We start from the raw sequence: 71,483 nt of genomic DNA, 5'->3' as shown, positions 1-71,483 counted from the left end.
ATATTTATATATGCTTGTAAAGGTATAGAAAAAAGTCTAGAATGTCATTTTGAAGTGCTATACGCACTACTTTCGATACCTCCCCATATTTTGGTTACACTACAAGTACCGCCCTGTGAAAGTTAGGTCCCACGTGGCGTAGGTTATCCGGCTTGCGAACAGGCCCCATACGTGGCGTTGGTTGTACCTGCATATGGGGAGATCTTTTGATAGTATGTTCAGGTCGCACATGGCGTAGGTTATCCGGCGTGTCGACAGACCCTATACATGGCGTTGGTTGTACCGGCGTATGGGGGAGATATTGTGATATGATGTTCAGGTCTTGTGTGGCGTAGGTTATCCGGCGTTGAGATAGGCCTCATACGTGACGTTGGTTGTACAGGCGTATGGGGAGATCTTGTGATAATATGGTGAGGTCGCACGTGGCGTAGGTTATCAGGCGTGTTGACAGACCTCATAGTGGCGTTGGTAGTACCGGCATATGGGGAGATTATGTGAAATATAGATAAATGAATAAAGGTATTACCTATGTGTGGAATTGGGTTTTAAGGAAGAATTACGTGTGGCTTGATCCCTCAGTGAGGATACATAGGCAGCCTAAGGTTATTAGGTGCAGCCGTTAACATAGATGTGATTATATTAGGAGGTTAAAACCTCGTATGTTGAAATTGAAAAAGTAGATGATGCAGGTTGTATTTAGTATTCATAATTGAATTTATTTTTTGCCTTGTTTAAGTATGAATAGAGTTGATAGAGTGCTTGGTAGTTTGTTGAAAATTATTGGAAGGCCGAAGGCCGTTTATGTGAATTGCATGAAATTATCTTGTGCATGCTGCTAGTTGGGAATATGAATTGTGTTTTATGCAGGTTGAAATTTTGGGAAATGTTCAATTTATAGAGGAGACTCTGGCGAATTTTCGGCAAAAAGTCTCGGCCTTTAGTATGTGGGCCCGGCATCGGGGTGATGTCGGGAATTCAGCAGGATTCGTCTCGGGTTTCGGGAAATTCGGGGCGGGTCCTGTCAATTTTGTAATAATCAAAATCAAATAACTATAGAACAATTGTTGAATAAACAAAAGGAGAAAATACCTTTGAATCACTGCTTGGTTCTAGCTGAAGAGATTCTGAAAATTCTGGAGAACTGAAGGGTAGACGGTCTGGGGCAGAGACAATGGAAAATAACTCAAGCCATCAGAAATCTTGGGGGATGAGAGTAGGTATGTCCATACGACTGCTTGGCCGACGTCGGTGGCAGATTGCTTTGTCGGCGTCGGAGCAGGTTAGGGCGTGCGAGATGAAAAGAGTGGGTATGCGAACTGGATGAGGGAAATAACACGCGTGTTGGTGAAGGGGAATTTTTATTTTTATAGTCTCAAATTAGCCCCAAAATAATTTGGTCGCCAAAATGCCAACATATGCAAAACGACGTCATTTTGATGGGTTTAATTCTTAGCACACAATAATTTGCGACCAAAACCAATAGTCGCCAAATACCCCGAAATTATTAGCGCGCATTTTTGCTTTGCAACGACGATGGCTACACAACTTTTTTGTCGCCTAGAATTTTTTCAATTTCGCGCGCACTCTATTCAATGAATGGCGGCCAAAATTATTTTTGGTCGCCACTTGCAACCATAGCCACGATAAAATTTCGTCGCCCTTCCTGAGAATTCGGTAGCAATTCATTTTGTTCATGTCTTGGATGATGCCTTAATACCACGAAACCTTTGGCGACCAATTGCTAAAGGTTTGTTGCTAATTTCCTTTTAGAGCGACCAAATTTGGGTTGGTCGCTGAAAAGGTTTTTTCTTGTAGTGATATTTATAAATTTTATAGTGATAATATATATTGTTGATATTGATATTTTTTTAATGGAATGAAATTTATGGATATGATAAATTGATAATGTAGATTGATTGAGTTTATGCTTTATTGATAATGTGGATTGATTGAGTATATTGAATATTGATTGATATGTGATATGATAATTTGGTATATTGAATATTGATTGATATGATAATTTGGTATTTTGAATATTGATAGTGGGTTATTGACATTTTCATATTCATATGATAATTTGGATAAAAATTTATGCTAACAAAACTATAATGCAACGTTTTTGAAATATGAAAACTCATCGTGGATAATTGTAACTTGTATTATTGGCTTTGTTATGAATTATGAATGGAAGTACTATCTTTCTATCTTTTTAGTATTATTTTTTTTGTAGAAAAATTTTGGAACTTTTACACTGTGACCCATTGGCCACATAATCCTGGATCCGTCATTGCTTGTATTATTGGTTTTGTTATGAATTATGAATGGAAGTACTATCTTTCGATCTTTTTAGTATTATTTTATTTGTAGAAAAATTTCGGAACTTTTACACTGTGACCCCTTGGCCACAAAATCCTGGATCCACCACTGATGGCGACCTTACTTGCCTCTCTCTCTTCCTCCTCCTCTTCTTCGTCTGTGGCACCAGCCATTCTCAGACTCTCAATGGCAGCCACGATCGCCTTCAATGCCGTTGGAGCTCCGGTACGACTCTCCCGGCAATTATCTCACCCACAAAGCTCCTATCCACTTGTTGGCGGGATCCGATTGCGTTGTGTTGCCCCGACCCGATCTTTGAGCTCCTTTTCTGGCTCTGGTAAATGAATCGCATTTTCATGTTGTGGTAAATAGAAGTTGACATCAGAACAATTTGGTGATGTTTTAATGGAAATGGAATCAAATAGCAGGAATTAGGGCGCAGGTGGCAGCCATTGAGCAATCGAGCGCTGCTGTACCTCAGAATCGGAACGTGGAGGCTCCTGTGGTTATCGTCACTGGAGCTTCTAGAGGAATTGGGAAAGCTGTTGCGCTCGCTCTCGGCAAGTCTGGTTGTAAGGTTATCATCATCATTCATCATTCAATTGCTTTTTTCGATGAGTCATGACCATAGGCTTCATTTCACTGTTACAGGTTCTGGTAAACTACGCAAGGTCATCTAAGGAAGCTGAATTAGTTTCCAAGGAGGTACCTTTTTTGTTAAAATAATGGCCTTCATGCAATGCATATATTGAAATCAGTTCATAGTTGAAACGTTTGGTTTTAATTACATCCCGCATTTTAAACAGGTTTTATTGCGGTTTAAATGCTGCAGATTGAGGCATCTGGTGGTCAAGCTCTGACATTTGGGGGTGATGTTTCAAAGGAAGAAGATGTAGCGGCAATGATTAAAACTACACGCAAATGCGCTCTTTTATGCAAACTACATTTTTTTTTTGTGTGGTTGCAATTATCGTTTGCAACCTGACATCTTTTCAATCAAATGAACATAGGTGGTTGATGCATGGGGAACAGTTGATGTGTTGGTTAATAATGCTGGTCGACATCATATTACTTCTTGTATTTAAGCTTCTTATCTTGACTTTCCTTTCTATTTCAACTGACACAACCCTTTTCAGGAATAACACGGGATGGCTTGTTGATGAGAATGAAAACATCCCAATCCCAATGGCGGGAGGTTATTGATTTGAATCTTACTGGCATGTTTCTGTGCACACAGGTGTGTAGTTTCGGGCATATGTTGATCTAGTAATTATAGTTGTTCAAGCTTAGAATTGTCTGATCTTTTTAGCATGGTTCGTGCTTTTAGCAGGCTGCAGCGAAAGTTATGATGAAACAGAGAAAGATAATCAAATTCTGTCTTCCTTTCTTTTATTATGTCAATGTGAAAATCCTATTTTGCTTCTAGATCCTTAGTCTGTTCGTCATATTTCAGGGAAGAATAATCAATATAGCATCTGTTGTTGGTCTTGTTGGCAATGTTGGACAAGCCCAACTACAGTGCTGCAAAGGCCGGAGTAATTGGCTTTACGAAGAGTGTTGCAAAGGAATATTCAAGCAGGAGCATTAATGTATGTGCATGTGATTCAATTTTTTTAATTAATTAATCTTATTATCTGTTTTCTGTGTGTGGGGCTTGCCTGCTAATACATGTAACTTAAAGGAAGTTGAGGTTCCACCTCAAAACCAATTGGCAATAGGGGGAGTAACCCAACTCCTTATAAGCTCTTGCTAAGTTTCTCAACTTTCCAATGTGGGACTCTTTACCTTCACATTCTCACACGCCCCCATACGTGTGGCGAATTTTCAAGCCTAACACGTGGACAACACATTTTGGGTGACGTGGAGCACGTGTGGCCGTTGGGCTTTCACACATGGGCAACGCGCTCTAATACCATGAAGGAAGTTGAGGTTCCACCCCAAAACCAATTGATTTTGAGGTGAAACCTCAACTTCCTTCATCCTCCAGTCTTACATGGTGGGCCTAAAGCAATTATCCATCTAAAGCTTTCTTTTTTCCATAGGTGAATGCTGTAGCACCTGGTTTCATTGCATCTGATATGACTGCCAAGCTTGGAGAAGACATAGAGAAGAAGATCTTGGGAACCATCCCCCTAGGTGAGAATTGTAACGACCCGGTCCTAAATAAATTGGTAATTATTAATTCATGTATGTAAAAGACTATTTTACCCTTAAAATATTTTATTGGGTTTAAAGTTGACTTTTGACCGGGAGGGAATTTGAGAATTTCAGCTATACCGTTGCGTAGAGCTTGACGAGATGAGTCCGTAGACACGTAGTGGGCTCGATTTGGAATTGTAACGAGAAAGTTACGATCAAAAGAAACACAGTGGCACAATCGTAATTATTTCGAAATGGAATTTTTATAAAAACAGAGATTCCTCTCTCTCTCTCTCTCTCTCTCTCTCTCTCTCTCTCTCTCTCTCTCTCTCTCTCTCTCTCCCTCTCTCCCCCGAGCAGCCCCTCCCCTTCTAATTTTTCTGCACAGCCGGTGGCTCCAAGAGCCACCACCTGCCGCCACTTGGGGCAGCACCAGTCCCAAAAGGACCGTCGTGAGTCCCTCTTCCACCCCAACCACCAGCACAATCGCCGGAATCTGTAGAAATGGCACCGGTTTTTCCAAGAATTCAAACCGCTCGTTCTCTCTCATTTCTTCACCGATTCAGTCGAGTAAGGTATGGGTTTTCGACTATTTTCTATGCTCTAGCTGATGGTTGGGTATGATTTCTTTGATTTTGAGGTCAGTTCATTTTCAATTTGGGATTCGGCCGGTTTTTGGTTTACGATTCGAGCCACTTCCGGTCAGTTTTTGGGGTAGGTCCAAGAACAAAAGTGGTTCCAAATAGGGTTTTATACCTAGGGTAGGAGTCTTGAGCCATGGTTTTGAGATTTTTCGGCGATGCGTAATCGCTTTGGACACCCACGTGTTGCCGGCCCGTGGGCACTGTAGAAAAGGGGCATTGTGTCCCGATGCGATCCCCTTGTTGTCTTGAGCGCATAGGTGTGCTCGGATTTCAATTGGATACCGTTTGAATGTCGAACGGATATCGCATATTGTGCGTTATCCGAGTTCGATATGTTTGAACCGTTGGATAGTCTTAGATTTATAATATGTTAATCTAGTCATTTCTAGGATCGTGTAGGAATTCACGGATCGTGAATCGGAGCCCCGAATGTCCCGATTTGATAACTTAAAGTTTATGTTTTATAATAACCGTCCGATTGTGCGATCGTGAGCTATCCGACCGTCCGATCTAGACCAAACTTGCAGGACGAGTGTTCTAAACTTTCGGATCGGAATTTAGAGGTCATGGGCCCCGTGGGCCCGTTTGACCAAGTTTGGATAGTTTGACCCTTGGTTGACCGTGAGTCTTCCGAGGTAGTTTTACCTTCCTAGGAGGATTATATTGACCCTAGTGACAGGTCACACGTGATATTATGTTGAGGTCGCACGTGGAGTAGGTTATCCGGCGTGTTGACAGACCCCATACACAGTGTTGGTAGTTCTGGTGTATGGGGAGATTATATGATATGATGATGAGGTCACACGTGGTGTAGGTTATCCGCCGTGTTGACAGGCCCCATACGTGGCGTTGGATGTTCCGGCGTATGGGGAGATTATGTGAGTATTAAGGAGATAAATTAAAGATTGTGGTGGGGAAGTTGTGATTTAAAGTAAAGGGTTTTAGTGGGAAGAGCTACGTGTGGCTTGATCCCTCAGTGAGGGTACGTAGGCAGCCTAAGGTTACTAGGTGCAGCCGCATACATAGATGTAATTGTGTTAGGAGGTTAAAACCTCGTATGTTGGAATTGGAAAGGTAGATGATGTAAGTTGTGTTTGGTATTCATAATTCATATTTGAGTTTATTAATTACCTTGCGGAAGACAATATTTGGCTTAAGGGCTTTGTGGGTTGTTTGGTTTCGCTTTGTTTTTTGTGAGGGCTGAAGGCTGAGTTTGTGAATTCCATGAAATTATCTTGTGCGTGCTGCCCATTGGGATATTAAATGTGTTTTTGTGCAGGTTGAAATTTGGGGAATGTTCAATTTACAGGGGAGACTCTGCCGAAATTTTGGTAGAAAGTCTCGTGCCCTTATTCCCTTTTGGGAAAGGAAGCTTTAGTTTTAGTGATTGGGTCCGACATCGGGGTGATGTCGAAATTTCCACATGATTCTTCTCGGATTTCGGGAAATTCGGGGCGGGTCCTGTCAAGAATAGTCAGTTGGCTCCTAGTTATTTAAGCATTATTATCAAACCTATCGTAGTTAATGTGAATTATTGAGAAACTGCTCATGTTGGTTATATAACTTATAGCCCTCCGTTTGGACAAAGGAATTAAAAATTACATAGAATTTTAAAATGACCGAATTTAGATTTTCATCATTTCAATTTCTGGCAATTGAAAATTTCAGTGTTTGGATTTATGTATGTTGAATTTTGTCAATGACATAATTTTGTAAATGACACTATGGAAATTGTGAAATGACGCTTATTTTGGTGGAAATTAAACGGAGGGTAGATGAGAAAATAAATCAATTTTATAATTCTTTCAGGGCGATATGGTCAACCTGAAGAAGTTGCTGGACTGGTGGAATTCTTAGCACTCAATCCCGCTGCCAGTTACATTACTGGACAGGTAAATTTTTATTAGAAATCTGATAATTTTTCCTTGGACAAATGGGAAATGGCACCATTTGAGCTGTTAAGTTTTGCACTGATCCGTTGTAGGTATTGACCAATGACCATTGATGGAGGGATGGTGATGTGAGAGGCCAAGTCCTGCACCCCAACCAGCTTCATCTTACAGAAGGTTTCAAATGACGCTTCATTTTACAGAAAGTTTCAAACGAAGAGAGGCTTTTCTTTATATTCCATTCTTGATCGGCTTCTAGTTTCAACCAGTAATTGAATAGGCAAATCTTTTAACCACTTTGTAAAGCTATTGGTCGAAAGGCCACGTGGCCCTCCTTTGGGTTTGGATAAATCTTTTAACAACCTTGTAAAGCTATTGGCCGCATTCTTGTATGTATCACTCTCATACGTGCCATTCAAGAAATTGTGCAAATTATTCCGCGAGGGAAAAGATAAAAATAATTTACTTATCATAACAACATGGATATTAACTTTAATTATGTTTCTCTAATATAATTTGTAATATATATTCATTTCTAGTTATGATTTTTGGTTCTTCTTGGGATTCGCATAATTATTATATTATGTATGAATAATTAAATATTGGAAATGGATTTGGTAGTAAAATTCATTACCTTAGTTCTGCTCTCCTCTCTCGCTCTCTATCACTGAATCAATCTCTCTTCTTTTAGGGTATACTGTAAGACTTTCGTCTCTGTCTTATCCTTTTTGGTTTACAAAGTCTTTGTTGCATGCCACAATTCTCCAAATGGATAGTGTCTTAAATTACATAATTGCTTCTATATGTCTTAGGAACTTATCCACTAAATTCTTCTTCGGGAAATCCCAGATGTTGAACTTGTCCACTTCCGTCTATTTCCGTCCACAAATTCATTAAGTGTGCTGACGTGGAAGAGGCATTTTAATAATTTAGCTATTAAATACTTTATACTACAAATTAAATATTAAAAAATAGACTTAATTTTTTTTTTTTTTAAATTAACTATACAATCAAAGATACTCTGAAGTCTTCAACAGAAGGTTGATGATTTGGCATCAAAGATTTGTTTCTGTTCCTCAACTTAGATCTTCTTGCATTTGACAATAATTGAATATTTTTCTTACGATTGTTATCCTTGAACTGTTCTATACTATTTGATCAGCTTCACATAGTTCTCTTTGTGCTACATAATTATTCCAGCTATTCATATGATTATTCTCTAACCAAATTGTACAATTTAAATCAGTGAATAAATTCATCTGCATTTTGAAAAAATATCCTACTGCTGCTTTTTTCTCTTGTACACATCACCCACTCTTCTGTCATTACCCTCAATCATATTGTTCATTAACTCCTGACACCTAAAAGCACCACCTCTCTATCTTTCCATTCCGTTTGACCTTCACTTGTCCTATGCTTCATTGCAGAGAAGAGATGTGTAGTGTCCTCGATAGTGCCAAAGGATGCCCAAAGATTCATTTATATTTTAGTATATTTGTTATTCAAAGAAAAAAAAAAAAGTATATTTGTTTTAACATTCTTTTGTTGCCACTTATTCACTTTGAATTTCTTTTTCTGATTCTTTTTATCTTTCCCAATGCCTCCCAAGTCCATTATACTCTTGGCAGTGAATGCTCCCTCAAATTTGGGTTGTCAGTGACTCATTGTACATTTTATTTAATTATAATTTATAACTTTCCCCAAGTTGTGCAGTTGATTCTTCTTTTTCTTGCTCTGATTACGCAGAGGTGGAGTCCAGATTGCGTGCACATTTGGAATCTTTCCTAGAAACTGCAAGATCATTCAATACACTAAGGTTTGACCTGCTCTTTCCTTTCGTATACACTGCCTTTTGACAATCTGCTATCCCTTCTTTTCTATTCTTTTCCTGTTTGCTGTACCAAATTAAAAGAATTTGGCATACTTGTTACTGATAATGTATATCTAAAGAGGAAAAGTGATGCGCTTGTGATACATGAACTTGTCTTAAAAGAAAAAGAAAAAGAATGGTATATTTGCCTTCACCATAATGATTGAAATTTATGCTTTTGGGTGGATTCCTTTTTCACATATCTGTCTTGGTTGGCAAATGAGATAGTTTTTATGCTTCTGTTCCAGCTCCTTGCTAATTGGAAATTCACTTTTTAGTTACTACAGTTGGATTGTTGACATTTATTTGACGCGCATGAGTCCGTAATACCTTCTTGTTAGTTGTTTTGGTGTGTGCCAATCGCTTGTTAGAGGCATACAAGATGCTTTTAAAGGTATCTCATTGCTGATTAAATTATTTATCTGTTCATTTTCATAGTACATTATGAGGATTATTAGACTAATACTGATGCGTAGTTAACTTATTTACCTGTTGTGTTGGAGGAGGAAAAAGTGAAGGAAGGTAGGGGTGGGGGAAAATAATTTTCTTTATTTGAAGTAGGAGGGAGGAAATAGAAAATAAAGTGGGCGAGGTACATTTCTCTTGAGCTGGAAAAAGCATTCCCCTCGAGGCAGGGACGGATCTAGGAATTTAAAATGGCATGAGTTGGATTTATCTTACAATATAACTCGACGGCACGAGTGAATTTAATTAATAACAAAAAATAATGCACTTAGTCAGTGCTAAAATATGATAAGTCTCATAAATGAAAATTAGGCGTGGCAATAGATTGAGAGAAAATGGGAATGAAGAGGCCATTTTATTTCTGAGTTTAGATCGAGAGAAATTGGAAGGAAGAAAATTGGCAGAGCTATGTTTTTTGTCTTTTGAGTTGTGATTGTTTTCTCCCATTGTTTCCTTTTATAAACATCCATTATGACACCCGTTTTTTATTTTTCCTGCGTTCCTCGAGCTCCACATCCGTAATTTCCGCTCCCTATTTTCCACACCAAGCTCCACGACAATGTCTTAATAATAATAATTTTTGAATACCTGTGGGGTGACCCTTGCCTAACCCCAAAATCCCTCCTATTGGATTATCATGACCATGAAAATAGTCATTCAAGTTCACCTTATTGAAGAGTCCCTACCCAGATCACATCAGGGATAGCTAGTTGCCCTTGCTCGGATAAAAATGTAAACGTATCAAATCCAAAGAGGCCGTAAGTGGAACTGTGATCATAGTATAACAGCCCATAAACACAATTCTAGCCCTTAGTACCAGGACCAGGGTTTGGAGGAACTCAAAGTGGGTGATCATCAGGCATGGGCCGGGACGTGGTTGATCTCCTGATGTTGAAGTTAGGCATTGACAATTCGAAGCACGACTTGCATCTTTTGCATTGAACCCACGTTAGTTTGACTAAGGCTTGATGAGTGGGCTCTGCTTTCAATTTTGGGATGGGCTATCTCCATTAAGGTTTTTTTTTTTTTTTTAATAATTTATTTTCTTCTCTTAAGAATACTATATGGTATTACAAATACAAAAAAAATTTAGCATGGGCTGTAGCCCATACAGCCCACTTTGTAGATATGTGACTGCCTCCAGGTCAGGAAAGGATTTTCCTTGAACGTGGGGAAGCCCTTTTTTATTCCAGAATAGAATACGAGAAATGGGGAGACTGCATGTCTAACTTATTTTTAGCCTAACAAATTGGGGACCAAATTTTTTGTACATTAAGAAAGAGGCGATATGATAATATAACCATTTCTGGATTTCTTTGCTTTCCCTCTCTTCCCTTGAACTCAAGGGCCACCTCTGAAAGTGAGACATTGTATTGTGTATGTAAGTAGAAATTGGACAGAAAAAAGGCTTAACTGTGGCACAATTAGTTCAAATTCTTTCAGAAGATTAAACAAGGAACATCCATTTGATAACCATGGTGGAAAGAGAGTATTTCAGATCTAGGTTTAGACAGAGAAAAGAATGAAAGACAAAGCTCTGTATACTTCTCAGGAGTGCTTTCTTACATAATGATGAAATGAACCGAACCCAAGCTTATATAGTTGTGTAACGATGACTTTCTTTACTAAGCTAACATGCTTAACAGACTAACTAATCAAACTAATAAGCAGGTGAAGAGCTAACAGACTTGCCATCTCAGCAAGAACACGTGTCAGCACATCATACTGTTATCATCCCTCCTCAATCTCAGTTGGGGGTGAGCCAAGACTGAGATTGGCACAGTGTTTGACAAACAGGGGACTATGAAGACCCTTTGTAAGAATATCAGCCACTTGCTCATCAGTCGAAACGTATTGAACAATGAGGTCTTTGTTTTGAACTCTCTCTCTAATGAAGTTGAAATCTATCTCCATATGCTTGATACGAGAATGAAGCACCGGATTAGCACTCAGTGCTAAGGTAGACAAGTTATCACTGTGTAAAACTGGAGCTTTAGGAATAACCATATGTAAATCGTGCAACAGTTGTCTAATCCATGAAATCTCTGCAGCACAATGAGCAAGAGCACGATATTCTGCCTCTGTGAAACTAAAGCTTGCTTCTTAGAAGCCCAAGAGATTGGATTATGACCAAGAAAAACTGCATAGCTAGTGGTGGATCGACAAGTATTTGGGTCACCTGCCCAGTCAGCATCACAATAGCCATTGAGAAGCATAGTGCCAAGAGAGAAAGTGATCCCATACTACAAAGTGCCTTGTAGATACCTGAGAATTCGTTTGACAAAACCAAAATGAATATCAGTGGGATTATGTATGAACTGAGAGACTGTATTAACTGCGAAGGCTAAGTCTGGACGAGTAAAGGTTAAATACTGCAGTGCCCCGACAATACTCCGATACAATGTAGGATCACTGAGAGTAAGACCATCATTTGTCAAAGCTTGCTGATAAGGTTTGGAGGGTATACTACAGGGTTTACACGTATCCATGGTAGCCTTCTGAGTAAAACCTTAGCATACTTAACCTGATTGACAAACATCTTGCCATCAGCCTGATAGTGAATCTCAAGTCCTAGAAAATATTTGAGTTGTCACATATCCTTTAATTTGAAAACTTCCCTAAGATCATGAATAATAGAGTTGACAAGCTCAGGATTAGAGCTTGTGGGGATGATGTTGTCAATGTACAATAGAAGAATAAGAATATCAGATGAAGTTTTCTTGACAAAGAGGCTCGGATCAGAAGGAGACACTGTGAATCCCATAGTAGGTAAATGTCCTGTAAATTTGGCATTCCATGCACGAGGCACTTGTTTTAAGCCATATAGGGACTTCTAAAGTTTGCAAACAAGAACAGGATATGTAGGATCAACAAAGCCTTGAGGCTGCTTCATAAACACTTCTTCTTGAAGCTTTCCATGAAGAAAGGCGTTCTTAATGTCAAGCTGATGTAATTTCCATTGAAATTGAACTGCCTGACTCAAAATCAAATGAAAAGTAGTGTGTCAAACCACAGGACTGAATGTTTTGTCATAATCGAAACCATATTTTTTGGCTATACCCTTGTGCAACAAGCCTGGCCTTATATCTCAAAATGGTACCATCTGCATTCTTTTTAATCTTAAAAATTCACTTGCATTCTACAATGTTTGTATTAGAAGGAGAAGGAACTAAAGTCCAAGTGCCTTGTTGATGAAGGGCTTGAATTTCTTCAAACATGGCTTGTTGACACTCAGGCTTTCCAAGGGCTACCTTAAAATGAAAAGGTGTATCAGGCTTAGGAATCGAATTAGCAGAAGGCATAGAAGAATCAGATAAACGAGGCAAGATGACCTCCAGTTGGTCATCTAATAGGACATACAGCATAGAGGTAGCAGATGTTGTAGCACCAGCAACTATAGGAGAATCAATCATATTGGTTCTTCTACTTTAACTGCTTTACCAGGCACCTTACATTTAAATACAATATATCATGTCCCTAAGCTTGCCACAAATCTCCTCTCTGTATATCAACTCTGTCGCGATAACAATTGCGGGTTATTTTTTTTTAGCATCACATATTTGTGCAGGACAAACAAACCAACACACTTCTATTTTGGGGTCAGAGTAATAAAAGCCTCTATTCCATTCCTTAGTTCCTTTCATCAGGGTTCAAGGCCTCTCCCACAAACTGCTTAGCTCCATTAGCTTCTTCAGTCGCAAATAAAGAGCATGTCTCTTCCCCAAGTACATCAACCTCATCGGTTTGTACAGATTCTGTGATTTCATCAGGATCCCATGCTTTGCTTGGACAACAAGTGTAGACTAAACTATGGCATCTCTGACTGGTACATGTCACTGATGAAGTGCTTCAACACATCCTCAAGGCCTCTCACATTTTTGTTTCTCCAGATTCTACATCTTCTCTTTGTGAATCATGTTTACAAGGAAAAAAGCATAAATTGCCTTTTCCTTCTTCTTCTACCATATCTTCCAAACTTTTTCTAAGCTGCACTCCGATGTCTAGGAGCCTTCTACTTGTATTGATTTAGGAGGCTACATATATTATCTTACTCTCATTGATGATTGTACCTGGTTCATGTGGGTGTTTCCCTTAATAAATAAATCAGATGTTTTCTCAATCTTTCGCAAGTTTTATGCATATATTGTTAATCACTATCAAGCTCATGTTCAATTCTTTCAATTCGATGGTGGAGGAGAGTATACGAGTAAGGTGTTTGCTGAATTTTTAGCATCTAAAGGCATCGTTCATCACATATCGTGTCCTTATATCCCTCAACAAAATAGAGTAGCCGAGAGGAAAAATAGGCATATCATTGAAATTGGGTTTGCTCTTCTAACTACAGCCAGTCTACCTCTTCAGTTTTGGTATTATGCTGTTACACATGCCAATTTCTTAATCAATAGAATGCCAAGTCGTACTCTGCACATGCAATCTCCATATTCCAAGTTATATGGTACATTACCAAATTTGCTTTCTCTTAGAATATTTGGTTTAGCAATTTACCCTTTGCTTAGACCTTACAATACACATAAGCTTGAACCTCTCTCCCAGCAATGTGTTTTTTTGGGGTTCTCAATGGGATATAAATGAGTTAATTGTTACAATCCTCAAAATCAGAAAGTTCTAATTTCTAGACATGTAATCTACAATGAAGATGTATTCCCCTTCAAGGCTCAATGATATTCTTCTCCATCTGTTGTGTCCCCAGTCCTGGTCATTATGCCATCACCACCACACTCTTTCTCCGAGTCTCAGCCTTTATCAAGTCCTAGCATGGATTCTACTACCTCACATAGGTTTTCTCCTACCATTTCTGATTCTCCTACAGTTGCTGGTGCTACAACCTCTGCTACCTATATGCTGTCTGTACTATCAAATGACCAACTGGAGGTCATCTTGCCTCGTTTATCTGATTCTTTTGTGCCTTCTGCTCATTCAATATCAGCTGGTACCAATAATTGCCATCCTATGCAAACTCGGTCTAAGTCTGGTACTATCCAGCATAGGCAATTTCCTGAATACTCGAGCCTCATTACTTAGCTTCATTCTATTTCTGAGCCTGATACACCTTCTCATTTTAAGGCAGCCCTTGGAAAGCCTAAGTGGCAACAAGCCATGTCTGAAGAAATTTAAGCCCTTCAACAACAAGACACTTAGACTCTAGTTCCTTCTCATTCTAATACAAACATTGTAGGGTGAAAGTGGATTTTAAGATTAAAAGAATGCAGATGGTACCATTTCGAGATATAAGGCTAGACTTGTGGCACAAGGGTATAGCCAAGAATATTGGTTTGGATTATGACGAAACATTCAGTCATGTGGTTTGACACACTACTATTCGTTTGATTTTGAGTCTGACAATTCGATTTCAATGGAAATTATGACAGCTTGACTTTAAGAATGCCTTTCTCCATGGATAGCTCCAAGAGGAAGTGTTTATGAAGCAGCCCCAAGACTTTGTTGATCCTACATATCCTGATTTTGTCTGCAAACTTTGGAAGTCCCTATATGGCTTAAAACAAGTCCCCCATGCATGGAATGCCAAATTTATAGGATATTTACATATTATGGGATTCATAGTGTCTCTTATGATTCGAGCCTCTTTGTCAAGAAAACTCCATCTTATATTCTTATTCTTCTATTGTACGTTGACAACATCGTCCTCATAGGCTCTAATCCTGAGCTTGTCAACTCTGTTATTCGTGATCTTGGGGAAATTTTTGAACTCAAGGATATGGGATAGCTCAAATATTTTCTAGGACTTGAGATTCACTATCAGGCTGGTGGCAAGGTGTTTGCCAATCAGGCTAAGTATGCTAAGGATTTACTCAAGAAGGCTGCCATGCATAGGTGTAAACCCTGTAGTACGCCCTTCAAACCTCATCAACAAGCTTTGATAGATGATGGTCTTGCTCTCAATGATCCTACATTGTATCGTAGTATTGTTGAGGCACTAGGTATTTTACCTTTACTCGTCCAGACATAGCCCTCGCAGTTAATACAGTCTGTTAGTTCATGCATAAGCCCACTGATATTCATTTCCGCTCTGATACCATGAAGGAATTTGAGGTTCCACCCCAAAACCAATTGGCAATAAGGGAATAGTCCAACTCCTTCTTAGCCGTTGCTAGGTTTATCAACTTTTCAACATGGGACTTTTTACCATACCAAAACCAATTGGCAATGGGGGAAGTAGCTCAACTCCTTATAAGCCATTGCTAGGTTTCTCAACTTTCCAATGTGGGATATTTTTCACTTCACATTCTCCATGAATCCTCATGTGTGGCGTATTTTCAAGTCAAACACGTGGACAACACATATTTGGTGACATAGAGTAAGTGTGGTTGTTGGGCTTTCACACATGGGCTAATCGGCTCTAATACTATGAAGGAAGTTGATGTTCCACCCCAAAATCAATTGGCAATAGGGGGAGTAGTTCAACTCCTTATAAGCCCTTGCTAGGTTTCTCAACTTTCCAATGTGGGACTTTTTACCTTCAGATTCTCATACGCCCCCGCATGTGTGGCGAATTTTCAAACCTAGCACGTGGACAACACGTATTGGGTGATGTGAAGCATGTGTGGCCATTGGGCTTTCACACGTGGGCAACCCTCTCTGATACCATGAAGGAAATTGAGGTTCCACCCCAAAACCAATTAGCAATGGGGAAAGTAGCTCAACTCCTTTTAAGTCATTGCTAGGTTTCTCAACTTTTCAATGTGGGATATTTTTCACTTCACATTCTCACATACCATGAAGGAAATTGAGGTTTCATCCCAAAACCAATTGGCAATGAGGGGAGTAGCCCAACTCCTTATAAGTTCTTGCTAGATTTCTCAACTTTCTAATGTGGGACGTTTTACCTTCACATTCTCACACGCCCCCGCACGTGTGGCAAATTTAATCCTAGCACATGGACAACACATATTGGGTTACGTGGAGCACGTGTGGCCGTTGAGCTTTCACACGTGGGCTAACCTGCTCTGATACCATGAAGGAAGTTGAGGTTCCACTCCAAAACCAATTGGCAATGGGGGTAGTAGCTCAACTCCTTATAAGTCCTTTCTAGGTTTCTCAACTTTCCAATGTGGGATATTTTTCACTTAACATTCTCACACGCACCAGCACATGTGGGGAATTTTCAAGCCTAACAGGTGGACAGCACATTTTGAATGACGTGGAGCATGTGTGGCCATTGGACTTTCACGCATAGGCAACCCACTCTGATACCATGATAACCATGGTGGAAAGAGAGTATTTCAGATCTAGGTTTAGACAGAGAAAAGAATTAAAGATAAAGCTCTGTATATTTCTCAAGAGTGTTTACCCTAAACTAATAAGCATGTGAAGAGCTAACAGACTTGCCACCTAAGCAAGAACACGTGTTAGCACATCATACTGTTATCACCATTCTCCTTATGATTCCAATCCTCCCATGTTCTTCAACCGAACAGTAGCAGAAAACCTTCCCCAAAATCATCCATTGAATTCTCTCCCATTCTCTCTTTTGCTCCTCAACATGGTATTACTTCTTGATGACCTTTTGTGTGTGTGTTCTTGCTTGAGAGTGTGTGGTGTAGGTGCAAGGGGCAAGGGGGTGTGGAGTTTCTAGGTCAGGTGAGGTGGGGTTACTTGGGTATGGAGCAATGCAAATGAATAAAGTGAATGATGCTGCATTTTTACTAGTATCATGGATTTTTACTAAGTATTGTTGGCATGACTATGAATTTCTAATAAGGTGTCTCCTTTCCCTTGCGTTGACTGCAGTTCCTAGGAACTTGAGGAATCTTAGAGACTTCCACGCAGCTCTGTCGTATCATTTGACTCAGTTGCGGGTGAGCCCTCGTTTGTCACAAGAATAATCTCTGAATGTGAATCTGCATTGACATTCTTAAATTGTGACCTCGGAATTCTTTCAGCTTCCATTGCTCACGAGCAAGGTGAGGAGGTAAATTTATAACCAAATTATTATAGTCATTGGGAGGAAGGCCGTGAATTCAGTCTCTTCCTCTTCTTCTGGGAATGCAAATGTATGTTATGAAAATGTAGTTTATTCGTGTTGCACGAAAGCGAACTAAATGTAATATCGATTATGAGTTCATATTGTCAACCAAGATAGTCTTTTGTGCTTTGATCTCTTTCCATGTTCATTTGACCAAGAGAGTGGAATTCATGGGAAGAAGAAAATTGAATGTTCCTTTTCATTTTGAGCACGAATTTTTTTGTTCCAAGATTAAAATTAGTGATGGCTTGATTAGAATTGTTGAGCACGGGCTGGCCTAACAATGTCATATTTGGGGATCTGAGTATCATCAAAGTAAATTCTACGGACATGGCGTGATTGCTTATTTACTTTTCAGTAAAATGAAGCATACTCCTAAAACTAATACTTGAGTCTCACTTGGCACATGTGGGTTATGCTAGTTGATTAGGGTAGTGAGTTAAATTCCTTACATTCAAGTTTATATCTCCATCTCTATAGATTAGATTAATATAGAGTAGTAGATTATGCTTGTATTAAAAATTAAAAAATAATTATATTAAAAAAAATCTAAGTCTCGTTTGAGTTCCCGAATTAGCCTTAAATTATGTTTCTAGATTTTCTTCTTGCGTGTAGGACTACAAGCACTAGGAGCCCAAATTCCAAAGCCCAAAGCCCATTTGGGTGTGCTTCCACGGCACTTGCAGCTATGGCCATGATGAGATGAGAAAAAAGGGGAGGGGAGGGGAGTGGATAGTGAAGGGGAGAAACAGAAGCGTGATAAGAAACCAATTTAGTCCTGAATAATTTAGTAGGTGTGCATCTTGTGACCAATTTTGACAGCAATGTACTGAAATTGACTTCAAGAAATAACCACTTAAAAAAATTAAGCATCTCAAAATTTATAGTAAATTAGGAAAAGCACCATACAAAAACATTTAGAGAGGTAATGGAAGAAAAAGCCCTCAGCTAGCCCCTTAGTGTGTTATAGATTTCTCCATTCAAGAAGGTGTTTTCTACAATATTGTGCTCCAATGGTTTTTCTAAAATAAAAAATTAATTAATTTTTTGTGTTTCAAATGTAATGTTAAAAAATTTGGCCAAAAAATAAATTGTAAAGTTAAAAAGGACTTATATGTGAAAAGCCCAAAAATTTAATTGAGGGAGATAAGTGAGGTTCAAGTATTATTTATCCATTTTTCTTACTATTGTCCACATGTTGTAGGCGAAAATTTTCAAAATCAACATCAGAAAGAAAATTTTGTTGCTTTTGAAATTTTTCGCACATGTGGACAATACTTCAAAAAATAGAGAATAAAACTTGGATCTCTTTCAACTTTGAAAAGAGAAATATTATTAGAATCTTCTTTAAATTATATTTGTACTTTTATTATTAAGGTGTTCAAGTTTTGTCATTTAAAAATTTAGAAAAGTTGATACAGATCCAAATTCCCATCCAGAAGTTAGGTTTAATCCTTGGATTTGGTGATTTTGATACAAGTCCTTTGATTTTTGCGCCACATAGGATTACATTCCTTTTTAAATATTGTATGATGTAATCTTTTGATTTTTATATTTTTAAAATTATTTGTTGTTCCAATATTGCCCATTATCTTAGATTACTTACCTTAATGAGATAATTAGCCAATATTATATTTCTTTCCTTATCCAATTTACTCTTGAGCACATAAAACGTAAGAAACAATGAAGTTATTAACTGCAGCAAATTTTTATGGTGGTTTTATAATAAATTACTAAATTTAAGGTAAGTAAAGCACCTAATTAGGAAGACTTTTTTTTTTTTCTTTTTTAAATGTTGTACATTGACATAAGAAAAGAAATAACGGAGTGAGTTTAGTGCTCAAAGGAAGCCAAACACTTAAAATAAATGAGAAAATAATGGAGTTTCAGAGTTAGGGTTCATCCCAAGGCACAAATGACCGCTGAAGCATGGTCTAATATCCATTTGCTATGCAGTCATAGTATCGACTTTTGCTTCTTCTTCTTCATTTATTATTATTATTATTTTATGTTGAATATATGCTCAACTTTGAATCAGGTTCAGTCATTTTGTTCTTTATAGTTGTTCTTTATCGACACAACAAAAAAAGGAAATAAAGTCAAAAGACCTACATCTAAAATTAAAAACGCATGGACTAAATCCAATACCAGCTAATTGTTTTGGATCTAGATCTAATAACCCCTTAAAAATTCTATTAAAAATAAATAAATTAAACTCTCTCATCCAAACAGTGTAAAGAAATTTCAACTCCAAAATTAGTTAAATTTACAAGAGATTTATCTGTATTTCTTAAAGACTTGTAAAGTTTCAAATCATACAAAGAAATTGAATATTAAAACAAAGTCTAAGAAACAACCATCCAAGTGCAGTTTCAGTTTATTTATTATCTTATTCAGTCAAGTACTGAATCATATCATTCTCCTCAAAATATATACAGTAACACTCAACTGCTAACTAGTTATTGAGTTAATAGAACACTAACTATAGGTTTCGCCAAAACTATGAACTTAATTTCGCATCAACTTTTTTCTTTTTTCTTTTTTGGCACCGCTTCACATGAACTAGGAGAATAATCATTGGTCAATTTCCCTATTTGAAAGAAATGAAACTTGTGCCAATTGATTGATGCAGACTATATAGAAGTGGAAAAAAAACCCAAGAAACTAAGCATTGAAAAGGAAGTGCAAGAAGCAAACAAAACCATCACATCTTATATGTACATATAATAACTAAAAAGTAAACAGATTGGAATCAAAATGAGCACCAAGTCAACATGAAAAAGATTGACAGAAAGAAACTCATAACCATTTCAATTTTAGTTTTTATTTTTTATTTTTTGTGCAAAGTAGGAACGAACTTTATTTGTATACTGATATACATCATATAAATCTTTGATTGTCAATTTATTGTGTTCACTGTCCATGGTACACGAAAACACCGTTCATTGTCTCATTCAATTATCATAATAACATTGTGCATTAATTTTTTTTGTAAGACATAAGAAATTATTGGAAATCCTGCTGAGGACTTTTGTTTGGCCTTGCACAATGGCAAGCAAAAGAAAACGGATTGGTTGGCAAAATAGTCTATTCGAGGATGACTAAAATATTCATATATATTGGCAAGACTATCTATATATTTTAGTCATTATTCATGATTATATCAATTTTAGATTTAAATTTATTAAATGGTTTTAACACTGCTTTTTTGTATTAACATACTTTAAAAATATTGTTTACCAAATATGAAGCTGTTTTATTTTACAGTTAATTATTTTCAAAGCATAACAGAAGCAACTTTTTTAAAAGTAACAACAATTTCAAACTAGCCCTTAATCCAATGGCCTTTATTAAATAGAACCTCACATGACCTTAGTTTTAAATCCTTAAGTGAGCGGGACTGTTTTATTCAATACAACTTATATCTTATTAATTTTTCATCTAAATTCTTTTGAAAAATTGGGTGATAATTGGAAAATGCGTTCACACTTTCATCACTAATTGAAAGTGTCTAAAGATAATGTGGTCCAGTCTAATTTAAGTAGTGGATACTGTGTCATGTCGTTATTGACTCATATATATCAATCAGATTCAGAGCACATGCTGGTCAAGTGTGAATGTAGAAAAAAAACAGAACATTATAAGTTAGGAAAGAAAAAAAAAAAAAAAAAACCTTAAATATATGTTGACTGCAGACCTAGGTCTTTGTCTTCTTTCTACTTATTTAATATTCAATAATATTTACTCGTTGATATGAGGGCAGGTTGAAGGTCAGTAGTGCTCCTCGACTTTTCATTACAAGACCATAAGTCACCTTTTGAAAATATTGATTTTAAAGTAATTTTTTTAAAATTGATATATTCATTATATATAGTTTGGTAATTAGCTAATTCACTGTCTAAGAGCATCTCCTAGGAAGATGTCAAATGCAAAATGTTAAATTTGAATTATATTGAACTCTACTCAAAACGCCAAATATCATATTATTTTATTATATTTTTAAAAGAAAATGAGCTCATATGATGCATAAAATTTGAAAAGAGAATAAATGATAGTGGGGTCCAAAACTAAAAAATATTAAAGTAATATTTGACATCAAGCTTTTGATATGTTATTTTTGATATCTCTCTTTCAACCTTTTAATCCATGTAGGATTTGACTATTCGGTTTGAGCAATTTTAACTTTCAAAAGATAATAAAAAGTTTTTGGAAACTTGTCACTTAAACTTCATTAGCAAAGCACGATAGGAAAATAGAAATTAATTTAAAATTTTCTGAATTACCTATAAGATGACTAAAAATGCCTAAAGGGGGGGTGTATAGGTCAATTTAAAATTATAATCAATAAATAAAAATAAACTTCAGTAACAAGATTGATATGGCTTATCAATCCAGAAACAAATCCACTATAGAACGATGATTACAATAAGTACTCACACACTTATCCTAGGCACATTCTAGATAATATTTATCGACTTATTCCTAACTCAACTTCTGTCACAGCATGATCTTTCGACACTACTTATGTTGAACACTGGTCACAATTGCTTCAAGCTTACTGGAGAAAAACCACCACTACGATCTTGGTGCCCTCAACCGTATGAGTCACCGAATATGCAAATGAATGCAATATGAATAATAAAAATATTTAATAAATCACCAAATATTTGATAAATCACCAAATAAATATAGAATACTTGATGATTTATCTCAAAGATATGCACAATAACTTTTCATAGGAATTCTGATGCTCAAAACAAATATATCAAAACTGTGTAAAAACCAAGAAGAGTCACGCCATGTCTTTATATAGACATGTTCTTTTTGCAAAAGAAACTACATAAAGCCAAGAGATCCATATCATATTCGTTTCTCTAAAAAATCCTATTCAATTTCGTCAGCCCATGCAAACTTCCAGTCCCATTAGTTTATACAAGGAAACCATATTAATCAATGAAACCAATTTGGGTATTAAAAGAAACATGCTCTCTAAGTCAAATATGAAAAAAAAAAAAAAATTTATTTTTACTTAAACCAAAATAAGGTCCAATTAGGAAAATAATTTCAAGAGATAAAATCTAATCCTACTAAAAATAAGACTAATATAAAAGCACTTGAGTGAAAATAACTCCAACTAGGAATCCTATAACGAATGCATGATTATATCATGATTTACCTGAAATCAAGTTCCTCATATCGATCAAGTCATACTTCGAAAATATGGGATTAAATGTGTTGCGCCAAAACTTCCAATAAAAGATATTCACACACTAATTTCCAACCTATGCTAGAGTCTAGGAAATGTCAATACAATTTTCATACTATTAATCTCCCCCTTTGGCATTTCCTAGACAAAACACCTAATACAAACTCAAAAGAAATTGCATGAGATTTAACAAATGAAATCATAATCTAAAATTGAAGCTCTGAATCTCTACACATTATGAAACAACAAAACCAGTGAAGCATGTGGGAGAAGAAATGTAATTCAAAGCAAAATTACAACATTACCCCCTGAAAGCAAAATTACAACATCACTCCCCCTTACTTCTACAACACAATCTCTCCCCCTTTTTATCATAATTTCACACAGTTATCTCTCCCCCTTTTTGTCAGGAAATCTAAAGGGCAAGGAAAGAACATAAGGGATCACGCACACATTCACACACACACACACATATATATATAGTTGATATTAATTAATAAATATCCACTTATATCATAACATGTGAACGAAGTATATCACGTGATTGTACTCTAATACCACACTATAATTACTTGTCCTTTTACATCCCTATTTTATTATTTAATAACACTAATAGATGGACTGCACTATCGCATTCTATGAATGGGTGCCCCATACCTATTCACTTGGGTTCTATAAGATCGTTCATTCTTTTGACATGTCGGGTAAAAAAATTTGAAAGAAAAAATGTGGAATAAGTCACTTCGACCAAATCAAAACCAAGTTGAAGCAATTAATTTCACTTTTTGACTTGAAAAGTAGTTGAGCATTTAACTTTAAAACGTTTTCTTTAGGGTTTAGATCCAAATAATTGAAGCAATTTATTCTACATTTTGACTTGAAAAGTAGTAGTGCACTTAACTTCAAAACGTTTTCTTTACGGCGAAGTCCCCATTTAAGATTCAAATAATTGAAGCAATTTAATCCACATTTTGACTTGAAAAGTACTGGAACACTTTACTTCAAAACGTTTTGATTACGACAGAATCGCCATTTAAGATCCAAATAATTGAATAAAGCTTCAGAGAAAATACCATATACTTTTAATGCCGGTCTTCATAGGTTGCTCTCTCAACGCTGTTTTGACTTGTATTAACTATATGTCGACTGCAGACCCAGGCCTTGGTCTTCTTTCTACTTATTTAATATTCAATAATATTTAATCGTTGATTAAAAATTGATCGAATGATGTGATGGTTTCTTTCTTTTCCCTTTCTTTAAACATAAAGCGTTCCTCGACTTTTCATTACAAGACCATAAGTCACCTTTTGTAAATATTGATTTTAAAGTAGTCTTTTTGAAAAATTGATATATTCATTATATATAGTTTGGTAATTAACTAATTTGCGGCCGAGCATTTCCAAGGAAAATATCAAATGTAAAATGTTAAATTTGAATTTGATGACTTATGTGGCAATTTAACATTTTGACAAACAAAAATCCTTACATTTGATGAAAAAAGGGCTTTGATGAATAAAGGACTTCAACAATTTCTGTTGTAGTGCGGGAAAGTATCGATGGAATTGAATTAAAAATCATTACAGTTGAAAATAATAAGATGAACTCAAAATATGATAGAAAACCAGCTCGAATCACTAATTAATACAGAGCAAATAGTGACATTGTTATGGAAAATGTAAAGCAACTGAATGAATTATGGTTGAGGAATGTCCTTCTCTAACCGAATAATTGCAGCTAAAGTTAAGGAATCATAGTTGGGAAATGATTCAACAGCTGGAAATCTTACTAACGCAGGGTTTGCAAAACGATCTACAATGTAATCTAGAATCTGAGTGGCCTAAATAAGGCTTGAAATCTCCAAAATCTATGAAATCTGGATTGATATTTGTTTAGAAATTCAAATTCAAACACTTAGCATATACTACAATTTGAATCATGACAAATTCAAACCCAAACACTTACATATACTACGATATATATTCAACACCATATGTTATTTAATATTACAGTGCATGATCTCATATCAAATCATGGTGACTGGTAGAACTCTTGATGTACGCAAATGTCCAGATGCCTTGCAGACAGTATAGTTGTGTTCATTCAGTTCGAAGTAGAGCAGAAAGGATTGGGTGGTATGGTTAGATTGTCACCTTCTCTTTCTAACATTTGAACTACAACTTTCATTGGAGGACGATCTATTGGGTGCCATTGGACGCACCATAGACCCACAATGGCAAGTTTCTTTGCAATTTTAGCATCTCCTTCATCCTCAATATGGATCCGTAGGTCGTCTCCTTGTTCTAAAAGGTTATAAATCCATTCTGGAAAGTAGACTTGGTCGGTGGAGTCCTCCATGACCTTAAAGTTTTTTCTGCCACCAACCATTTCCAGCAACAACGTCCCGAAACTATAGACATCTGACTTGTAGGACACACTACCGAAGTTCCTAGAGAACACTTCGGGTGCAATGTAGCCCATGGTTCCCCTGACGGTTGTCATGGATATTGCGCTTTGATCCCTTGCGCATAACTTGGCTAGACCAAAATCGGAAACTTTCGGAGTGAAATTCTGGTCCAGCAAAATGTTATGGGGTTTGATGTCGAAGTGGAGGATTCGGTGGTCACACCCTTGGTGAAGATACTCAATTCCTTTGGCAATACCTAAAGCAATATCTTGCAACTTATCCCAACCAAGGAAAGAATTTTTATTATCTGCTGATGATAAAAAGTTTTGTAATGAACCATTTGGTAAGAATTCATACACAAGAGCTCGTATAAACCCATCGGCACAAAAGCCAACCAAGCGCACCACATTGACATGGTGCACGCGACCCATTGTTCCCATTTCATTTGTAAAATCTTCTCCATTATTTTCATTTGAATTGTTGAGGATTTTCACAGCAACAAGCAATTCAGAGGAAAGCTTCCCTTTAAAAACTGTTCCATAGGCCCCTTGCCCCAACTTGTCCTTGAATTGATTTGTTATCCTCTTAATATCAGCATAGGAATATCTGCTTGGCTTCTGAGCTATGTAATCTTCCAAAAATCTTTCAATTCTCAACTGATTTGTTTTCTCTGTTTTGTTGGAGATATAGACATGGAAGATGATGAGAGCCCCCACTGCAATAAGAGCCACAGAAACTGTGCAAACTGCAGATAGAGATGACAAAAATTATCCTAAGTACATGTGATTCGGATTTATAGTCCAGCAATGCAAGTGCTTTAATTTATGGACAACTCACCTGATATCTTTATGCGTGTCCCTCTACGGCTACTACCTGTAAAAGTTGTTATTTAAGCTAATAAGAACTTTTGCTATGAAATCAATAAAATTCTGAGTCCTGACTAATCAGATCGAATTTGAATGACTGAAAATAAATAATATTTGCTTGCAAAGTACTGCAACAAAGCCAAGTTTAGTTAAATGATACCTTCAGGGAAATCTAAACATTCGCTTTCTGCAGTCTGAACATGTGCAAGACTATATTCACTAATCTTTGATCTACACGCCTTGCCCATCTCTTTGCAATGTCGACATGATGGTTTGGACCAATGCAACTTCATAGTTTTTTTCATTGCCAAGACTGGTGATATGTCTGGAATTGATGTATAGTCATGCAGCTTGGTACAGGACTCTATGGGCATTCTATCAATAGAACATTGAGCGTTGACAGCATATGTCTGGTTTTCAGGAATGTCAAAGTGGTAAGGTCCCAGTTCCATCCCACAAAAATCGATGTTGGATCTTTCTGGTGAATATGGACAACTGAATAGCGTATAATTATAGTTATCTGGTCCAGGCACAAATTGTAAGGGAGAAGAAGATAAACTGAAGTAAAAAATATTTCCCGATGGGTAATCATTGTGGTAATATATTTCAATCTCCTGAGATGTGTACTTAATCTTTTCAACGAAGAGGTTACTAGATGAAGATGGCATCTCGAGCAGAGTCTGGCTGGCGTTAGTGCATGATAGATCAAAGCCATGGTAACCGCAATGGATTGGCTGCTTACCTTTAAGTCGAAATGGGAATCGGATGGCTGGGCCGTCCGGTTTACATCTTGCTTCTCTGCAACTTTCAAGGCCTACTCCGCCATGGACTGCATCGACATCTACTACTATGAGCAACCAGCATAAGAAATTGATCAGAAGCATTATTCTAACAAAAAAATGGGAAGTGTAATCCCTGCAGCATTGACAAAGTGTAATCCCTGCAGATTCAGAGCACATGCTGGTCAAGTGTGAATGTAGAAAAAACAGAACTATATAAGTTAGGGAAAAATAAAAACGTTAAATGTATGTTGACTGCAGACCCAGGTCTTGGTCTTCTTTTTACTTATTAATATTTAATAATATTTAATCTATTTTGTAAAAATGGATCGAATGATATGATGGTTTCTTTCTTTTTTCTTTCTTTAAACACTAGCCCCATGTGATAGTTGGTTTTCTTTTTTCCTTTTTATTTTATTTTTAGAATTAAGAAAATATAATATGGGTAGTTATGTTTTATAGAAGTAGGATCAATTATCTGATTTTGTTTTTAATTTTAATTTTTTAATATAAAAAATGAATTTACTATTTTATTCTCAATTAATTAATAATTTCAATTCTCAATGTTTGAATTAACCAAGGATATTTTCTGGTATTTTAAATGTTTCACTATTTTCTGTCTTTTGCTTTATATATATAGATAAAGCGTTCCTCAACTTTTTATTACAAGACCATAAGTCATCTTTTGAAAATATTGATTTGATAGGAAAATATATATATTCACTATATATAGTTTGGTAATTAACTAATTCGCCGCCTAAGAGCATCTCTAAAGGAGATGTCAAATGCAAAATGTTAAATTTGAATTTGATGGCTTATGTGGCAATTTGACATTTTGGAAAAAATTAAACTCCACCCGAAGTGCCAATTATATTTTTGAAATCAAATGGGCCCATATGATGCATAAAGTTTGAAAAGAGAATAAATGATAGCGGGGTCCATGACTAAAAAAATATTTAAAAAAATTTGACATCAAGCTTTTGATATGTTATTTTTGACATATCTCTTCCGACCTTTAAATCCATATAGGATTTAACTATTCGGTTTGATCAATTTTAACCCTCAAAAGATAATAATAAGTTTTGGAAACTTGTCACTTAAACTTCATTAGCTACGTATGATAGGAAAATAGAAATTAATTTATAATTTTTTGAAATTACCTATAAGATGATTAAAAATGCCTAGAGGGGGGTGAATAGGCCAATTTGAAATTATAATCAATAAATAAAAATAAACTTCAATAACATGATTGATATGGCTTATCAATCCTGAAAAGTATTGAGCGCAAAATAAAGGAACATGCAGAAAATTATTTTACGTGGTAGACCTCACATTTGGGAAAAATCCATGGAATTCCTTAGTTCAAAATAAATCTACTATAGAACGATAATTACATGAAGTACTCACACACTTTTCCTCAATGCATTCTAGATAATGTTTACCGACTTCTTCGTAACTCAACTTCTGTCACGAGATGACCTGTCAACACTCCTTATGTTGAACGTAATACTGGTCATGATTACCGTAAGCTCGCTAGAGAAAAATCACCACCACAGTTTTGGTGCCCTTAATCGTATAAGTCACTGAACATGCAAATGAATGCAATATGAATGATGAAAGTATTTGATAAATCACATAGTAAATATAGAACACTTAATAACTTATCTCAAAGATATGCACAACAGCTTTTCTTAGGAATTCTAGATGCTCAAAACAAATATATCAAAGTTGTGTAAAAACCAAGAAGAGTCACGCCATGTCTTTATACAGACATGTTGTTCTTTTTGCAAGAGAAACTGCATAAAGCTAAGAGATCCCAATAATATTTGATTCTCTGAAAAATTCTATTCAATTTCGTCAGCCCATGCAAACTTCCAATCCCATTAGTTTATACAAGGAAATGATGTTAATCAATGAAACCAATTTGAGTATTAAAAGAAACATGCTCTCCAATAAGTCAAATATGAAAAAGGATATTTTTTATTTAAATCAAAATAAAGTCTAATTAGGAAAATAATCTCAAAAGATAAAATCTAGGGAGCTTTAGTTTTAAAACACAATATAGTTTACTAATTTGGAAGATAGTAATACAATTTCATCTAATTAGCATAAGGCAAAAGACCAAGTTGTGGTACCTAATTTTACAAAAATATCATTAAAACATATCAAAATTACACACAATGCCACTCCTTCTAAGGTAAGCATACTATGCCACATGTCCATATCTAGCTAATCATATCTCGCTGCCGGCCACCACTGCCGGAATCCTGCCGCCGGCCACCACCGCCGGACTCCCGCTGCCAGCCACCTGCCACCACCACCGTTGGCCGCCACCGCCCGTCGCCGACCACCACCGTCGGACTCCCGCCTCCGCCCACCTGCCACCACCACCGTTGGCCGCCATCGCCTGCCACCGTCTGTAGATGATCAACTCCGTTGCCCTTTATTCACCTTTAAAAAAAAGATTGTGTCATTGAATGGACTCGAACCTTGACCCTCAAAGGAGGAAGGCTCACTCACAAACCACTACACCAAACTTGATTTTGTAATATTTATTCAATTATACAATATTTATATAAACAATCAATGGTTTATTTTAAAAAAATAAAAATAAAAAGCATTTCAACACTTATTCACACAAAAACTGCAAATAAAAACAGAAACTGCAACAAAAATATAATGTAGATATCAATTATGTTAAAAAAACAAAAACAAAAACGAAAACAGCTACAAAATAATTGTAATTAAATGAAAACTGCAATGCAGTTTTTGGTTTCCAAAAGTCCAATTTTGAGTTCTCTTGCTCTTAGGTAGTTCTACTCTTCTCTTGCCCACCTAATTCCTCATCTAGGTAGCTTCTACTCTTTAAATTGGTGAGGTTGAAGACCAAGGAAAGAGCAAAAATCCAATTGTAATTAAATGAAAACTACAATGCAGTTTCCAAAACTGCAATGCAGTTTCCAAAAGTCCAATTTTGAGTTCTCTTGCTCTTGAGTAGTTCTACTCTTCTCTTGCCCACCCAATTCCTCATCTGGGTAGCCTCTACTCTTCAAATTGGTGAGATTGAAGGCCAAGAAAAGAGCAAAAATCCAATTGTAATTACAAAAACTGCAATGCAATTTCTGAAACTGCAATGTAGTTTGTGCAAAACTATAATGCAGAACTTGTATAAAATTTTACTGAACTAAAGCTTAAATGGTATTACAAAATATCATATGACAGTGATGTCATAAACAACAAACATCTCTATCCTAAGAACCGCAATATGATCTCAAGTTTCCAGGTCGAAATTGAAAATATAGCTAGAAACAAAACAAAATTGAAATATGCATTGCTGCAAACTAAATAACTTAGATAGCAAACTCCACAAGTACAAAGAGAAGGGAATCAAATCAACACTAGCTTAACAACTCAATAACCAACAACCTATGGATTACGGGGCAAAAAATTTTGTGAATATGTTACTCAAGTGGAAAATGAGCACAAATATGGCATGAATGTGCAGGATAAGGTAAACTTCTTTTTTCGCAATCTTTTTTATTTTATTTTGTTGGTAATCAGTGTTTGTGTATATTTGATAATGAACTTTTTTGCAGTTTTTTTATTCGAAACAATTATGCGAAAAATTGGAAAAGAGAAAATTTCATTTTGACCATTGCTGGAAGTTGTTGAAGGATGCCCCAAAGTGGGTGGATGATATGCACAAGAAAAAACCATCAAATAGAGTAAAAGGTACAAGTCTCTCTCCTGAATTCTCATCTCCTTCTACTTCACAGAGTTTGGTAGAACTTGTGGAGGACCAAGTCTGTAATACTGAATCTGGGAACATGGAGAGACCACAAAAAAGGAAGGAGGTCACAAATACTGATGTTGGGAACATAGAGAGACCACCAATAAGGAAGGACGTCCTAAATACTGATTTTGGGAACACGGTGAGAGCGCCAATAGGGAAGGACGTCCCAAGTAGTGATTTTGGAAGCAGGGAGAGACCATCGATAAGGAAGGACGTCCCGATTATTGATTTTGAGAACACAGAGAGACCACTGATAAGGAACATTACAATTACTGATTTTGGGAACATTGATAGACCGCCAGTAAGGAAGGATGTCCCAAATAGTGATTTTGGAAGCAGGGAGAGAACATCGACAAGGAAGGGGGTCCTGAGTATTGATTTTGGGAACACAGAGAGACCAGTGATAAAATAAAAGGGGTAAAAACGTTATTTCAAATACAAATTAAACAAGCTTAAAGAGCACATGGCTAGGGCCATTGTCTTTTAACAAAATAAAATTTAAAACTCATCCACCATATCCAAAACAAAAATAGATAATGTATCATATGCTAATTACTAAAGTTTTTTTTATGACTATACACTAATTTTTCTTAAAATCTAATCCTATTAGAAATAGGACTTACCTAAATAGTAAACTATATTGTATGTGAAAACTAAAGCTTCCTAATATAAAAGCACTTGAGTGAAAATAACTCCAATTAGGAATCCTATAATGAATGCATGATTATGTCATGATTTACCTTAAATCAAGTTCCTCATATCGATCAAGTCATATTTCGAAAATCCAAGATTGAATGTGTTGCACCAAAACAATAAAAGATATTCACACACTAATTCCCGACCTATGCTAGAGTCTAGGAAATGCCAGTATAATTTTTATACTAACAATCTCCCCCTTTGGCATTTCCTAGACAAAACACCTATTACAACTCAAAAGAAATTGCATGGGATTTAACAAATGAAATCCTACTCTAAACTCGAAGCTCTAAATCCCTGCACATTATGAAACAACAAAACCAGTGAAGCATGTGGGAGAAGAAATATAATTCAAAGTAAAATTACAGCATCACTCCCCCTTAATTCTACAACACAATCTCTCCCTTTTTTTTATCATAATTTCACATAATCATCTCTCCCCCTTTTTGTTAGGAAATCCAAAGGGCAAGGAAAGAACATAAGGGAACATATATATATATATATATATATATATTGAATAGAAACAACTTTGTTTTTAAATAACAGCAATTCCAAACTAGTCCTTAATTCAATGGCCTTTATTAAATAGGACCTCTCATGACCTTATTTTTAGATCCTTAAGCGAGTGGGATTGTTTTATTAAATACGACTTATATTTTATTAATTTTTCATCTAAATTCTTTTGAAAAATTGGGTGATAAAATGGAAAATGCATTCACAACTTCATCACTGATTGAAAACGAGTCTAAAGATAATGTGGTCCAGTCTAATTTAAGCAGCTGATACCGTGTCACATTGGTGTTGACTCATATATGTCAATCAGAGAGCACATGCTGGTCAAGTGTGAATGTAGAAAAAACAGAGCAATACAATTTAGGAAAAAAAAAAATCTTAAATATATGTTGACTGCAGCCCAGGTCTTGGTCTTGGTCTTCTTTCTACTTATTTAATATTCAATAATATTTAATCGTTGATATATTCATTATATATAGTTTGGTAATTAACTAATTCGCCGCCTAACAATAAATGATAATAAGTTTTGGAAACTTGTCACTTAAACTTCATTAGCTCCGTATGATATATTCATTATTTATAATTTTCTATTATCATGTCATACTAATGATTGTGAATTTGGGGGTCAACATTACAGATTTTTCAATATTTTCTCAACAGTTACAAAATTTTAATATAAATTTAATATGAAATGCTGGAGTTTGGGGAGAGTTATAGCAAGTTCGAGGTAAAGTGTGATCAGCATTGACAAAGTGGGAAAGCAAAGTTGATTGGCAGCACTTTGTCCTTTGGAGAAACGCAGAGTTTTATTGTTGAGCTGTTTAAGAGAACTAGAGGAAGGCGAACCAAGATAAAAGAAGAGATGTGAGGCAGAAGAGCAGAGAAGAAAAGGAGCTGCTGCTGTAGGAGAAGAAATAAAATTCCAGTTGTTTTCTTCTTCATTTCGTGCTGCACAAGAGCTTTGTTCTAGAGACACTATTCTTATTTGCCTCTCTTTTATTCTCCCTTGTATTTGTGAGTGTGAACTTGCCTTCAAATGGTCATTTCTGAAGTCACTCCTGTCTTATTTGCCATAGCCACCAAACCTACTTTGTCTAATTAAATCTTTGTCCTCTTCCTTAATTTCGATAAATTCCTATTGGATTGAATGCCTCTTCCCTTCCTCCTAATATTCTCTCTCACTATGTCTAGAGGAAGTCTCCTATTTGCTGCACACATAGCCCTTCTCCTTCTCCTTCTTCCTCCTTCCTTCTGTTTCCAAACATCCACCGTGGGAGATAGTGCCCTTTTTTGTGGCAATATTAACATAAGGTCTCCATTCGATTTACATGGAGACCGTCAAAACTGTGGCTACAACACTTTTGAGCTATATTGTGAGGAAAATGTTACAGTAATATGCTTGTATTCGGGAAAGTATTACGTAAAGGCGATCAATTACAGTGACTGGACAATCCGAGTTGTGGATGCTGGTGTTCAGAAGAAAGACAACTACTTCTCCAACCCACTTTACTCTTTAACCTCCTACAACCTTAGTGGTTCTGGAGGTCCTTTTTCATCTCCTTATTTCTACGGAGATATTCTAGCGATACGTGAAGTGCCTATAATTTTTATCAGCTGTGCAAATCCAATGCATTCTCCTCGCCTTGTTGATACAGCTCCATGCATCAACAATTCTGCCAATTCTTATTTGTCCAGTACTTTAAGAATGTTTTCTTATGTCATGATTGGCAACATAAGTTCATTCGATTTGGGGGAGTCCTGCAGAATAACACAAATGGTTGTGGTGTCACCTTCAACATCTACAGATCTGCACCAGAACTTGTCCTGTGAAGGTATATATAATGAAATAGCGCGCGGCTTTGAGCTCTCATGGTTTAACGCTTCATGTTACTTGAAATGTGGAATGGATAAGAAGAACTGCACGCTCGACGACGTGAGTAAAACCAAGTGCCCTTCAATAACCAAAGGTACTACAGTGCATCTGTTAATGATTTCACTTATTCAATAACGCTAGCTAGAGTCAACATATTTGTTCTCGATCCTCCAGATGATGTCAGTAATATGCAACGCTGTTAAATATCTTCTTCACCACCCACCAAGCCTTATTTATTCATTTTACTGTTTTTTCATTTTTTTTATTTTATAGAAAAGAGCGATAGTATTATTGCTTGATAGAGGGAATAAGTAACAGTGCCAAAAAAATCGGACCATGTTGTCGGGAATTAGGCATGTTTATCTACACATATAGGTTCGATCATCGGGTCGTCCGACTAACTTAGTAGTCTTACCCACTCAACCGCAAAGCGGGGGCAAGAACCTAACCACCGATAGAGTACCCCATGTCCCCCTAAGATCATGCCTGTAGAAAAAGTACATGTTACATTCCTCAAATAAGAGATCACTAATAAAATCTGGAGATTCATCGAACCAAGTAATGGTAGAACCCACCCATTTGACTTTAATTCTTCATATTTGGTTAATTTCCTTAGTTGTCAATTTCTCCCTTGATTGTTTTTGACTTGTATAGGTTACCATTCTTAGTTTCATTGTCTTGTCTATCAAGCTTTGCCCTTTTAAATAGACACAGAATCATTACCGAATAATTTCACATTAACATGGTATCAGAGCATGCTCTCTATTCTTGGTAAATCCCGTGAGAAAGATAAGAATGTGATGGATATGAAACTATACACATTGACAATATTTTGTTGTCAAATAATCACGCTGTTCTCATGATATATTATGTTGGAGATACTGATCAAGGGAATAGGAAGAGACTTTTTATCAACTAAGTACGGGACGGGAGGCTAGTTTGTGGTGTTTTCACTACAAATAATTTGGTGGTCAAAAGTAGACTATGACATGGTGATTTCTAATATATACATATGTATTATGATCTTTTTGTATGCAAATATGGATCTTATTTTCTTTTGCAATGCAGAACATTTGTACCAGAAGATCTTACACTCCATACTCCTGATATCAGGCAAGTACTTAGTTTCTTAATCCGGCATTACATTCATCAAAGCATACTTAATTGTACCAGAAGATCTTACAGTTCATACGCTCTATACCAGGCGAAGTAGCAGAAGACGTACTCTATTTATATGCCTATTCGCTCACCAACAAGTGCAACCGGAATATCCCCCTTTATCTGCTTCCATTAACCTGTGTAATCTCTTACCTAGGTAATGTGAACTACTTGAAATCAGTTACTGTGTAGCATTTTTCACTTGTGTTGCAGAAGAGGTATTCTATTTCTTTTCAAGTTTTTGTTTCTTACAAATTCCTTCATCTTTGCTAAAAAAGTAACCAAGGAAAATGTTGTGTACTATTGAGTCCACTTTTTGTGAACTGCGCAGGAATATTGCACACAGTCTTATATGTGTTTGGCTTTCCCTGTGCAATTGCATTCATAATATACAAATGGAAAAGGAGGCACTTGTCAATGCATGACAATATAGAAGACTTTTTGCAGAACAATAAGCTCGTGCCAGTAAGGTATTCTTACTCAAGCATAAAAAAGATGGCCAAAGGTTTCAAGGAAAAATTGGGTGAAGGAGGCTATGGCTCGGTATACAAGGCAAAGCTTCGTAGCGGTCACCTGGTAGCCATCAAGATGTTGGGTAAGTCCAAAGCTAATGGGCAAGACTTCATCAATGAAGTTGCTACCATTGGAAGGATTCACCATGTCAACGTGGTGCGACTCATTGGCTTCTGTGTTGAGGGTTCAAAGCGTGCTCTTGTATACGACTTCATGCCTAATGGATCTCTTGATAAATACTTATTTTCTCAACAAGGAGTTATCTCTTTGAATTGTGAGAAAATGTTTGAAATTGCGCTTGGAGTGGCTCGTGGTATTGAATATCTGCACAGAGGATGTGACATGCAAATTCTGCACTTTGACATCAAACCTCATAACATTCTTCTTGACGAGAATTTTCTTCCCAAGGTGTCTGATTTTGGATTAGCAAGGCTATGCCCGCTCGATAATAGCATTGTATCTTTGACAGCAGCAAGAGGAACTATCGGATACATAGCACCAGAGTTATTCTATAAAAACATTGGAGGTATTTCATACAAAGCTGATGTTTATAGTTTCGGAATGCTGTTGATGGAAATGGCTGGTAGAAGAAAGAATTTAAATGCAACCATAGAGAAGTCAAGCCAAATATACTTTCCAACATGGGTTTTTGACCAATTGAGTGATGGAAAGGACATAAAAGTTGAAGACGCCACAGAGGAGGAAGAGAAGATCATAAAGAAGATGATCATTGTGGCATTGTGGTGCATACAAATGAAGCCTAGTGACCGTCCTTCTATGAATAAAGCAGTTGAGATGCTTGAAGGAGAAATTGAGAGCCTTGAAATGCCTCCAAAGCCTTTTTTGTATCCACAACAAATGCCAGAAGTGGTTCCTGGGGACAATTCAAGTACCACAAGTGCATCAACAGTAACAAATTCTACAGAAATCGTTTTGATTGCTGATGCGAATCAAACAATGTAATATATAGCAATCTTGATGTGCAAGGAAGATTACGTAATGAATAAGCACAATTAGACTTCTGTTTGCTGCCCTTGTTTACTACATTTGGAAGGAAATAAATTGTAGGATTTTCAGAAACGCTTCTTGTCCCCTTTTGCTGTAACACTCAAATTGTAGGATTTTCCCTAATTGCAGAATTCTATTAGGTACGCTGTGCTTTATAGAGTGTCTAAAACCTCACCTGCTAACTCCTATCTTGTTGCAGATTGGAAGATCCCTATGAGCTAATTGCTTTATAGAGTGTTTGTTGTATAGTTAGCTTGGGATTGTCTTCTATTGGTGGGATTTGCCCTCCTTTTTGTTAATACATTCATTTAATTACAAAAAGAATAAATTAAAAAACAAGTACATTTATTCTATCAAGTGCTTTCACAATTCTACACTCAAAGAAAACACTTTGAAGCTAGAATTACGTTTAGATATGTGCAAGTAGCAGTTTCCCCAAGATATTGCAAATGGGGCAGCAGGTCAAAACCACTAACCCTCAAAGGCTTAAGCTAAGCTGATTCAGAATGGAATTCATACAAATATTGTTTTACCCCCTACACCACTAAAGTTTGTCCACCTTCCCATCAAGCTAATTCGAACTACAATAGTTTATGTATAATCTAAAATGAAGAAGTTACAAGCTCAAATCAAATTGTATTCATGCCTTCAAACACATTCATGAGAAACATGATAGAAGTAGCCCCCCTTTGCTGAAGGTCTGTCAGCTTAAGGATCTTCAGGTTCTTCATCCTTATCTTCTGCATCCACCCACCACGAAACAGGGCCCAAACCATCAAAATCAATTGATCCCTGCAAAATAGGAAACTTAATTGGAGGCTCATAGAATTCATTGGAAATCTACTTGCCAAAAGAGATCTCTCATTTAATTTGAACAAAGATGTAACAAACGAATTAGTGTTACTCTACATAAAGGAATTAGCACAGATTTTAAAGGGAACAGAAGTTTCACAAAGCAGCATTTTGCAATAATTCATTGCCTTAGGAGAATTGTAGAGAACTAGAGATCAGGTGATGCTACAGCTAGATGCAACCACCAGTCGTATGATAAGATTCAAAGCATAAACTTACTGTAACCACCATAGGGGCAAATGGTTTTGAGTCTTCTGGCTGCTCAATTGGAATTGGAGGAAAGTTCACACTGTGAACTTGGAATTTTATCTGCCATTTGGAACTAAAAGTTAGCATACACTTAGGCACCAGAAATTTGAGTACGTATGGATAAATCAAACCACAACAATATGAACCTGGTCTATCCCATCAATAACAAGTTCTTCATCTGAATCAGGAAACTTCCATATCCACATGACTCTATCCCTGTAATTCTCAGCAAATATTATAAACTACAAATTAAAGGGTGTTTAAAAGTATATCAATATACAAGAATTCATGCAGGATTATAAATATAACGCTATTTGTACTTATATCAACCAGACATGGAAGGGATGGTCACCTCTTTCCTGGGTCAGGCACGGAATGGGATGGAACAGGCAAAAGATGAACAGGTACATAAATATCATCAAAAAATTCAAGGGACACTGCCATGTAAAGATTCAAAATCAGACTGTGGGTAAGACATAGACATGCTTCCTTATCAAAGCGGAGTCCATCAATGCATAGAGTGAGAATTGCTTGCACCAAGGAGAAACTAAGAAGGAAAAACTAAATGAGACGTAGAATTAAGCTACACTCAGTTCATCTCAGTAGAATACATACGACGTAAACCATTTGCAGTAGATTCTTTAAGTTTTGCAACAATTATCTCTCCCACAAATGGACGAAACATAATCAGTGTGAACTCCACCTGCCAAGTGTTGAAAAAGGGGGGAAATAAAACAAGAAACTTTAGAAAGGAAGAAGAAGAACATTGCATAGTGCATACTCAAATGAAAGTGAGTACTCTGACATTAATTTCTCTGGTAATCATCTCTGAAAATCAGACATTAATTTAAGCTGAAAATCTTAATTTAGTCTAAATGCCTAACAGTCACTCATTAAGTGTAAACAACAAATAATCAGCCTATACCAGTGATACTCACTCTCAAGGTAATTAGGCACTTCAATTTCATAGAGAAGACAGGCCCTAGTTGTCAGTTTTGTCACCCACAGGGAATGAAGTAAATCAAGCTGAGAACCGAGAAGAAATCCAAGCGAAAAGATTTAAAGGAACCTATGTCATAGTAATGGGAAAAAGAGAAGAAGCTGTCCATTTCTTTCTTTGTTCCTTTTTTCTAGGGTAAGGGTAGCAGTGGCGTTAGATCTCAAGAGCTTGTTGCTCTGATTCCATGTTTCGGAAAAACAAAACAAACAAAATTAGGATATAGAGAAGAAGATCATTGCATACTACATATTGTCATATCAAATGAAGGTAATTAATTTCTGTAGGATCCAGGGAATAAATTCTCCACTAATCAGCCGCTCCAATTTAACCCAACAATCAGCCATTAAGTAATCAATTTAACAAGTAATGAATGGCTAGCTAGCAGGCAGGCACTGACTAACAAGTAATGAATTTAAGTGATGAATTCTAATTACACATAACAGATATCAATCTTCTGCAGCCAGTGCACAAAGAACAATGATATGCTTCCTCGTTTTGAAATCATTTTAGGTTGAAAACTCTTCAACTCAAACAACCAAACAAAACTCGTTTTTGTTTTCATACAACAAATAATCACATAACTCAAAGTCAGTCAAAAAATCAAAATCCAGTGGTTCAAAGCATTCCTTACCGAGAAGTACTTCATCAAATATGAGAAATTTGATTAAAACCCATCAAATCCTGATAAGAGATAAAAGTACAAAAATGCCAACCTTTCAATCAAGACCCGTACAAAACCACTAGGCCACAATGGAAGACCAATCATCAAAATAGATGCAATCACCAAATTTATGAATTATAAGTTAGAGCATCCACAATGGGCTCCCTAAACCACCTCCTTAGACAAATTTTAGGGAGCAATTGGAAAAATATAACTCCAACCATGCTCCCTATCCACCTCCTAAAATAGAGAGATCTCTAGGAGCTCCTAAATCTAAGGAGAGAAAAAGGACTCCTAGTGGCTCCCTATAATTTAATGCTCAATTACTTTAATATTTTAACCATTTATTTAATGCCAACTATTTTTTGTTGTTGCTTTTATGTCTATAGTTTATTCAAAAAATGAACTAAAAATTATTAAAAGCATTTATGACTCTTTAAATTAGGAAGTATGGTTGGAGTTGAAATTTTATAGAGAGCTCCTAAAATAGCTTTATAGTGTTTTTAGCGAAATTTTAACTACAAAATAGAGAGCAGATTGTGGATGCTCTTGCAGCCTGACAGTTAATGCCGGTGCTTTGAAAACTAAACAAGTATGCTCTAAAAGCCATTCCATTCTCCCTCAAGACTTTTTGAGTGAAACATGTTACAAATGCAAATCCACAACTTTATTATCATCCAAAGCAGCTCCAACAAAATTTATTCCACTACATACCTAAAAGCACGATTATAGTTCTTATTATAAAACTAAACCAATCATTAACCCTTAATGCGACCCAATACCCTCTCCGAAACCATTAAATCTTTACCACCCATCAGCTAAAACACCAAAGTTTCCCAATTTTCTTCTGAAACCAAAAACAAAAAACCAACAAAAGCAATCCACAAACAAGCGAAATTACCTGACCAAAACAAGCCTACTTAAGCACACCATCATCACCAATCAACAAACAAAATTCGGATATAGAGAAGAAGATCACTGTCTATTACATATTAAGCTAAAGGCCTAATAATCTATATCAACGTTACTAAGTATTTAGATTGGCGGTTCTCATACACCGAGCAGTTTAACCGGAAATAAATTGAGGTATCTTACAATTGAAAATTGGAAAGAATATGAATAAGAATAATAAAACGGATTGAAGCAAGCAAGCTGACTACACTTATACGAACTAAAACAACCTAAATTTGAACAAAACAGAATTTACCAAAAGTACTTTATAGTCATAAAATTGAGAAGAGTAAGGTAAACAAATATATACCCTAAAAGTTGGATGACCATCATTAGGTAAGATAAAGCCATCCTTAATGGATTGGATACTATGCACAGAAATGCAAAGTCCCAAGTTGGCGATAACCTACAAGGAACAACATCACAGTGAATCAAAGTAAAAACATTGTGAATAAGAAACAAAGGGCAAAATTCAAAATATGTATCAGGCCACAAACCTTATCTAAGAAAAGCTTCTCAAGCTCTCCTCTAACTGCATCTTCTAGACGAAGGCTAAGCAGATGGGGAGGCAGACGCAGAGTGTGCTCAATTCGGCTGAGGTAGAACATTTGGGTTGTCTTCTAATTCCAAAATCAAGTATGCACAGATTAAAGTCGCAGATTTTGGGCAAATAATGCAATGTTAAATATCAACAAATTCAAGCATAATTGAAAAAAATTACCAGCCTCAGTTTCCAACAATAGCAACTAGCGTCCTAATATGAACCAATAAGTCTCTCTCTCTCTCTCTCTCTCTCTCTCTCTCTCTCTCTCCTGCGCGTGGGTGTCCAAAGCAATTCCGGCGATCGGAAAAACTCCAAACTGCCGGTCAAGACTTATACCTACATGATCAGGACATTGAGTGGAGCAACTTTTGTTCTTGGACCTACTCCAAAAATTGGGCGGAAGTGGTCGGAATTGAGGGCCGAAAACCGGCCAAACTATTATCGCTAAATTGACACTCAAAACGCAGAAATTGATCCTAAATAACACAACCAGCAGCTAAAGAACATTGAGAGGATGGAAAAACATACCTGGATTGCAAGATTTGGCCGCCGGAAAAGTCCGAAAAGATAGAGGGAATTTTCTCACGAAACCGGGCGGTTTTCTTGATTTTCCGGCCAAATCCGGCGGTTCGAGCGGCGGCGACGGGGTGGGTAAGTACGGGGAGGCTTGCCGGTCGTTTTGGGACTCCGGTGGCGCTGTGGCGGCGGCGGCTACGGTGGGACCGTCGCTGCAAACAGTCGCGGGGGGGGGGGGGCGGGGCCGGGGCTCGCGACAGTTGGGGGAGAGAGAGAAATGGGAGGGTTTTTCTGATTTTATTAAAACCAACTTCGAAAATATTACGGTTATGCCATTGAGTGTATTTTAATCGTATTTTTTTTTGTTACAATTCCGATTCGAGCTCGTTACGTGTCTACGGACTCATCTCGATATAATCTATGTAAAAATACTAGTCACTGCCCCAAAATCCTTCTGGATTAATAAAAAATCCAATTTACCCTTACACCAAGAGCAAAATTATAAATTTATAATTAAATAAATTTCATAATTTAATTGGATAAATAAATTAGGGTTGGGTGTTACACAGTTGCTGCTTCTGTTCGATGTCCTGCTCTCTGGCTCTATCTAGTTACCGTTCCCGCCAGTGCTATGCGTTAGGTTTGGGTTAGACAAGGGGTGGGTTGGGTTAAAATTTGGATTAGGGCTGAAACTAAATGCTATTTTAAAAAGAAAAAGAAAATGCATGGATTGTAGCCCATATAGTCCACAATGTGAGTTCGTCTTTGATTATGCAAGGGCTGGTAGTTCTAAGGCCTCAGTTGGCCCGGTTTATTATTATTATTTTTTAATCAGATTCCGCTTGAATTGGATTGCATGAGTTGAGTTCAAGCCAAGTTTTATGAGTCTCACGCATTTACGTGAGATTTGTAAGATACAATATGCGAGACTGTTGTTCATTTTAATATGTCCAATCTCAGAACACCAAACAACGACCAGAATTCTTGTCTATTTTAATTGAAATATTCCAATTAAGTACCACCCACCAAATCTCAAGCAATTATTGGTACAATTTTACGTTGACTTATCCATTTATCTGATCATACTTTGGGACAAATCCATGCAAAACCATGATCCGTTACGCAAAGCTGGTAATTGAGTCAACTTTTAATTTTGTTTTTCCAGGAGAGTCAAGTTTTGTTCACCCCCTCTTGTAATCAAACAACCTATTTAAAATGAGAAAGAAAAAAAAACACACACACACACCATGGGTTAAAACTTTAAATTTGCATTAACATTCTCCGAAGGGAGAAAAATAAATTGGCTAATTATCTTCCATATCTACCAAACTTTTACTCATCTAAATTTTAAATTATTTATTTATTTCCTCTTTCAATTCAAGAGTCATACCAAACCTACCACCTTATAATCTTCAAAATGAAAGTACCATATGTATTTTCCGTTTACAAATAGCTTCAATTTGTACACCTTTGAAGGCGTTGACTTTTGCATTGACTTATCCATTAATCCAATGGTAATTTTGGGATAAATCTTACAAATTAGTTTTCCGATTCATGACTTCTCCCATTAATAAACATGCCATATATGAAATATATTGGTGAAAACAAATGGAAATTAATCTGTTTTCCACAAGTCGGATTCTCATATATCTCTCAGAATATCCAAGCAAAAAAGAAACAAACGTCAATCTAGGCAACACATGATCCTGTAATTAATCAAATTGGGATATCAATTGCCGGAAGAGCAAATCCCACCTTCACTGTCCGAAACCATAAATCTCAGGGTCTTCTCTACCTATAAATACTCACCATAATCCCTCTGTCCTAATCACAAATTCACAATCATTCTCAGCCATGGCAGCTTATCATTCTTGTGCCTTGGTTGCATTGTCAACAACCTTGCTCTTTCTTCTTTGTGCCTCCAGTTTCTCTTTGGCCTCAGCTAAAGGTGGCTTCAGTGTCGATCTCATTCACCGTGATTCACCAAAATCCCCTTTCTACAACCCTTCTTTGACACCCTCCCAGCGTTTGGCCAATGCCCTTGGCCGATCGATTAACCGACTCAACCATTTCAGCCCAGCAGCTTCTTCACTATCTCAGCATGGCCCTAACCAAGTTGAAGCCAATCTCATCATGAACCGGGGTGAGTATCTCATGGAAGCATCAATCGGAACACCGCCATTTCCTATCAAAGCCATTGCTGACACAGGCAGTGATCTCATCTGGACACAATGCAAGCCTTGCCCTAGTTGTTACCAACAAACAGACCCTCTTTTTGACCCCGAAAGATCCTCAACTTACAAAACCCTACCTTGCTCTTCAAACCAGTGTGTCTCCCTGAATGGAACTTGCTCAAGTAGTAATTGCCGGTACTCAGTCAGTTATGGTGATGGATCACACAGCCGTGGAGCGTATGCCCAGGAAACTCTAACCCTAGGTTCCACTACTGGCAGAAACGTAGCACTCCCCAAAACCCTAATTGGATGTGGGCATGATAATAATGGGACATTTGATGAGAAAAGTTCTGGCATAGTTGGTCTTGGAGGTGGTAATGAATCCCTAATTACACAATTGGGTGCTTCTATAGATGGGAAATTTTCCCATTGCTTGGTCTCAATTCAATCACAAGCTAAAACCACAAGCAAGTTGAACTTTGGTACCAATGCTGTGGTTTCAGGCTCTCAAGTTGTGTCCACTCCCATTGTCCAAGGCCTATACCCTGAAACATTCTACTTCTTGACCGTGGAAGCAATAAGTGTTGGTGACACTAAACTTGCTTTTCCACCCTCAACTTTCGCCAATGGGGAGGGCAACATTATTATCGATTCGGGCACCACATTGACCTTCTTTCCATCCGATTTCTACGCAAATTTGGAAGCTGAAGTTGATAAAGCGATCGGTAGGGAACGCATGGATGTCCCTAATGTTCCTTTGAGTCTTTGCTACAAGAGTAGTGAATCTGAAGCGGAGTTCAAAGCCCCCACCCTCACCGTGCATTTCAAAGGCGCCGACGTGAAGCTGGATGCTGCCCACACCTTTGTTAGAGCTAGTGAGGAGGCTGTGTGCTTTGCTTTTGCTCCTACTAGAAGTATTTCAATCTATGGGAACTTGTCTCAGATGGACTTCTTGGTGGGATATGACAAAAAGAAGCAAACCGTGTCCTTTAAGCCAACTGATTGCACCAAATAATTTGTCTTATTTCATCATGTATTATTGCCTTTATCTATATATATAAAGCAAAAGGTAGAGAATGGTGAAACATTCAAAATACCAGAAAATGCCCTTGGTTAATGCAAACATTAAGAATTAAAATTATTAATTAAATGAGGATAATATGGTAAGTTCACAATTTTTCATATTAAAAAAATTAAAATTAAAAGAAAATTCAAATAATGGATCCTATTTTTATGGAACACAACTATCCATTATCTTAATAAATTTAAATTTTTTTAAAAAAAGCCTCTCGCAGGCGCAGAAGCGCGTGCAGAGAGGCTAGTATATGTAACGCTATTTTATTTATAAATAAATGATAATAATTATTCTTTTTTTTTTTCTTTCTAATTATTCGTTATGGATATCGATTTTCATTCAGGTTGAAAAGTAAATATAATTTCCCTACAAACAATTGCAATTACGATTTGTATTAATTAATAATAACAATTAATGTGTAATAATAATGAAATTTTGGTAATTCCATGTGTAAGCTGCATCTCATCTCCAATGGATTTTCCTGATCAAGCAAAGCAATGACCTAAACCAGCCAATTTTTTCTTGGCAATTTTGAACATATATAGCGGTGTACGTTTCATCTCTTGGACTATTTTCAGAAAATTAAAGAAAAATATGAAATCATGTCGAGAGATAAAACGTCGAGAATTCTTCAAGTTTCATTCAACTTCCGTTTGGTAATTAATGATTTCTCATAAACTCATCAACCTATATATGAATATATTGCTGGAATAAATCAATTAAAATTGAATAAAAACGGAAACAAAATATGGGCAACCAATCATATAATAAGTAGAATGCTAGCAACTTTTTCTTTTTGACGTTCTTCCTTTTTCTCATAACATGTGTTACTTCTTACCATGGGTGGGCACGGTTCGGTTTGGACCGGTTTTTGCCTCAAATTAGAACCGATCCGGTACCACATCCGGTTTTGTTCGGTTCGGTTTTAATTAAAAAAATTTCAAAAATTGTCCGGTTCGGTTTGAACCGGTTTCGGTTCCGGTTCGATTTTGAACCGGATTATAAAAATTATTTTTTTAAATTATTTTTTAATACAATTCTCAACTGAAATATTATTTTTTTACTTGAAAATTAACAAATTATTCAATTTCATATAAAAAATAAATATTAAAGTGAGAAAAGAGAGATATTTTGATATTGAACTTGGATAAATATTAGGTTTTTTTTAGTGAAATTAAAAATATAATATTAAATATAAATATATATTGAAATTATATATTTTTTTAGTTTCACCGGTTCGGTTTGGCCCGGTTCGGTTTTTGAAGACATGGAACCGGATCCGGAACCGGTCCAAACCGGTCCTGTTCGGTTTTTGACCGATTTTTGACTTTTTGGTCAACTCGGTTTTTTTCCGGTTTGGTTCGGTGCGGTTCGGCTCGAATTTTCGGTTCGCCGGTTTGAGTGCCCACCCCTACTTCTTACACTAAAATAATCTAATTAATGCATCAAACTAGCTAACATTTGTTTTTCAATTTTACCCTTATTAAATGTATTGTCCTTCAATTTATCAAAATGTTTTTACAACTCTCTTACCACATGAGACTGTACAGTCCAATAGTGAAAAAACGCCACACTCACTCGTCTAATATAGTGAGCCTAAAAAGTGGTTCACTAAATAACACACTCACTAAATAGAACAAGCGATTCCGACGCCTCTCTTTTTAAAAATATCATAATAATTTACAATGTTTGATATTCTTTTGATATTGAAACAAGTTTAATAATTAATGATGTGCTGCTTTCTTTATCGCAAGAAATTTTTACCTTGTCAAATTATATTTTTCAGTTTGAAGTCAAAAGTCAAATATACAAAAATTATACATATACATATATATATATATATGTATATGCTGTTTTTAATTATTGTTTTACTTGGTCCATGAAAAACCTAGAATTAATTTAGAAGTGAGCTTAAGTTCCTTAGTAATGTTTCGACCAACAAAAAAAAATTTAATTTTAATTTTTTAAGTCTTATTGAATGTCTCCTTATTGCCTTTGGATGTTTTTTCTTAAAACAATTTCGACAAGGGAACAAAAAAGTTGTAAATTTTTTGGATAAATTGAAGGAAACATTAAAATAAATACATTTAATAAGTGTAAACTTGGAAAACAAATGTTAGCTAAGTTGATGCATTAATTACATTGTTCTACGTGTAAAGAAAGTGACACATGTCATGAGGAAAATGGAAAAAGCCCTAAGTTGGAAAGAAGGTAGCTAGCATTCCCCATCATATTACTTACCTTGGGGATCTGGATCCTCTACAATGATTTTCTCTGTGATGATCTGCTTTGCTAAAATATGAATATGGTTTGAATGTATTAGGTTAATCTTATTCTTCTCCATAAGGAGGTATATATAAGAGTTTACAAGGTGCTTTATAAGGAATTAGACACAGTAAAGAATTAGGAAAGTATCTCCTAATTATACAATGATTTATCAACTATATAAAAATAGAAAAGTAAATGCCCAACTTGGTAAGTGAGTCATGAAATACTCTTCCACAAACAACTTTGGTTAAGATATCTGCCAATTGATCTTCTGATCTTACGAATGGTAGGCGGATGATCTTCTTCTCAATTTTTTCTTTGATAAAATGTCTATCCACCTCAACATGTTTAGTTCAATCATGTTGAACTGGATTATGGGCAATATCAATGGCTGACTTGTTATCACAATGTAACTGCATTGGCTTTTCTGGCTTGAAACCCAATTCTGTCAATAGTCTTCTGATCCATAGTAATTCACAAACTCCGTGAGCCATTCCTCAATACTATGCTTCAGCATTAGACCGAGAAACCACATTTTGTTTCTTACTCCGCCAAGTGACTAGGTTACCTCCCACAAAAGTGAAGTAACTTGAAGTAGAGCGTCTATCAGTAACAGAGCCAGCCCAATCAACATCTGTACATCCAACAACTTCGAGATCTCTATTTTTTGAGAATATTAATCCTTTTCCAAGTGCTAACTTTAAGTATCTTAAGATCTGATCAACTGCATTCTTATGGGACACACTGGGTGAATGCATAAACTGACTAACTACACTCATAGCATATGCAATATCTGATCTTGTGTGGGCTAAATATACCAACCTTCCAAAAAGGCGTTGGTACTGTTCCTTATTAGTTGGTTCTTGATCCATGTCTTCACATAACTTGTGATTCATCTCGATCAGTGTATCAGCAGGTTTGCATTCAAGCATTCTTGTTTCAGTGAGCAGACAGAAATGTACTAGTTATGGACCTGGCTACTTCAATTCCTAGAAAGTACTTCAGATCACCTAAATCCTTCATCTAAAATTCCTGAGACAAATACTTCTGCAGTTTCAGTTGCTCTTCTGTGTCGTTTCCAGTTACGACTATGTCATCCACATAAACAATCAATGCAGTAAGTCTTCTTCCATCACGCTTTAAGAACAAAGTGTGATCTGCATTACTCTGTATATATCAAAAATTCTTCATGGATTTAGTGAATCTGTCAAACCATGCCCTGGGGATAGCTATAACCCATATAATGATTTTCTAAGCTTGCAAACTTGACTCTCCTTGTCGCGAGCTAAATTACATCGTGGTGGTAAGTCCATATATACTTCTTCTTCCAAGTCTCCATGTAAGAATGCATTTTTGACATCAAACTGATGTAGTGGCCAATCGAGATTTGCTGCTAGAGACAATAGTACTCTAATAGTGTTAATCTTGACTATTGGGGCAAAGGTCTCCTCGTAGTTTATCCTATATCTCTGTGTACACCTCTTCGCCACCAATCTAGCTTTATATCTTTCAACAAATCTATTTGCTTTGAGTTTCACAATATAAATCCACCTACATCCAACTATCTTCTTACCATGAGGTAAGGGCATGAGTTCCCATGTGACATTCTTTTGGAGAGCTCGCATTTCTTCATTCATAGCTTCTTTTCATTTTGGGTCTTCAAGTGCTTCAGTTATACTGTTGGGGACATATATGTCGGCCATCCAACTATCTTCTTACCATGAGGTAAGGGCACGAGTTCCCATGTGACATTCTTTTGGAGAGCTCGCATTTCTTCATTCATAGCTTCTTTTCATTTTGGGTCTTCAAGTGCTTCAGTTATACTCGAGGCTTTAAGTTATTTTGGGTTTTCATAGCTTCAATCATTTTGGGTATTTCCCTTTAGCTTTAAGATCTGCTCCATATTGTACTCGAGGTTTGCCACGGTTTTTCCTTCCTGAAAGCTGATATGTAGGCTTTGTGCCTTCTGAAATGTCACATCCCGGGATCGGCGCAACTTCCCAATGGGTCACCCATCCTTGAATTGTTCTGGCCCCCAACTCGCTTAACTTCGGAGTTCCTATGACTCCGAAGCCAGTGAGCTCCCAAAAGGCCTCGTGCTAGATGGATGCGGGTGTGCACATATAAGGCACATCACCCTTTCTCCGTTGGTTGATGTGGGATCTTACAATCCACCCCCCTTAAGGGCCCGACGTCCTCGTCGGCACACTCGCACCACACGGCAGAGTGGCTCTGATACCAAATTGTCACATCCCAGGATCGATTCCGCCGTAGCACGATATTGTCCGCTTTGGGCCCCCCTCTCTGTCCGCACGGTTTTGTTTCTGGGAACTCACGAGCAACTTCCCAGTGGGTCACCCATCCTGGGATTGCTCTGGCCCCCAACTCGCTTAACTTCGGAGTTCCTACGACTCCGAAGCCAGTGAGCTCCCAAAATACCTCATGCTAGATGGATGCGGGTGTGCACATATAAGGCACATCACCCCCTCTCCGTTGGTTGATGTGGGATCTTACATGAAATCAAATCATCACGGGATATTTCATTAGTGTTATCAGTTTCAGAACAAGATGTTACCTGAATGATATCCTCAGCAGGTGATTTGTGTGGTACTAGTGTTGAAGAAGTCTCCAAAATAGGCAAAATCTCATCAGTTTCCTCCTCCTGAATTGGACAGCAAGGAGACAACAGATCAGGCTGAGGCTGGTTTTTGGGGAACGACTGGTCGCTTCCAAGTTTTTGGGGAACGACTGGTCACTTCCAAGTTGCGACCAGTCGTTTTCTGGCAAAGTCATATGCGACCGGTCGTTATCACAGGCTGCGACCGATCGTTTTCTTGCAGAGTCATTGGCGACCGGTCGTTTTCAACATGCGACTGGTTGCTTTCAGACTGGGGCGATTTTGGAGAGGAAAAATCAAAAATTTGAGAAGTCTTGGTGTCGCAATACTCCTCCTGTGCAGCTAAAAAATATATGTCGTTTTCCCAGAACATAACATCCATAGAAGTATAGACTTTCTAACTAGGAGGATGATAACACCAGTATCCTTTCTGATGAGGTGCATAGCCAATGAAAACACAATTTTCGGCTCAGGGATCCAACTTGCCTCGTTAGTGATCATGTAAGTGGACAAATACATCATAGCCAAAAATCAGGAGTTCCAAGTTTTGGGTGGGAGGTGTTTGGATATGGTGGTGTAATGTTTAAAGTGGTGTTTGGAAATTTATGATACTAGAGGGAATCCGATTGATAAGGTATGCTGTAGAGACGACGGCTTCGTGGCATATTGGCACCAAAGAGAGAGGCACGAATGACTTCCAATAAGTGTCTGTTCTTTCTTTTAGCCACCCCATTCTGTTGGGGAGTGTAAGGGCATGAGCGTTGATGTATGATGTTATGATCTTGTAAGAACTGGTTAAGATCATGGTTGAGAAATTCTCCACCATTGTCAGAACGAAGAACCTGAATTCTGACATGAAACTGAGTCTTCACCATTTGATAAAACTGTTGAAACCTAGAACTGACTTCCCCTTTAGTTTTGAGAAGGGAAACCCAAGTCATGCTTGTGCAATCATCTATAAACGTGACAAACCATCGTACCCCTACCGAAGTAGCAATTTTAGTAAGTCCTCAAACATCAGAATGAATAAGAGAAAACGGAACCAAACTCTTATTTGAACTTAATGGGAACGGGACATGATGGCTCTTAGCCAATTCACACGTATCACACTGGAAGTTGGAAACATCAATACTGGAAAATAATAATGGAAACAACTTCTTAAGATAACCGAATAGGACATGCCTAAGACATTTATGCCATAACCAAATTTTGTCTCTCTCCCCCTCAAGACGAGTTCCACTGGTTGTGAAAGCTTGACCACCCTTGACCTCACTATATGGTGTCCAGTCCAAGTAATAGAGTTTGCCCTGCCGAGTACCACAACCAATCATCGTTCCTGTGAGGATGTCTTGAAAAACACAATGATTTGGCCAAAATGTTACAGTACACCCCAAAGTAGTAGTAAGTTGTGCAATATATAACAAGTTATGATCCAAAAATGGAACAAGTAATACAGAATCCAGATGTAGGGAAGCAGAGAGAGATAGAGAGCCCTCCCCAACCATAGGGGAGGGGGTACCATTAGCATTAGACACCACCAACGGAGTGGATGATTTGCGATTAAGAAGTTGGTCAGGATCAAGGTCTAAAATATCGATGATATCGGAAATATCGGTAGTCCAAAAATATGGAAATTTCGATGGAAATATCGGGATATTATCGATATCGATAAAAATTGAATAAAAACCACGGAAATTGTAAGAAAAACTTGAAAATTTTTATTGAAACTTTGGAGAATGTCTATTTAGTCAATTATCTATGAGTTTATCACAAAAAATTAGAAGGAAATGCATTGCATGATGGATTTAACTAATTTAAGTTGATTATACAGCAAGCGGGCAAACACTATGAGTGTAAAAAATATGTAATAATTAATGAAAAAAGATTAAATACACCGTAATCATTCATATATAATGATTTACTATAATATTTTACACTTTATACATTGCATGGTAAGATACATGAATGACTTAGTACCACATAGAGTTCCTACGAGGTTCAAATTTTTCACTATCTTCATCATCTCTATGTGTAGAGTAAGTATATTGTGAAGAGTAGTCATCAAATGATAAATCCCCAAAATAGTTTTGCATGTAATTGTTAACATATCATCCATATAAATATAAATATTTTAGCATATTATCACAAAAACATAAGTGATATGGTGTTTAAGGTGTTGGAGGAGTAAAATGGAAGGGGTTCATATCCCCTTTGTGCTTTTTTCTCCCCTTTTCCCCTTTTTTTTTTTTTTTAAAAAAAAAAACTTTTTTTTTCCTTCACATCGATGTTTTCGATATTTTCGATATTTTGGCGATATTACACCGATATTTTGACAAAATATTGCTGAAATGTGAGCGAAATTATCGACATCTATATTTTTCGATAGTATCGTCGATATTGTCGATATTTATACGATATGTACATGGATATGTTCCGAAATATCCGTGATTCAAAAAAATCGAAATATCCTCGATATTTCCTCGATATTATCGATATTTCATACTATGGTCAGGATCAAATGTCATGTGATCTGTAGGGCCCGAGTCGATAATCCATGCGGAGTTTTTGGAGGACGTATGAAAAGTAGAACCTTTGGTGATGGTGATAGAAGCAGGAGTCCGGGTAGCCAGGTCAGCAGGATTGACCACATGCTTCTGTGAGTCTGCAATAAGATGGAGAATCGTAGGGATTCCTGACATCGCTGCGGAAGTAAGATGTGATCTGAGAAGGTGAAGAATTTGATGTAGGAATTGGATATAAGAGGTATGTGCATAAGATTTGAGCGTATGTATTTAGGGATTTGGATAAGAGGATTTTAGGACTTTAGATTTGAGGGATTTGGATTTGGGGAAAAATTATGAGGAATTTGATTTAGGGTTTTGGATTTGAATATGAGAAATTTGAGATAAGGGTTTAGAGACAACCTAGGATCGATTGCTCTAATACCATGCTAAAATATGAATATAGTTTGAATGTATTAGGTTAATCTTATTCTTCTCCATAAGGAGGTATATATAAGAGTTTACAGGATGCTTTACAAGGAATTAGATACAGTAAAGAATTAGGAAAGTATTTCCTAATTAGACAATAATTTATCAACTATATAAAAATAGGAAAGTAAATCCCTTAATTAATCAAGGAAGTAAATCTCCTTGATTAATTAGGAGACTCACGTCAACATACTTGACTTTTGTTCTCCACGTGCTACCTCATTAAAACTCAATTTACTCGTAATTAAAAAATAAATTTTTAAATAAATAAAAAAACTCTAACTTGACTAACTTGACTTTCGTTCTCCTATTGCTTGGTCACGGGTGAGCCCCAAACCAAAAACACAAGCAAGTTAAATTTCGGTAGCAATGCTGTGGTTTCAGGCTTCGAAGTTGTGTCCGCTCCCTTGGTCCAAAAAGACTACTACTACTTCTTGACGATGGAAGCAATAAGCGTTGGCGACAATAGGGTTCCTTTTCCTCTATCCATAAGGCTAGAGGGCAACGTTATAATTGATTCGGGCACAACACAGACCATTCTTCCAGAGGACTTGTACTTATATTTGGAAGATGAAGTCGCGGGACACAGGTTGCTTCAGAACGTGAGTGTGAATGACTTAACCATTCCTTTGAGCCTTTGCTACAAACAGTAGGGAATCTAATGAATTCAAAGCGCCATCCATGACTGTGCATTTTCATGGTGCGGATGTGAAGTTGGAATCTAGGAACACCTTTCTTAGGCACAATGAGGAAATTTTGTGCTTTGCTTTTGTTCCTGATGGATATTATGGAACCTAGCTATGGGAACTTGGCACAGATGAACTTCTTGGTGGGATATGATCTTCAAAAGCACATTGTTTCCTTTAAGCCAACTGATTATACAAAGCTCCACCGAAGCCTGGTGTAATCAAATATACAACAGGAAAACTGTCACCAACACCACGACACTTCTACCATAGCAACAGTCTATTCACCACATAAATTTTTTTTTTTTTTTTTTTTTGAGAAAAATGGGGGTGAACATGCTGTGTAAAAAAACATAATTATACACCTCTTGGTCATCACCAAAATCAAACGCTTAAGAAGAGATTTCAGTTGCTTGATGATGAAAATTCCAAAGATTGAGATCTTACCAACTAAAAGCAAGTCATTCTCAACATGAAATGATGATCCGGATAATTGAAGGAGCAGAGCTTGAAGAAAAATGATGAAGTAATTGTAGGGAAGAAGAGATGAGACTTGCAAAGTGGGACTGTGAAAAAAAGTACGCTTGGAAGAATGAGCTTAGACAACACGTTAATTACTTTGTCTATTTTGGATGATTGATAATCCAGTTCCGATCTCTATGAGATAATCATATATCCCTTTAGATAATTACTATTAGATAATCTACTAAATCAATATACAATTCATTCGAACCAAATGGTGAGGAAGGTCTATGTGCGAGAGGAAAAGAGAGTGGGGGGCGGTGGCCATGGCTGGCAATAGAGCGGATGTATGATTTGAAAGCCAGTTGGGCAAAACTTACGTACTAAATTTGATGGTGCAAGTGAATTGAATTAATAAACAAAAAATATATACCTAGTCATGGGAAACGTAACGAGCCTTACCCCTCAAATGTTATACATATGTAAAAGTTTAACAAAACAAAAACAAAAAAACAAAAACAAAAACAAAAAACAAAAAAAACCTAAAACTAAAATAAAAACCATTCTCAAATGGATTTCTTTACATAAGTAAAGCTTTAAAAAAAATAAGTAAAAATAAAAACAAAAACCACAAATAAATACAATGCAATACAAAATAACACCAAAAAAAACCCTAGCCGCACTCTGGTTCCCTTTCTCCTTGCCGACAACCAACCACAAGGAAGCCAAAGGGGGAGGTGGCCATTACCCCTCCTCCCCTCTGCTCATCTTCGCCTTCCTCTCCTCATCGCCCATTCTTTTCCCTTCATCTGGATTATGTCTCTTCTCGAGAGAGTTTTGATACCTGGTGGCTGAAATTTTGTCTCTATTTCAAAGACAGCAGAAGCAACGACGCTAGTGGTAGTTGTTGGGATGTGGTGTTTTTCTCTACTCTACACCGACCAAAGAATTATGCTTGGTCATAGGAGGTTTTCTTTGTCTGGTTTTGAGTTGAAGTGGAGTGCTTCTCATGGGTTCTTCTGTTATTCTTTATATGGTGATGCTGGATTTTTTCTCTCCTCATAAGAGTTGTGATACATGATGCCTGATGTTTTGTCTCTATTTCAACGACGACAGCAGCAGCGAAGCTGGTGGTAGTTGTTGGGATGTGGTGCTCTTCTCTACTTTGCGCCGACCAAAGAACTATGCTTGGTCATACATAGGAGGTTTTCTTTGTCTGGTTCTGAGTTGAAGTTGAGTGCTTCTCAGGAGTCCTTTTACTGTTGTTTATGTGTTCCTCCTGCGTGTTCTCTTCTGGTTCCTAAATACATGTATGTATCTTGAAATTTAGTTGTAATTTGAAACTGAAATTTAGGGTTTGTATTCTAAGAGGATAAGCTAAAAGAAGAGGAGAGAAATTAGAAGAACTGAGAAGCTAAGAGATAGACGATGAGAGATGTGAAGAAGTCGGCTGGGCTAAAGACATATAGGGTTTCTTTTATATTTTTATTTACTTCTGGGCAAGGCTTACTAAAGATATTTAGGTTTTTTTTCTCAGAAAATTTTGAAGATCCACCCCTGCTGGAGATAGTGAGCAGCAATGGCACATTGAAGAGGCTAGGTCTGGAAGGAGGTATCGCTATTTGGGAAATTTTAATTTTTTATTTGTTATTTCATAAGTTTTGGCTAAGGTGGAAGTGGTGAGTTTTGGGTTAATACAATTATGTTGATGTGGCTTATGAGTATTCATTCTATTAATTTAATAGTTAGTATTTGTTTAAATACGTATAAATGTATCGATGCTAAATGCAGAAATTCGGACCTTTGCTATTTTTATCAAGTTAGAAAAGACCTCTTGCATATTTTTAATAATTGATGATGGATATATATTGTCTTTGGAATAAAAATAGTCCACGATGTGGCAACGGACCCACTAGTACTATAGTGGTTTGGAGCAATTTCTCCTCTTGAAAAGGTCATGGGTTCGAGTCCTAACATCCGGTGTAGTATGTGTGAGTTTAGAATATTATCATATCACCCCTTTTAATAGAAAAGGTCCTAAACAAAAAGTCAACGGTGTATGAGTTATTTCCCCCAAAAAAAAAGTGTTTATTTATTGTTAAAATCATATAAACTACAATATTGAAAATTTTACATTATTAGAAAAAGTCACCAATAAATGACTTGTAATAGCTCACAAAAAAATATAAGACATAAGTTGCATAGCCAAGCCAAATGTGCTTACTCAAAAGGAAATGGTAAATTTTGCAACGAAACCATAATATTTTATTGTTTTGTATGGAGGGAGGCGGAATCGAATCTAGGAATTCGGATGTATGGGTAAATGCTCTTAATCACTTGATCTACAACTGGTAAATGTTTTCTTTTTTTGGTATTGGTGGGTATTGGAGAGAGAGGAATCGAACTTAGGACATTGAGTGCAGGGGTAAATACTATAAACCACTTGAGTTACAAATTTTAAATGTTTTCTTTTATGGAATTGATTGAGGGAAGGAGGGATAAATACTTTTAATCACTTGAGCTACAAACTCTCTTTGCATATAGCTATTTTTTTCATTTATATATTATTTGAATGCTTCCTAAGTTAAGAATTAATTACTTTTTGTGTACAGTACGGTAATTTGAGCTTTTGGACTGTCTTATTTATTTATTTATATATTATAAGAATGCTTTCTAAGGTAAGAATTAATTACTTTTGGTATATATAGTACGATAATGTGAGCTTTACGATGAAGTTTTGAACAAGTTGCTAAATCTATAGTTTAGGTAGGTTCATTGCTTAAAGTATACACCGTGTGCATATATATATATATATATATATATATATATATATAAGTGATACTGAGAGAGAAAAGATTGGAACACAAGGCCTCGGGCGCAAGTATAATCACTTGATTCAAAATTCAGATTGAATAGACAAAAAAAGACAAACAATATATATTCAAATCACTCCCATTTCTTAAAGCATTAAATTGAATTAGCATTTGCTTAAATTCTAGTCAAACCAACAAAGAGCTTGTAACGCAAGTTGGTTAAGAGCATTAATTCATCTTGTCATTTCTTCCATTTCCCCAATAACATCTGTATAATATAAAAAATTATGGTCAAACCTATATCAAGTAAGCACATCCCAAAAAAAAAAAAAAAAGGAAGGTAATCTTACATGGTAAAATAGCCTTCAAATGTGGGGACATCTCATGGTATTTACCACAAAAAAAAAAAAAAAAAAAAAAAAAAAAGCTCCCTACATAGGTTAACGAAAAAAACATGAACTATACCCAAGACTTCGATAAGGGTTTTGAATTTATCAAATTATCCACTTTTAAACAATTTTGCTGGTCAAAGCATCATTTAGGTGCATTTAATTAATCATCAAATTCTAACAGATATCTTTTTGTATTGTATTTATGACTCTCTGGTTATATAGAACAAGACCGTTTTAGTATATGTCAATGTGTTGTTGTCTTCATCTTTCTCACAGTAGCCATGGTAGCATATCATTCATCACTTTTCCTCATTGCATTTCCCATTACATTGTCCATTATTTTCCTCCCAATTCTCTCGCTCACAGAAGATGATCATCTCCATGGAATTGGCTTTAGCCTTGAAATGATCCACCGTGATTCGCCGGCATCTCCCTTATACAATCAATCCGAAAGTCGTTGGCAACGGGTAAGCAACGCCTTGCAACGTTCGCATCACCGTATGATCAGCCATTTCAGCAGAAGAAATTCAGCACTTCGCGCTCCGAGTCCTGTAGCTGAATCCCATTTAATTTATATTGGAGGAGAGTATTTGGTGAACATATCAATTGGGACACCACCCAAAACTTTTATTGGCATTGTTGACACCGGGGGAGATCTTACATGGACACAATGCAAGCCATGTATGGACTGTTTCAAGCAAAACCCACCTCTTTTTGATCCCAGTTCTTCCTCAACTTATAAGCCCCTTTCTTGTTTGTCCAAGGAATGCCATTTGCTAAATGAAGCCTCTTGTTCAGATACAAACTTTTGCTATTATAATTATACATATGGGGATATGTCCTACACCACTGGAAATCTGTCCTTGGACACTGTCACATTGGCTTCCAGTACTACAGGGAAGCCTATATCGATTCCGAACACGATATTTGGTTGCGGACACCACAATGGAGGAATCTTCGGTGGGATTGAGTCTGGAATAGTTGGACTTGGAAGTGGAGCTGTGTCATTTTTATCCCGAATCGGCTATGCGGTTGGAGGGAAATCTTTCTCTTATTGCTTGGTGCCGACGACTTATGAACAATCCGATTCCGATCCAATCCTGGGAGCCAAACAAGGTCAGCGTGAAATTTCAAGCACGATATATTTCGGCGATAAAGTTTCAGGTCATGATGTGGTCTCAACCCCTTTGCTGTCAAATGGTTCGGAAACCTACTATTACCTTGAGCTTCAAGGCATTAGCGTCGGTGCCGACAATTTTAAACTTGATGCTGACAATTCACAATCTTTTAAGGGCAACATCATCATAGACTCTGGGACTACCTCAACATTTTTGCCTACAAAACTTTATCAAAGTTTTGAATCAGCAATTAGAAAGGCAGTTCGTCTGGAGGTGACCAAAGATCCAACTGGCATACTACAGCTTTGCTACAAGACTAAATCCGAAATCGAAGAGCCTATCGTCGTCACCTTCCATTTCAATGGTGCAGATGTGAAGCTAAAACCTGTAAACCTTTTTGTTAGGGTTAGAGAAGATATTGTCTGTCTTTCATTTTCCCCAACCAATGATGTGGCCATCTATGGCAATGTAGCACAGATGAACTTCTTGGTAGGATATGACCTAGATAACAGGACTCTGTCCTTTAAGTCAACTGATCAATGTACCTGGTAAAAGTTGGTATATGTGCATGAATTTTGTTTTCTATATATATCTTAATCATACCAGCTGATTAAAAGTTAGAGAAGATATTGTCTGTCTTTCATGAATTTTGTTAAAAGTTGGTAAAAGTTAGAGAAGATATTGTCTGTCTTCCATTTTCCCCAACCAATGATGTGGCAATCTATGGAAATGTAGCACAGACGAACTTCTTGGTAGGATATGACCTAGATAACAAGACTCTTTAAGTCAACTGATCAATGTACCTGGTAAAAGTTGGTATATGTGCTTGAATTTTGTTTTCCATATATATCTTAATCATACCAGCTGATAATAAAATGGCTGTTTTTTGGTAGCATTGTTTTGAAGTACCCTGCATTGCTAATTTGTTTACTCAAGTGTAGATCTGGTCTAGTCTAGTGGAAAAAGTCATTGACTTGTAGATCAGGTGTAGACATGAAATTTTTTCTTTTTAAATAAAAAATCAATGATAATTTGATCGATAATCAAGAAATTCAAGTTTGACAATTTGGTCGGCAAAAGATAATTAGTACAAGTCAACATTTGGGATTAGTTTTGAATAATTTAATTTCCATAAGAAGGACGAATTAGCTTTGAATTATTAAATTTCTAAATAAAAGGATTTGATTTTAACCAATTGTCAAACCAGTCAAATTCGACCGTCACAAGCCCCACTAACACAAAGTTTGGCTTTCTAGCCTAAATCCTAAATCCAGTTTGGAGACGACAGTTTTTAATACAAGCGATATTCTACTTAATTTAATCTAAATTAGGAGGAGGGAGATTCGAACTAAGGTGCAAAGTGGAGAGCATATCTACTCTAGCCAACCTGGCTAAGCCCATACCTGTTGGAGATTTATATCCAAACGAAATTACAAAAGAGTGTAACTCTCACAACCCCAAATCTTACATAGACAAAAATCATACATAGACCCCAAATCAATCTCACAAAAATGAGCAAAGAAGAAAAACAAAATCTTGCTCCAAATAAATTTCTCATTTGTGTGTGTAATTTGAGTATGTGTGGGATTTGGGCTGTGAGAGTTAAATACTCCTTTATAATTAGTTTTTGTTGTCGTCTCCAAACTAGATGTTACAAAGCCGAAACAATAAAAAGCTTGCAACAGCCCCAACAAAGAGAATTTTATTTCTTATTTGATCTTACCAATGCTATAACAAATACACTCACAAGACAACAGAGAAAAAGTCTGTCACTTTACATAACTAACTCTAGAATCAATATCCCAAGTTGAGCGTCTGAAGTTAAGAAACATATGCACTTCAACAGTCTTTAGAAAAAGATAGTCTCTGTCATAAAAATTAGCTACCAAAAAATTGACATTAAATCTAAAAGAAAAGCATGCACTGCAATAACGAGGGGCCGCTACGTGTCAATTAACTCTTTACTTACAAGTAGATTGGAACCCGACAGAAGCATCTACCTTGTGCTTAAAAGCAAAGCAGCTCCATTTTGAGAAACCTTCAAAGAGTTTGCAAATAGTTAAATCTGAACATTAACTGGAAAGAAGCACAAAATCTGGAGAAACATCAATATGAGATACCTCCACGTCATTCTGGGCACCCTTAGATGAACCTATTTCGGAAACATCTTTTAGGCTACTTTAGAAAGGGCTCTTTCATTCAGTTTCCCTGGAGTAATATCTACAAAAGCTGTGAGTATAAAATGCACTTAGAATCCCTAACACGAAACTTGTGAAAGCAAACATTTCAAATTCAATATCCAAATTATAGCAGCCTGTCAAAAATCTCTTGAAATATTGATGGCCATTATTTATCACAGAAATATTCAATCTCTTAACTATGTGTTGTGTCACAATAAGACAAGTCAAATCATCAGCCACCAAACATCATGACACCTCACACAATAAGCCTTGATCTGTGCCACTGCCAACCCTACTTTTTAGACATTAAATCATCCAAAAAAACAAAGAGAAAAAAAAAATGTACCTCTAAATCAGGTTAGGCTTCTACATTTGAAATCAAATGATGTCTATTCATGGATCCTAGCTGTTTGATCATGATCAAACAACTTGAAATGAAACACAAACAATATCCCATAATGTCCCATAAATTCATTAAAAAAGAGTAATGTAACTTCTTCTGATAAGTTTCAAATCATTCAATGCAACAGATTTATCAGAAAGCATCAGACAGTTGTGCCTCTCCATTGAAAGTAAAATGTGGAGAATTTAAATCCTGAGAGTCTAGCACTAACAGTTTTTTGGTTAAGTTCGCAAATACTTTGTTGACATTTCTTACCTTAAAAAAGGGAAATACAATGAATATTTATTCAGAAAACTTCCTTTGAAAGAACTTGTTGACGTATAGGAAATTAGTTCCCTTTAACCAAATACAATGCAGAGGCACTAATCAGCAGTAAACCACAGAAGGTAGTTAAAACTTAAAACCGCGTAAAAAGCCAAAGTAAGAAATGAATCAAAATTTTCAAACTATACTTGTTAAGTACTTCCAAAGCGCATTCCAACCTTATGCACCATTTTGATTTTCTCATATAACATACAAAATGGAAATCTAGTACTTTATACGGTATTTGGGTTACTTTATTGGCCCCCCGCTAGCTTGATATAAGGAAAGGAGGAATGCAAATGGAACAACCTGCAGGATATATTGTCCATGAGGGGTCTTCAAAGAAAGTATCACCTTAACAAAGCCACCTATGGGCTTAAGCAATCTCGACATGGATGATTTTATAAATCGGAAGCATTAGCGACTATCGGGTACGGGTATAAACTGAGTGGTTTTTCCCATCATTCAGTGTCTGCTTGTCATGGTTTACTTAACTTTATGTATATATTTTCTAAAGTCAGCTCGCATTCCTCTCCACTCTTTTTTCTATCTTATCCATCTACTACCAAATCCCCAAGAATAAAAAATCACCTTTTTCTATAGATGGACTAGTGAGGTCACAATTTCTTAATAATGATTTCATGTAATGGTCAAAACAAAAAACTACATTACTTTCTCACAGGGGGTCTCAAAAAGCCTCAGCATATGATATGGTATTACAGATTTAGAGAGCTCAGACCAGATTTCGCACATCCTGTTCTTGCAGCCAGCAAAAAGTGATACTTTAGAGTATCCACATGTATTTAGAACAAAGTTTTCAAGAATGTATGGTCACTCTAGAAGTGGATTCACCGTTTTATGACTGTTTAGGGAACCCAAAATTTAAATTTCCCTCTTAAGATAAAATTCAATCTTTCTAATTATTTAACCAATATTTTTTAACATTGAAAAAAATATATATCATGGATTAGAAGCCCAAGTAAAACTATTTATTAAAAAAGTAAAGGAAAAAAATGATAGACATAAAAGTGCATAAATTCATTATCAGACTAATAACTTCTAGGGCACATACAAATTGCTATTGAGCTATACACACAAAGTTCATACAGAAATATTAAGCCACAAAGAATTCTTATGCAATATAAAGAAAAGACTATGGTAAGAGTGATTCTTGATTACCAAAACTGTTCCGTTTTTTCTACTTCTTTTTCATTTTTGACATTAGTGGCAGGTGTAACTAGTGTAGCTGGTGTGGCTGGTGTGGCTGGTGCAGCTGGTGCTTGCATCTACTCTGCTTGCAGATACATCTACTGTCACAGAAGGTAGAGAAGCAGCTGGAAAGGGTGAGGTGGAAGACCCTGAGGCTGGAGCTGATAAAAATGGAGAAGGTGATCCAGGAGATAATGCAGCATTGTTGAACAGGTTATTTCGTGAATTCATTTGGCCCGTCAAAGTCTCAAAAGCATGTTGCATTGCATATTTCTGAATGAGATCAAAAATAAATTTATAAGGGAAAATATATTAAAAGAATGCGCATTCAACGAATGAACACTTGTCATTATAACATACGCACATGCATACATATTAGAGGATAGCAATTTCTGTTTTTCAGCTTGTGTTTTTAAGTGAGGCGAGACAACAACTAAAAATGAAGACACAAACATGGCTCATTTATTAAATAAGCGACATGACAAGGGTCATATTTATTTAGACTATGTGTTGGATGGGAAGGGCTTTGGTAGGCGTCAGAGGATGTGGAGCATAGGGTGTTTGGGTTAAGTAGATCTTTCAGTATAAATGGTAATACAGGCTACGGACACTAATCTTCCCTCCTTTACATTGATATGCACCATCACACTCTGAGACACGTTAATTTTCAGCCCCAACATAGCCCCAAATAACTCAATGACCAACCTGCTGAATCTCTCCTTCTTCCCTGAAGTGAAAACATTAGTATCAGTACTGCCCTATTAAGTGAGACACCTAATACGCTCCTTACCTACTGTAAAACCCCAATCAAGTGACACTCACCAGAACATCCTGTTAATCTACTCAAGACATCAAGAAGCATAAAAAGAAACAGGGCCAATGTGTCTCCCTGCCTCAACCCCCCCGTAGCTCAAAACTCGCTCTGGCTTACCATTTATACTGAAAATTTCACTAGACCCAAACACCCTTTGCTCCACCTCCTCCTATACCTATCAAAGCCCTTCCTATCCAACACATGGTCTACAAGCCTTCAATCAAATGATCATGAGAGAATATATAATCAGAATGTTCTTCTAGCAGCTGATTAAAATAAAGAGGGTAAGGAGATTAGGAGAGTAGGAGAGAACATCCTACCTTCAGTTGCAAGAGCAAAAACACAAACTAGAATTCATCATCTGGCACAAATCCCCTTTGCAGCATTTCATCATGGAACCGAAATGCCTCCCTCAAATTGTCCTGGGTCACATGTCCATTTATCAATGACGTATAAGTGTCTCTATCAGGTTTTACACCTCTCTCAATCATCTTCCGCAATACTAGCTCAGCTTTGTGCATTCTACCTTGTCTACAGAACCCATTTAGAATTATATTGTATGTAAACAGATCTGGCAATATTCCTTGGTTTTCCATCTCCTTAACGACAAAAAAAGCTCTGTCCAGATTCTCTTCTTTTACATATCCATTAATCAGAGTGTTGTAAGTAATACTATCAGGAACAATTCCTTTTGAAACCATTTTGCCTAAGAACTCATCTGCCTTTGTTGTGTTGCCAGAGCGGCAATAGCCTTTAATGACAGTGTTACAAGTAACTAGAGTCGGTTTGATACCTTCTTCAATCATCTGGTCCCACAACCTAAATGCCTCATGCACATGTCCCGTGCTACAGAATCCATTGATTAGAATGCCATATGAAATGTGATTGGGTAATATCCTTCTAGAAACCATGTCAGCCCATAACTCCTTAGCTTTATCCATTTCACCTACTTTGCAGAAACCATCGATTAATGTGTTGTATGTGACAATGTCAGGCTTGATATTTCTTTTAGTCATTGCCTCAAACAGATTTAGGGATTTAGTCATATTCCCGTGCTTAGAATATCCATGAATGAGTGTTGTGAACGTATAAAAATCAGGAAAGACACCCCTTTCCACCATCTCATTGAAGAGCTCATCTGCATCAGAAAGCATCTTCTCCCGACACAGCCCATTTAAAATAGTATTGAACGTGACCACATCCATAACGCAACCTTGCTCAAGCATTTCATCCCGCAACTTCAAAGCTTCTAACATCATTCCATTTCTGCAATATCCATGTATAAGGATAGTATAGATCACATTATCTGGAACCCAGCCTGCCTTTTTCATATCTCGAAAATATACTAAAGCATGATCAATATGTCCATTCCTCGAAAAAACCCCAATAAGTGAACTGAAGCTAACTAAATCAGGAATAACACCTCTACATGACATTTCATTGAAAATTCCCTCAGCCTCTGAAATATCATCTTTTCTACAGCTCTCAACAAGCAATGTATTATACGTAGTAGTGTCAGGACTCAATCCATTGTTCAACATCTCATACAAAATTTCCTTCGCTCTTGCATAATTTCCTACTTTACATAAACCATTTATGATAGCATTGTACGTGAAAACCTCAGGTCTCAGCCCTTTACAAGACATAGAGTTCTTTAACTGAAAAGCTTCTTCTAAAAGCCCTTCCTGACAATATGCATTGATTAGTGTATTATATGTCACAATATCTGAAAAAACCCCTTTCTCTTCCATGTCTGATAAGAACGATTTAACACTATCAATTTTGCGATCTTTACATAAGGCATTAACCATAATATTGAGTGTATAAACATTTAACTGAATCCCACTGCTAACAACATCCCCATATACCTGCCATGCCAAATCGACCCACCCAACCTTCACAAGCCCACCAAGAAGACTATTACAAGCATTTATCGAAACACAAAATCCCTTGCTTCTAAACAGCTGAAACACCTCGAACCCTTCTCTCAACTTCCTAGCCTGCACATAAGTTCTGACCAACAAATCAAAGACCAAAGAACTTGAGCCACAATTGCTATAAGTTGAAACCAAAGAGTCAACTACTTCAACACGCGAAACACCACTCTTCCTAACCATTCTAAGAATCAAAGCTTGTGCATCCGACACCCTTCGACCCCGCACCAACAAGTGAATCATTGCACTCAAAGACTGCGACGAATGCTTAAAATTCGGACTATTTAACACAATTAAATCAATAAATTTCAGACCCAGTTGCAAATTTTCGCGGCAGCGATTAAGAACCTCAACAACAAGCAATGGGTTTAATCGAAGCAGATAACTGCGCAAAGAATTGAGATTACCTTGCTTCAGACCCAGTAAAATCTTCTCCACCAAAAGAGAATCTGACAGAGAAGCTGATGAAAACGGTTCTTGGCTTGTAGCAGTACTGCAGACTTCTCGGAATTGCATACGTTGAAGACCAATTTCCCTGTCATTTGATGGACAATAAGCTAAAGAATGAGGTCTATGAGAGTGAAAGAGTGAGTGTTGTGTTAGTTTTTTCCTTGTGAAGGTTCTGAAGTTTCTCGGAGTTGGATTTTGAAAGAGTAGCCCATGGGTTCGCATACTTGAAAGTACAGTCATAGCCGTTGAGGAATGAGTTTTCAAAAGGATGTGGAGTATGGATGCAGAATTGTTAATGCTTCTCAGGAAAAATACATGAAGAAATATCTAAGTGTTGTAAAGAAGAATAAGTAAAGAAGAATAGGTGAAGCCCACATAGCCAACTAACACCCACCAAACCTAATCACACACCCACCAAACCAAACCACTACTCAATTGATTGAAGAATATTAATGATGTTGTTGATTGAAGAATATTAATAATGTTGTCTACCAATTATTTTGTGAGGTGAACAACCAATGTCTTAAGCCTATAAATAGATACCTCCATCAAGAGAAGTTCACACATATAGAAGAGGAAGAGAAGGAAGAATGAGGGTGAGTGAGTTGAGAGGAAAGAGAGCAAGAGAGAAATTATCCAAGAGAGAAAATTGAGTGAGCCATACATATTGTAAACACAAAGTTGTAGCCCTATTATTTTACATAGTGAAAAGTTACTGCTGCTGCTCTCCGGGGATGTAGGCATAGCCGAACCTCGTTAAATACTGTGTCTCATCTACTTTACGTGCAGCTCCATATTCGCACATATACCAGTTCATTTTATAACACGTTATCAGCACGAGAAGCTCTCAGGTATAATTTTTGTGTTGCACTATTATCTATACTACTAACCCTTATGTTGATGTAAGGAAGAAAAGTAGTGGAGGAGCTGTGGTCTGTAAGAGAGATATACGAGCAAACCAACTGTGTGCAGATTACAGGTGGAAAGCATTTGATTTAAGAGACAAGCATGATGCCTTCCACAAACGATAATAATATTATCTGCTATACTATTTGATCATGGTGTTGATGAGAACCCACCAATAATTGCCTTTACTTTACCGCAAATTTACTTTTACTTAAAGTAATATAATATATTATATTTACTGTATAGTGTAGGTTTATTACCCATACAACAGTATTTATTTAAAAGGGTGGTGCGGGTTTATCGTCCACGCCTTTACTTCTATTTAAATGTATGGAGCAGAATTAGTGCCCATACAAGCACCATTTACTTTACCGCACATTTAATTTTATTTAAAGTATGGTGCGGGATTAACGTCCATACAGCAAGCAATTTAATTTATGAATTTAATTTACCGCACATTTACATTTATTTAAAAGGGTGGTGCGGGTTTATCGTCCACGCCTTTACTTTTATTTAAATGTATGGAGCAGAATTAATGCCCATACAAGCACCTTAACTTTATGAATTTAATTTACCGCACATTTACATTTATTTAAAGTGTGGTGCGGGTTTATCGTCCATACCAGTAATTTATTTATCAGCAATTTATTTTATGGATTAAATGTGCTGTATGATGAGTTTTTACAGTATGCAGATCAGGACCAGAAGTTCCTTGATCCTCATCATACAATTACATCAGGACTTGAAGATCCTTGATGATGATGTTAATATGAGAGCTGGCAGTCTCTCCGGTACTATATTTGTAAACATGTAATTGGACTTGAGGGTCCTTGATCCCTGACATGTAAATAAGGACCTGGGGTTCCTTAATGATGTAACAGTACCGTATTGGTTCATAATGCCGTACACATGGATGATAACTGTACTGGCAAATGTATTGTACACATGAATAGATACGTATTCATGACTTGATGAATAGTACCGGATATATGAATAGTGACGTATACATAAATATTAATCATTTTGGGTAAACCATCACTATTCAAAAAAAAAGGGGAACCTGCAGTTCCTTAAACTCATGGATGAGCAATTAAATGAGATGCCAGAAGTTCCTCAAAACATGGACAATTATGTAAGGGCTTGAAGTCCAGAAATATGTACAGAAAATTGTAAAAATGTCCATACCATGAGAATATGTGATTTTGGCCCGAAGTTCAAAATCTAAGGGGATTGAATGTCCATACCATGAGAACATGTGATTTTGGCTTGAGGTTCAAAATCTAACAGTGTTGAGAACCTGAAGTTCCAACAATTAAATGGACAGGCCTTGAGGTATTATTGCAAATTGTGGTACGCCACATATTTCTTTGGCATAAGAGAATGATGAATTGAGGCTCCCCTCACATTTTGTTATATCTGGGCCGGAAGCTCATGAACCCAAATATATAAGATATTAGCGTAGCTTTTACTCAATTCATATTTCATGTCCATTTGAAAAAGGTGAATAAATTCTGAGTTTTGTGTTTTGCACAGGCCAAAAGTTCCATACATTGAAATATGAAATTTAGGAGAGTCGATGTGGTTATTTGAACCTATAAGGCACAAGGTTCCAAACCGTCATTTTGAAAAGACGTAAAAACCACAATTGCAAGTTTAAGAATGTGCGCAATTATTATAACAGGAACATACAACATATAGATTTTTTTCCTGCAATAAAGGTGCAGGCCCTGTAAAATCTATAAAAATACATTATGTTCCTGAAGCCTCTGAAGGAAGAGGACGACGCCTCTTAAGCTTAGCCATGAGCCTCTCATGGTCTCCCAAAATTCTTTCATTGGAGACCTGCAGCATGTCTAGCCTTCTCAGTGTATCAACAGAGTACGAACTCACCAGTTTCAACAAGGCATTATTCTCTCCTTTAAGTTTCTCAACCTCCTGTTGAGACTCATGAAGCATTCTTTGAAGAGACGAATTTTCAGTTGTTAAATTCTCAACTTCGTTTGCTCTGGCACGCAAACGATCAGCCATGTTAGAAACAGAAGCAGCACTCTGAATGCTAAAAGCCATTGAGTCATCAATAGCCTCTTCCTCTGATCTCCCTGTCAACAACATTTCATCCATTGGAGTAATGAAATTCCTAGCTACTATGACAGCAGTAGCATCATTCATCATCACAGAATCATTAACTGTGATATGACGATTTTTGGATACAAAGGATGGACGCCAAACTTGGGCGTCACTCGTTGTTGTGGGAGTATCATTTAAATTGATATAATTTGGGCAGGAAGAAGAGGAAGCCATTTTTAAGAAGGTTTCGAAGAAAGCCTTAAGAAAACTAAAGTTTCAGGAAATGAAGGAAGTTAAGTTGAAACGCAGTTGCTCCAAATCAAGTTTTGCAAAGGCAATATCTATAGGAGGAAATATGGCTACCGTTTTTTTCAGGATCCCAATATCTTTTCGGATCCCCATATTCTCTTTTTCTTTCCCAGATTCCAAAACTTCACGTGGCCTCCATTAATGTTTGTCGGCACTTTCGGCGTTTTCAAAGTATTATTTTCGTCAAAAGCCGATCTTGCTTTGCGGATTTCACGGAGCTACTTTTTCAAAAGTATCCCGAGAATCTCGCAATTTTCCTATGGTTAATTTGAAATTCACCGGTTCTACCTATTCATTGTATTTGTGTATAAATGTGTTACTAACGAAATTTTCTTTGCAGAAGACATCCAGTTTACTCCATACCTAGTGATGCGATATCTACTTATTTTTCTTATCAGTGAGCACTTAATATGCCCGAGAAGCAAGACTATCTCTGATCATCCATTCAGGAAGCGAGACTATCCCTGATCACGTTTCCGCCACATCAGGGAACTGTGAAGGCGACCTTATGCTCTAATCTCCTGAGGTCCTTCTAGACTAGGAGAAATGAGAGCTTGTTGTTTGCTCCCACCAGCTTTCTTCCCTGATTGCTTACCTTCTCTTGCAATCAATATCACAATTTTTTGCATTTTTTCTCTTTTTGTAACTCTCTGAGGGTTATTTGTTTTTGACAGAGAAAAGAGTTGTGATTTTACTCTTGCAGGATATAACTAGATCATCAAGCGCTACATTTACTGGGCCGATACAAGCTTGAATGATACTTGAGAAAATTTTCTCCCACCTAAGGACGTAAGCAATACTTGTGTTATTTTATGCTTATATACTTATTTGATATTTTATCTTGAAAGATAAGTCCGTTCCAAAAGAATGGCTTGTATGTATCCATGAATTATTAATGCAAATTTTACAGATTGTAAGTTGGATACATTGATAATACACTGCACAGATTAAAGTCCCATAAGAACAGAATATGGGTATAGCAGTGATCAATATGATGCACACCTGTTGCGTAGCAAATGATGTGGATTGAAGTCCCGAAAGGACAATCCTTTGACATGTCAATATTGATATTATGCACGCCTAATGCGTAGCAAATTATATGGGTTAAAGTCCCATAATATGGGTTAAGGTCCCAGAAATTAATTGACATGTATGTATTAATCTGTGGCATGCCTGCAGCATGACAGATATATGGGTTCTAAATGTTCCAACTCCCTAAATGGAGATTTTCCACGCCCTATGTAAAATAGCACTCCATTGGAGGTTATAATCCACATTCTCACATAATAAAAGCCCCCTGAAGTGGCTTGGGTACCCAAAAGCAAAGAAATGCTTATAATTGATGCATGCGCATGCAAATGAGAATGGTGGGATCATGAATTGATGAATGACAATTTTTGATCATGAATTGATGAATGACAATTTTTGGTTTTGGAGTAGCTACTCAAATCATCAATGGGCTGTGTTGATTGGAACCACGTTCAATTATTAAATGTCGACAATATTATTGGCCAAAATGGAATGAGGTAATTCCATTATAGATGAGAATGAACATGAAAGAACAAACCCACAGTACGAACCCCAAAAGATGTTAATACTGAAATTTATACTTGGGTGTTCGGAATAAAAGGGAATATACCTACTTTGTATGACACACTGTTTCTGGCAGAAACAAGAAATGTTGGGTTTTCTCCATATTTACAGATTCAATTGTGCCCCCTCTTATTACACAATTACGGAGACCAACATATTATCTTTAAGGGTTATTAAATGCACGGAGCATATCGCCAGAAGCGATTTCCTAAAGATATATAAATAGCTGGGTAAAAGCTATATAATGTGTCATAAAGTTTAATCCCTTTTAAACAAAATCCGTTGAGAGGATTGACATTGCATAAAACAAGTCCCTAAAGGACATGTGCTTGAAGCACAAAATTAGTACTCAATATTAATATGCATAAATTACCTCAGTGAGTACATTGATTATAATGTGATTGCAACACATTACAGCTTCTGCAGAGTTCAAGAAATATTTGTCTCGACTTAAGGATCGAGCATTATGCCAACGTGATTCTTGCTTATACTAAGAAAGTATTGAAGCATTTTTATGAGAATTATCCGTTGGACACTTTAATGATTTTCCGGAAGTATATTGGACCGGACATCATATTTTCCAGATAGGGCTCAACTCCATCACCATCATTTTGGGATGATGTGAGGTATATTTGATGCTATCTCCGCATAACACCATGTACGGGCATATTCTTTCAAGTGAACTTACAAATAGCCCAAGTTTTGTTAGAAACGCGGACTCTGAAAATTTCTATGATTTACATAGAGATAGCTCACTGGAAATATATTTACTTACTCAACTACGAGAATTATTAATGGCTATATCCTCCACTCACTCCGAAAGATTCTCACTCCAAAAGATAGTCATGAAGACATCAGGGGGAGATATTAATCAGGGGGAGCATCCAGAAGTATGCTATACAGATTGCTGTACTCTTTTTCTTCCTTCCATCAGTTTTCTACCTCACTGGGTTTTTCTCCAAGCAAGGTTTTAATGAGGCAACCAATCTAGGGACATGTGGTCTCCAAGGGGGAGTGTTGTAAAGAAGAATAAGTAAAGAAGAATAGGTGAAGCCCACATAGCCAACTAACACCCACCAAACCTAATCACACACCCACCAAACCAAACCACTACCCAATTGATTGAAGAATATTAATGATGTTGTTGATTGAAGAATATTAATGATGTTGTTGATTGAAGAATATTAATGATGTTGTCTACCAATTATTTTGTGAGGTGAACAACCAATGTCTTAGGCCTATAAATAGATACCTCCATCAAGAGAAGTTCACACATATAGAAGAGGAAGAGAAGGAAGAATGAGGGTGAGTGAGTTGAGAGGAAAGAGAGCAAGAGAGAAATTCTCCAAGAGAGAAAATTGAGTGAGCCATACATATTGTAAACACAAAGTTGTAGCCCTATTATTTTACATAGTGAAAAGTTACTGCTGCTGCTCTCCGGGGATGTAGGCATAGCCGAACCTCGTTAAATACTGTGTCTCATCTACTTTACGTGCAGCTCCATATTCGCACATATACCAGTTTATTTTATAACACTAAGGATTGATATCTAACAGTTCACGTAGAAACACACACGGTGGAGTTTTTTTTTTTTTTTTTTCCATGTGAATCAACCATGGAGCCGGCGCAGGTCGGGTTGATCCCGTTTGAGAGAGGGCTGGGCAAATGCACTGAAAACCCGGCCGAACCGAACGATTTTGGTCTTTAGATTTTTTAATAATTTTATTAAAAAAACCAAATCAAACTGGTTTAGTTTGGCTTGGAACTGGTTTAATTTTATAGATTCAATTGTAACCAAACCACACCTCTC

General features: G+C 36.7%; 7 protein-coding genes, 1 long non-coding RNA gene and 1 pseudogene across 12 annotated transcripts in view; 4 read left to right on the top strand and 5 right to left on the bottom strand.

The window, feature by feature from the left end:
* LOC109947544 overlaps positions 1–1,327 on the bottom strand; it is a 5,619-nt gene extending 4,292 nt beyond the window's left edge. The window contains exon 1 of the long non-coding RNA XR_002270312.1: positions 1,090–1,327. This is a non-coding gene — a long non-coding RNA (uncharacterized LOC109947544). The remainder of the gene's footprint in view (positions 1–1,089) is intronic.
* On the top strand, positions 2,503–7,246 carry LOC18785004 (annotated as a pseudogene).
* LOC109947197 (rust resistance kinase Lr10-like) lies at positions 24,383–26,781 on the bottom strand. Its single transcript, XM_020556932.1, has 3 exons — positions 25,965–26,781; positions 25,776–25,811; positions 24,383–25,683 (listed from the first exon to the last, which is right to left on the bottom strand). The coding sequence occupies exons 1-3, from the start codon at positions 26,761–26,763 to the stop codon at positions 24,635–24,637; spliced, it is 1,884 nt and encodes a 627-aa protein (XP_020412521.1). The 5' UTR covers positions 26,764–26,781; the 3' UTR covers positions 24,383–24,634.
* LOC109947196 (LEAF RUST 10 DISEASE-RESISTANCE LOCUS RECEPTOR-LIKE PROTEIN KINASE-like 2.2) lies at positions 32,219–36,209 on the top strand. Its single transcript, XM_020556931.1, has 4 exons — positions 32,219–33,552; positions 34,527–34,571; positions 34,663–34,773; positions 34,948–36,209. Exons 1-4 carry the CDS (start codon positions 32,733–32,735, stop codon positions 36,090–36,092), a joined length of 2,121 nt encoding a protein of 706 aa, XP_020412520.1. The 5' UTR covers positions 32,219–32,732; the 3' UTR covers positions 36,093–36,209.
* On the bottom strand, positions 36,468–41,149 carry LOC18785737 (DNA-directed RNA polymerase III subunit RPC8). 4 transcript variants are annotated; one of them, XM_020556935.1, is made up of 9 exons: positions 40,923–41,149; positions 40,572–40,730; positions 40,348–40,470; positions 40,161–40,256; positions 37,854–37,941; positions 37,591–37,675; positions 37,385–37,454; positions 37,209–37,298; positions 36,468–36,929 (listed from the first exon to the last, which is right to left on the bottom strand). In XM_020556935.1, exons 3-9 carry the CDS (start codon positions 40,456–40,458, stop codon positions 36,846–36,848), a joined length of 624 nt encoding a protein of 207 aa, XP_020412524.1. In that variant the 5' UTR covers positions 40,459–40,470; positions 40,572–40,730; positions 40,923–41,149; the 3' UTR covers positions 36,468–36,845. The 4 variants fall into 4 exon arrangements, with proteins under 4 accessions (XP_020412524.1, XP_020412523.1, XP_007218416.1 ...); XM_020556934.1 differs by having other exon boundaries at positions 40,348–40,467; XM_007218354.2 differs by lacking the exon at positions 40,572–40,730.
* LOC18787616 (aspartic proteinase CDR1) lies at positions 42,765–44,099 on the top strand. Its single transcript, XM_007219126.2, has one exon. The coding sequence runs from the start codon at positions 42,765–42,767 to the stop codon at positions 44,097–44,099; it is 1,335 nt and encodes a 444-aa protein (XP_007219188.2).
* On the bottom strand, positions 46,931–47,359 carry LOC109947370 (uncharacterized mitochondrial protein AtMg00810-like). Its single transcript, XM_020557319.1, has one exon. It carries the CDS (start codon positions 47,357–47,359, stop codon positions 46,931–46,933), a length of 429 nt encoding a protein of 142 aa, XP_020412908.1.
* Positions 56,009–58,125, top strand: LOC18785667 (aspartic proteinase CDR1). The gene has a single exon (XM_007220123.2). The coding sequence runs from the start codon at positions 56,669–56,671 to the stop codon at positions 58,055–58,057; it is 1,389 nt and encodes a 462-aa protein (XP_007220185.1). The 5' UTR covers positions 56,009–56,668; the 3' UTR covers positions 58,058–58,125.
* On the bottom strand, positions 59,137–65,180 carry LOC18787523 (pentatricopeptide repeat-containing protein At5g01110). 2 transcript variants are annotated; one of them, XR_002270038.1, is made up of 4 exons: positions 62,735–65,180; positions 61,571–61,873; positions 59,626–59,734; positions 59,137–59,543 (listed from the first exon to the last, which is right to left on the bottom strand). XR_002270038.1 is itself a non-coding variant. In XM_007219056.2 (2 exons), exon 1 carries the CDS (start codon positions 65,036–65,038, stop codon positions 62,762–62,764), a length of 2,277 nt encoding a protein of 758 aa, XP_007219118.2. In that variant the 5' UTR covers positions 65,039–65,180; the 3' UTR covers positions 61,409–61,873; positions 62,735–62,761. The 2 variants fall into 2 exon arrangements, 1 of the variants encoding a protein (XP_007219118.2); XM_007219056.2 differs by lacking the exons at positions 59,137–59,543; positions 59,626–59,734 and having other exon boundaries at positions 61,409–61,873.

The sequence above is a fragment of the Prunus persica genome, chromosome G2 (genome assembly GCF_000346465.2).
Source record: "Prunus persica cultivar Lovell chromosome G2, Prunus_persica_NCBIv2, whole genome shotgun sequence".
Classification (NCBI taxonomy): domain Eukaryota; kingdom Viridiplantae; phylum Streptophyta; class Magnoliopsida; order Rosales; family Rosaceae; genus Prunus; species Prunus persica.
Note: the sequence above shows the minus strand (reverse complement) of the source record. Positions and strands in the feature narration are given on the sequence as shown.

Bases quoted from the DNA above. Each gene is read 5' to 3' on its own strand.
- LOC109947370 (XM_020557319.1), bottom strand. From the start codon at position 47,359: ATGCTTGAATGCAAACCTGCTGATACACTGATCGAGATGAATCACAAG.
- LOC109947196 (XM_020556931.1), top strand. From the start codon at position 32,733: ATGCCTCTTCCCTTCCTCCTAATATTCTCTCTCACTATGTCTAGAGGA. The intron at 33,553-34,526 runs GTACTACAGTGC...TTTGCAATGCAG, and splicing joins GTGCCCTTCAATAACCAAAG to AACATTTGTACCAGAAGATC. The intron at 34,774-34,947 runs GTAATGTGAACT...TGAACTGCGCAG, and splicing joins CTGTGTAATCTCTTACCTAG to GAATATTGCACACAGTCTTA.
- LOC18787523 (XM_007219056.2), bottom strand. From the start codon at position 65,038: ATGACTGTACTTTCAAGTATGCGAACCCATGGGCTACTCTTTCAAAAT.
- LOC18785667 (XM_007220123.2), top strand. From the start codon at position 56,669: ATGGTAGCATATCATTCATCACTTTTCCTCATTGCATTTCCCATTACA.
- LOC18787616 (XM_007219126.2), top strand. From the start codon at position 42,765: ATGGCAGCTTATCATTCTTGTGCCTTGGTTGCATTGTCAACAACCTTG.
- LOC109947197 (XM_020556932.1), bottom strand. From the start codon at position 26,763: ATGTGCTCTGAATCTGCAGGGATTACACTTTGTCAATGCTGCAGGGAT. The intron at 25,812-25,964 runs GTATCATTTAAC...CAACTTTTACAG, and splicing joins ATGTTTAGATTTCCCTGAAG to GTAGTAGCCGTAGAGGGACA. The intron at 25,684-25,775 runs GTGAGTTGTCCA...CTCTATCTGCAG, and splicing joins GACACGCATAAAGATATCAG to TTTGCACAGTTTCTGTGGCT.
- LOC18785737 (XM_020556935.1), bottom strand. From the start codon at position 40,458: ATGTTCTACCTCAGCCGAATTGAGCACACTCTGCGTCTGCCTCCCCAT. The intron at 40,257-40,347 runs GTTTGTGGCCTG...TGTTCCTTGTAG, and splicing joins AGAAGCTTTTCTTAGATAAG to GTTATCGCCAACTTGGGACT. The intron at 37,942-40,160 runs GTATATATTTGT...AACACTTGGCAG, and splicing joins ATGGTCATCCAACTTTTAGG to GTGGAGTTCACACTGATTAT.